Here is a 65,869-nt window from a genome sequence, read left to right on the forward strand (position 1 = left end):
TCTGGTCATTGTGGAAACTGAAAATATGCCAGTCTGTTCTACAGGAAGCTGAAGGATAGACAAAAGGAAAAGTAATTAGAAAGGAATTTGACTAATTTCTGAGCTAAATGAAGCCCCTCACCAGACCTAAAGTTGCCTTTCTGAGAGGGAAAGGGGGGGAAGGGGTGTAAAAGTTGTGAACTAGCTCAGACTGCTTAGTGAGGGGAGGATGTTTCCTAAGATTGTACCCCTTATGATGAGGACCTATCAGCACTCAGAGGGGAAGAGCAGGGGTCTTCTGCTATATAAACTTGTATGTTATGAGGATTCAGGATTTCTCTCACTGAGGGGTGCCCCATGTCTTGCAAAAGATTGGTAAATGAATTAATTCTTCCCACTCCAATAAGGATCTTCTTTCTTTTTCTATTTAGAGCCAATTTCTTCTTCCCACAAATCAGTGTAGTAGCAGGAAAGTTTGGAGTGGTTCTGGGCTGCTCAAACTATTTCTTCAGTTCTGCTGAGGGAGGAGAATATGCTGGCCTGTTTATAAAAATAGTATTTAGAATACATCTCTCCATTTTATTCCTTGCTTTGCATTTATATAACCAGAGGGTTTTCAAATAAATTTATCTTTTTTCCATCTTTTTTGTTACACCTTTCAAATATTTTGTGTAATTTTAACAAATACATGGAAGAAATATTAGAGAAGGGCATTCAAAGTAACATCTGGCTCTTCCATATGAAATGTTTTTGTTGTGTTTTATTTCTTTTAGCTACCAAGCAATATACATAGTGGTGGGCAGTGAGGTGACATAGTTAAGAGAGTAGAGAATGGCCTGAAGTCCTATAGGAACATCTGAGTTTATATCCTTCCTCAGATTCTTACTAACTGTGTGGCTCTAGACAAGACATTTAACTTCACTTGCCTCAGTTTTCTCATCTGTAAAATGAGGAAAATAACAACACTTACCTCCCAGTATAAGAATTAAATGAGATTTTTATAAACACTTTAAAGTGCTTATGTAAATACTAGTTATTAGTGATAGTGATCTTGCCTTCGGTCATGCCTATTTCTTCAAAAAATTTCAATGGCTTTCCCCTCTGGGTCCTTTGGGTACTTTTGGAGTCTCAAATGTGAATGGAGAGGGCAAAGGAAAAATACACTTATTATGGGGCTTAAACAGAAATAATACTTTGATAGGATCATAGAACTATGAACCTTGGAGGTTATCTAGTCCCACTTCCTCATTTTACAATGAGGTCCACCCAAGTTAAGCGACTTGCTTTGTTCGTCAAGTCCAACTCTTCATGATCTCATTTGGGATTTTCTTGGTAAAGATAATGGTTTGCTATTTCCTTCCCTGGCTCACTTTACAGGTAAGGAAACTGAGGCAAAAAGGGTTAAGTGACTTGCCCAAGGACACACAGCTAATTCATGAAGACAGATTTGAACTCAGAAAGATGAGACCTGACACTTTGTCACTATGCCACCTAGCTACCTAGTTGACTTTCTTCTAGGCACACAAGTATTAAGTGTCAGATACAGGACTTGAAACCAGGTTTTAAAAAATCAGAGCCAGTGCTCTTTCTGTTGTTAGAAAGCCTATGAAGACATATCAGAAATGAGCAATTGAAGTGATGGAATTTTCTTTTCTGAAGTTATTTAAATAAGTCATTTTCTTGATGGCTTTTTTTCTCTCTATATAGCGAGATAATCCTTTTAGGAGGAACTAGATAAACATCCCTCAGAACCATTAATTTTTTTTAACATTATCCTTTATTTCATGGAACCAAATGGTTTCATTTTCATAGTAACAGGTTTCATTATGAACTATAACCTATTTTAATAAGACTAAATTCTGGGGGCAATTTTTGGGGGGGTTTCCGGTATATATGACTGATTGCTACCATGAGCCAAAATTTCCTCTCTGTTTGATTTGACCTAATTATCCTCTGCAAAAATTGTTCCTCTTAATCTCAGAACTCCATTGGGGAAGTTGGGTCTCATTCTATTCGGGGAAGAAAAACAAACATTCAAGTTGAAGAATTTCTCACCTGGAAGTGAGATCCTATTCAGGTAGGTCTTGGATCTTCCTAGAGCAGTTAATCCCTAAATATCACTCAGAACAATTCCCCTTCCATGTGTCAATATAATGTTTGGACATAACTGTGGGATGAGTAAGTACATTTTCTGAGAAGATTGTGCTTTAGAAATAATTCATATATAGAAGACACCTGCAAACTATTATTTTTTTGTTATGGGGAATTCCATAAAGGGGAATAACATAGCATATATCTTTGCTGAGAAATATATTTGTGTTCTATAAAAGCCAGGGGAAAATGTACCCAATTGCCCTATATCTCTTACATCAGAATAAATATGGACAAAATAAAATTGTCTGCAAAAGGAGAATGCCTGAATTTCTTCAGCCAATCCAGATACACATTTTGTATAGTTCTATAGCGTCTGTCACTCCATTTCATCCTGATAGCTTCATGAACATCTGCCACCCAGTGAATGCCTCTGATTGATTAACTGAATAAAGATTTCTAGGCTTTATTTCTACCTAGTTCATATCTCTGTTTGATGATAGACTGACTGGAGGTGTTCTCTTCAACAATTGGGGGTATGGAGATTGAAGAATCAAATCAATAGATTAATATGGCCTTTCAGAGGAAAATGAAATGCTACAAAGACAAATGAGGAGGAAAACATTTTCAACTGGGGAGATCAGGAAAATCTTCCTAGGAGACAGTGGCATTTCAACTAGGGTTTTAAAAAGAGGTAGAAAGGAAAAGTGAAGAGAAGGTATTTTAGGGGTATGCAAGTGCCTAAAGGCAGAAAAAGAAAGAATAATGAATAATTCACAGTTTGGATAGAAATATTTATCTGGGGAGCTGATGAAAGGTCAGTAAATGATAGAATGTTAACAGAAAATGAATTTATTTTCTCAGTCATTAGAAATAATTTTTTCATTACTGGTTTGATCAAAATTCACAAATTTCACAAATTTCATCAAAATTCACAAAAATTCACAAAGAACCTAAACCCTGCACTGATTAGAGGATGTTAGGATCCATATTTGGTAAGGAATAGAGATGCCAGTGGTCACAACTGTTCTGTCTGTGTGAAATGACAGAGCATTCATTGCAGAAATGGCTAGTAACTCACAAGACGTACACTGTTTAACCCACCTACTTCCTTAGTGGCATTCCCCAAAAGCAACTACCTCAGAAAATGCTTTCATTTTTTGGAAAGAAAATACAAACAATACTCCTTAAGACTACAGAAAAGTTTTCTGAATTACTTTCTATTTAGTGAGGACAATATGTAGGGAAAACACCTGAGGGCCTGTAATTAGTAATTAACTGTAAAAAGGTAACTAATAATAAAGGTGATTATAAAAAGTCAAGAGCTATATAGAAACTCAAGTGAGAATCAAATGTGAAAAGTACCATCTTTTGTTGTAATGCAATTTAATGTCTTTATAAAAATAACTTTATCAAGTTCTTGGTGGCATGTGAAACATTACTTAACTGTATTTACTTCTTTTCCTGGAGATATTTTATGAGATTTGAACCATCTTTAATGGTGTAGTGAGGATGTTTAAAAGGGAAAAAGATTACAACTCCCCCTCTCCACCCCCAACATACTCAACTGAGAGGACTTCTGCAATTTCCTCACTTAGTTAAACTCTGAAAATGTAGTAGGAATGCCAGATTTGGTACCATCTGTTTTAATTCCAACTATTTATTATAGACCTAAGTCATAAATATCACCAGATTCAATTAAAGAAGGACTTTTGCATTTAGTTAGGAAGAGACTAGATCTCTGTTTCCATTGATAGAGGGAATTTCCAGGTGAGGAAATTTGCTTTACCAAATAGGCTGACATCTTTTCTGCAACTTAGCTTTAGAAGAATGCCTAAAGAATTGAGAGATTCAGGGATTTGTCAAGGGTCCCAGATTTAGTATTTGTTAAGGGCAAGACTTACAATCAGGTCTTGTTGGCTTTGAAACCTGACCTCTCTTTCCTAAACCATATTATTTTAATCATTCCACTGAAAATGATAGATTTGCTGTAAAAAAAGTTATATACAAGGGTTAACCTCTTCCAATATTAAAAGTATTCTTAAACTTATATATATATATATATATATATATATATATATGATTAGATTTTTTTATATAAGTATACAAAAGGAATGATAATGACAGTAGTAAAGTACAGGTCTAACTAGGTCAGTCCCTAGTTCAATATGTTATCTCTAGGGTCAAATACAAACACCTCTTTTGACATTTAAGGTACTTTACTAACTGGCTCCAACCTATCTTTCTAACCTTATTACTCACTACTCCCATTCATGCTCTTCATGTCAAATGGATGATTTTGCTATTCTGTAAATACACAATATTCCAATTTTCATTTCTGTTACTTTCACTCTGATTGGCCCCCGAGCAGGGGACAAAACTGCTCTTCTCACTTTTCTCTCTTATAATTGTTGGTTTCCTTCAAAGCTCAATACAAGGACCATATCCTATATTCATCTTTTCCTGAGATACCCACATCCTATCCTTTCCTTCCAAATTAATTTGTGTTAAATTTGTATGTATTTATATATACATACATTCCTCATGTATATATACACATATGTATACAAACATATGCATATTCATATTGCAGTTATACTCTAAACCCAACACCCTCTTAATTCATGTTTGATGTTAGGATGAAATGAGGTACTCCAGAGCCCTAGAACAAACACAGAAGGATATATGGCAGGGACAGAACAGCATTTAGCTGCTCTAGAGTTGGTTGCCTTCAATCTAGAAACTTGTCTGTTAGGTACATCATTGAGGTATGGTGACTCAAATGGTGTCTGGCACCCACCAAGTCTGAGAGGCCTTCATTACACATATGGCTGAGATCATTTGGGTCCCTAGGTCAAGAAATTGCCTGACAAAGAATCTGAGGACAATCAGGAGGGAGGAGTCAGGAATGTTAGGGAAGCTTCTTTAAGAAAATTGCTAGTCCTGGGGCGGCTAGGTGGCTCAGTAGATAAAGCACGGGCCCTGGAGTCAGGAGTACCTGGGTTCAAATCCAGTCTCAGACACTTAATAATTACCTAGCTGTGTGGCCTTGGGCAAGCCACTTAACCCCATTTGCCTTGCAAAAACCTAAAAAAAATTGCTAGTCCTATCATATACAATTTCTTGGTGACAAGGTCCTAATGACTACCCCATCCTCTTGTGTTGAGTAGTATTAAGGAAGAGAAAAAGGGAGGGGAGGATGAAAAAAAAGACAAAAACAAAAAATGTAGAAGAGAACAAAGACTAGAAATCCTATGCCCTTCCTTCCTCATTTAGGAAAACTGTCTCAAAGTCTCACAGCCTTGACCATGTATTGGGTGATCCCACATCTTTGTAATTCACAGTGGGTCTTCTATTGCAAAATGGTGATGATGGGCCAGAACACAATCAAGAACATTGGAGCTGTACTACAGATGACACCCTGAGTGTAGTCGCAGATTTTTTTTTCCTGATGTGAGATTGTGATGAGCAGCAGCACCTCTCTGCACAGACATTTCTAGCACAGTCAACAATTCTTGCATTAGGGTCATTTGAAGTAAAATGGCAGATTAGTGACTGTTGAAGTTCACTTGTTCTTGCTTCTCTTATAGCAGATAGAATCATTGGATAACCAAGCAAAAATGGCATTCCTCTAGAGCCAGTTCTTTATAGGTAAGAGTCTACTAGGCCAGTGGAGGAGGCAGGGTTCCAGAATCTAAACTAGAACCTTCTGTCCTTGGTATAATCATTACTTATTTGTAAAAACCACCCAGGAGAGTGTATTTCTAATGTACCAGTTCTATTTAGTTGTAGAAGCCTCCTGTGTTCTGCCCATCTTGCTATAGGGAAGATCTTTCAATCTTTTCATCTATAATAGGCAACTCTGGACAAAAGGTGTTATGGTCATAGTTACTAGTCTCCAGTAAGAGTCAAGCAACTGATATTCAAAATACATAACAGTGACTTATTCTGTCCCTCTGTTGCTATCTGCCAAAGTCTCCAGTCAGTATGGTTCTTTATGGACAAAGAGCTCCAGAAACCTTGGACCTTGCAGGGTCATAAATGTCCAAGGAGAGAGACTAGAAGACAGTTGAATCAATAAAAAAATATTTATTAAGTGCTTATTCTGTGATAGGCACTGAGTTAATAGAGTTACAAAAAGAGGCAAAAGATAAGATAATTCCTGCCTTTGAGGAGATTACAAATTAATGGAGATAGCTTGCTTTATATATTCTATGATCTTAACCTGTTCTGGATCCCAGGTGAGAGAAATGGACTTGTAGATGTCTCAGTAAATTGAAGCCATAAGGATTTCCAGGTGGGGAATGTGAGTTTTCAAAATTTACAGAGTTCATGGGAACTCCATGGGCTTCTTCCTTCAGCTCATGGGGAAACAAGTGTCAGCAGCTTATTCTTGACTATGTGTGGAACCCTCTGGATTTTCCCCACCCACTAAATTCCTCCAAAATTGACTGAGTAGGTTGAACCCTCAATTTTCTTTTTTTCTTTCTAGCTTTTTAATGTATTTATTTGTTTTTGAATTTTACAATTTTTCCCCTAATCTCATTCCCTCCCCCACCCCCACAGAATGCAGTCTGTTAGTCTTTACATTGTTTCCACGCTATACCTTGATCTGAATTGAATGTGTTGAAAGAGAAATCATAACCTTAAGAGAAAAAAAAAGTAAAATATAAGAAATAGCAAAATTACATAATAAGATTTTTTTTTTAAATTAAAGGTAATGTTCTTTTGTTCTTTGTTCTTTGTTCAAAATCCACAGTTCTTTCTCTGGATACAGATGGTATTCTCCACAGATACCCCAAAATTGTCCCTGATTGTTGCACTGATGGAATGAGCAAGTCCATTAAGATCATCAATTTTCTTAAGGATGATTGTTCTTCATATTGGTTACCATCTGATCTTCATTTGGTTTAGTCTAGTCATCATTGTAGTGTATAGACAAATGCCCTCAAGAAGGGAGGTTTCTTTTAGATCTCCCTGTCCATTACAGTGTATGAAGGAGAATTCAGGTGGCCCTGAAGAAAGATGGTAAAGGTGTATTAAACTCCTTTCCAAGTAAAAGATAGGAACAAGGGGTACATCATGAAAAGCAAAAAAAAATCATGATAAAATAATTGTTGATCTGTTATAAAAGTAATTTCTTTATGATTCCAGTAATTGTCATTAATAAAAACTGCTGAGTTTGTGCATTTTAGTTTCATATATGGGGAAAGATGTGAGGTAAGGCAGAAGTGAACTATGTCTCACCTCAGCTTGAGCAATCCCTCACAAACTGGTTTGAGCACTTACAAGAAGCTTGTGTCCATTGCTATTTCTCTGTATGTCATCAGTTTAATGTTTGTAGATCCTTTTATGGTCATTGTCCATAGTCTAGATGATGCATTTCATTGTGTCTATAAGATATTTAATATAACTGATCTTCATTTTAATCACTCAAAAAAACCATTGGGTAAGGCAGTCAGTACATCTGTCTCACTGAAACAGGTGTGAGTATGTTGTCTCTATTAGGTTCATACAGTGCAAATCCTGACTGATAGTGTTCCAGCCTCCCTAATCACGAACCCCACCCCACCTCACTGGTAAAAGTAAGTCTCAGCCATAGGAATAGATAAAAACAGCATATGTAGGATCAATAACCCTGTACCACTTACCTTGTATCTGTTCTTCCTAGTTTACAATATTGACAAGATCAGAACAGCTGAAGAAATAGATCTGATGACTTTGTTCAGTTCACAGTCTACTTTCAGCTTTTGTTGTTGTTTGGTCATTTTCAGTTGTGTCCAGCTCTTCATGACACCATTTGAGATTTTCTTGGCGAAGATCTAAAAGTAGTTTGCCATTTCCTTTTACAGATGAGGAAACTGAGACAAACAGGATTAAGTGACAGGGTCACACAGCTAATAAGTGTATGAGGCTGGATTTGAACACAGGAAGAAGAGTCTTCCTGACTCCAGGTCTGATATTCTATCCATTGTGCCACCTACCTACCCCTCCATTACCAGATACTATCTCTGCCTTCTTCACAGGTAAGAGGGCTATTGTATTAGATAATTTCGATTACATTAAATTAAAAAGCTTTTGCACAGATAAAAACCAATGTAACCTAGATCAAAAGAAATATAGTAGATTGGGAAACAATCTTTACAACTAATGATTCTGACAAAGGACTCATTTCTAAAATATACAGAGAATTGAGTCATATTTTTAAAACAAAAAGCCATTCCCCAATTGACAAATGGTCAAAGGATATGCAAAGGCAATTTACAGATGAGGAGATCAAAGCAATCCATAGCCATATGAAAAAATGTTCTAAATCATTAATTATTAGAAAAATGCAAATTAAAGCTTCTCTGAGGTACCACCTCACACCTCTCAGATTGGCCAATATGACCAGGAAGGAAAATGATCATTGTTGGAAGAGTTGTGGGAAATCTGGGACACTATTACACTGTTGGTGGAGCTGTGAACTCATCCAACCCTTCTGGAGAGCTATTTGGAACTATGCCCAAAGGGCAACAAAAATTTGCATACCCTTTGACCCAGCAATACCACTACTGGGTCTATACCCTGAAGAGATGAGAAAAAAGGGTAAAAACATTACTTGTACAAAAATATTTATAGCAGCCCTGTTTGTGGTGGCAAAGAATTGGAAATCCAGTAAATGTCCTTCAACTGGAGAATGGCTTAGCAAACTGTGGTATATGTATGTCATGGAACACTATTGTTCTATTAGAAACCAGGAGAGATGGGATTTCAGGGAAGCCTGGAGGGATTTGCATGAACTGATGCTGAGTGAGATGAGCAGAACCAGAAATACACTGTACACCCTAACAGCAACATGGGAGTGATGTTCAACCTTGAAGGACTAGCTCATTCCATCAGTGCAACAATCGGGAACAATTTTGGGCTGTCTGCAAAGGAGAGTTCCATCTGTATCCAGATAAGGAGCTGTAGAGTTTGAACAAAGTTCAAGGACTATTCCTTTTAATTTAGGAAAAAACAGATATCTTATTGTCTGATCTTGTTACCTCTTAGACTTCTCTTCTTTAAGGATATGATTTCTCTCTCATCACACCCAATTTGGATCAAGGTACAACATGGAAACAAAGTAAAGACTGACAGAGTGCTTTCTGTGGGGGGGGGGGAAGCAAGATTGGGGGGGAAAATTGTAAAACTCAAATAATATCTTTAATAAAAATTAATTTTAAAAAAAGAGGGCTATTGTAAAGAGGATCTGGCATAAGAAAATACTCCAGCTTCCTTCATTTGGGATTGGGAAAGAATGTCCTCTATGTATCACATTCCTCCTAGTCCTCTCCTTGCTAAAGACCAACAAAGAAGAGGGAAATATAAAAGACACATCTCTATAGCAGGCCTCCTTTCTCTCTAGAGGAAAAATATAATTTACTACTTCCCTGCTTAACACCCCTCCCTATTAATTGATATTGTATGTGTTAACTACATGGGATTGTTTAGGTAATTAAGTATTTTCATTTATCCCTACCCAATATCTAGAAGTTGCTAAAGGGCATGTACATAGCCCATGTACTGAGCCTATAGTACCTCTTTTCCTCCAAGGAATGCCCTCTATAGCTTCCTATGAGTGACTCAAATGGGAGAGCGGTTTAGGAGGAAATTTCAGCTTTGCATGGACCTGAAGGGACCTTAGTGACCCTGCTGCTTAATTTCTGGGTCTAGTTTTCTAGTTACAGCACCTTCATGAACTTCTTTCTTGTCAATCCCAAGTCTCAGATCCCAAATGCAAAGCTTAGTGGGAATGATATAATTCCCTTCTGGCCATCTGGCAAGGTAGCGGCAGTTTCTGTGACTTTCCCCATTTCCAGAGTATATTTCCACTAACCGCAGTATTTGCCCAAGACACAACAATTCCAGCTTCCTGCTCAATTGTCAACAATCCATCAGCACCTGCCTGTATGATTGTGTGATGGGGAAACCCATAGCTAAAGTCTGAAGCCATTCTGGTGAATACACAGAGCTAATTTACTTTCATTTTGATGGTACTTCATCTCGAAGGTATGATCTGATTGTCCCATAGGCAGGATGGGCAAGTCTTAGGGGAATCTCATAAATCCACTCTATCAAATTCATTCCCATTAGATACTTCACCCTTCCCTTTGCAGATCCTCTTTTTATAGCTGATGACAAAGGGAATTTTTTACAAGGTCAGGTGAATCTAGCTCCCAATCTTAATCACAAACTGAGTCAACTCTATAAGGGCAGATCCTCAGTTCTTCTCAGGCTATGGAAGATAGCCCAGAATCAGTTTGGCTGGACAGAAATCTTTTCATTTGCATAGTCCTGTCTCAATTAGCTGCTCCTTTGTTTCTCTAGTCTGTAGCTACAGAATGCAGGGTGCAGTTTATTTTCATTCTAACTACCCCTGCAATCCAGCTCTTGCAGGACAATTAACAACACCAAGGAAATGCTGTCTTTAGTACATTCTCTGTTCTCAGGTGCAATTTCCTTCAGTATCCATCAAACTTAACCATCTGCTTGAGCAGGAGCTTGCCCACAGAGAGGATTTCTCATACAAAATCAAGAAAGACCGGACAACAGAGAACCAGGCAAATAACATCCTCCTTTCCCCTCTTCTCCTGCCTTCACCCCCCCCCCCCATCCTCAACTGCTCAGACTACCAAATATCGTAGGCATGCTCTAAAGCAGGAGTGGGAAACATTTTTTGGCAAGAGCCAATTAGATATTTATAACATTATTTGCAGGTCATGCAAAATTATAAAATTAAACATTAATTTGCTATATTTGGTCAAATATTAAAAAACTCCTAGATTTATTGTATTTTGAGTTCTGCCTGCAGCTGTTGTTCCTCACTCTTCTCTAATGCTAGCAGTACCCTCTTAGTGTAGCCATTGGCTTCTTGGGTTCGGTTCTGCCTATGAGGAATCATTATTCAGACTTGGGAAAGCATGGGTGGAAATAAAACCAAAATTTATTAAAAAGATTACAAGATATAGGAAGAGCTAGGGGGAGAGAGAGAGAGAGAGAGAGAGAGAGAGAGAGAAACAGCCAAGTAATCAGCATTGACTGGACCATTGTCAGAGAAGACTTAGCTAGCCCTGAACTGGAGTTCAGCTCAGGTTATGTCTTGCCTCTCATCCAGAGTGCAAAAGGTGCACTCCCTTTCTCTTACTAGACCCTGAATTAGGTAGAGGGTAAAGCCAAGGAGATCAGGATGCAAATTTTACATTAAATAATGAATCAATGGTACATTAAGAATGGGGAGGGTCTCCAAAGATTACAATTGTTTCTGTTACAATCATAATTCTCCACTTCAAGTCAATTTACATGAGTCAATTTACATCTCCACCCAAATTCTTTCTGTTACATTCACAGTTCTCCTCATCTTTCCCCTGCATCATTAGGAAAGGTTCATGTCAGAAAGAAATGAGGTACTTGTGAGTCATTCAATGAACAAAGGAGGTTTATTCTGCCCAAATGTCATATTTATTCATATATTCATATACTTGCTTGTGAGGTTCAAGAAAGGATTGGTCCTTAAATGGGGTGAACAGGTCCTCTATATACCACATTCCTCCAAGTCCTCTCTTTGCTAAAGCCCAACAAAGGTGAAGAAGAGGGAAATATAAATGACACAGGAATAGTTATTCAGAAGAGAAGAATCCCATTCTTTAAAGTATTTAATGGGATTTTAAAAAATAGTACATAAATTAAAGGTCCACACAATGCAACTATAAAACACTCTTTGAAGTTCTGGCCAAAATGTCCAGATCTTTTATAGATGAGTACAGGCTACTTCACTTAATCCTACTCTAGCTACCAGCTGGCTAGACCATGTTTCACATTCATGTTGAAAATGAATGAAAAGAAAAACCTGCTAGAGTGAGAGAAAATTGTAGATTTTACTCATGAATCCTGCAGGATACAGGTAACTCACCTAGCATGAAGCATGAGGTATTGAACATCAGGTAATTTATAGTCTTAAGAAACTCTTTCCCCTCCCTCTTGGATTTTCATAGGCTCTCAGAGTTTGAGTTACTATCTAAGAGGTCCTCCCATCTCATGACATGTCCCTATATGATCCCCCCCCCCCTCATAAGATGCATGATATGCTGATGAACCCCAATCGTCACAGGGTGTGTGTGGTTGCATTAGGTCAAGATCTCTAGGTCACTCTTGACAGGCTGAGGACTAGTTTCTTGGAATGGGATTAGGAGAACTCTCCCAGTTTTGTGATTGGCTGGGGTCATTCCCCCTTTGTAATGGATTTCAAAGGGGCTCCCTTCCACCCTGTGAAGACCAACAATGTCCTACACTCCTCACATTCATACTTCTCTTGTCATCAAAGCATTCATCCCAGCAGTTATGCCTTCTGCTACTGCTATTCTGTTCCTCTCTACCTGGACCAATACTCTTCACATTGGACTCCTGGACCTTTACAGAAGGCTTAAAATTAGAGAATGGATACTTCTAAATTCTGGAGAAAGCAACCCACTCATTTTTTGAAGCTCTACCCTAAGATCCCTAAGGACCCCAAGATCTAGCTCCCTTAAGACTTAAATGCAAACTAATCTACTTAACCCACCATATCTATTAGAGTCCTCCTTATACATCTCTCCACCAACTTTTCTATCTTTTGTTCTGGGAACACTAATCAATTAATGGGTGAGGAAACAGAAGCTCTGAGAGGTTGGAATGACTTGGCCTGACTACAAGGGATGAAAACTGAACTCATATCACTTTGGCAGCTTTGTAAAAGATAGCTTAAAGTAGGGAGAGATTTGAGGCAGGAACCTAATTCCATAGCTCAAATAATAGAAGAGGAGATCCAAAGGAAAAGTTGCTGTGTAAATGGAGAGTCAATTATTAAACTCTTAAGTAGCAGTCATGGTACTTAAGATACAATGGAGATACAAAGAAAGGCAAAAGACAGTTTTTCCCTCAAAAAAGAGTTCACAATTTAGTGACCAGAAGAATGGTACTGTAATCAACAGAAATAGAAAAACCTGGAGGAGGAATGAGTTTAGAGTAAAATAGATGTTGGTTTTTCCCCTTATGCCAAGTTTGAGTGTTTGGCTGTTTCTATCATCATTTGCATCTTCTTCATGGACAACCCTAGAGATCTGCTATGGACAATGCTATCTACATCCAGAAATAAAACTATGGAGCCTTAATGCAGAGCAAAGCATATTATGTTCACTTATTAAAAGCTTCTTTTATGTTTTTCCTTTCCCCTTAGTTCTAATTCTTCTTTTAAAACATGACTAATAAAAAGGAATATACCTGTACAATTTTTACCAGACTGTATGCTGCCATGGAGAGAAGGGAGGGAGGGAAGGGAAAGTGGTGGGGAAAATGCAGAACTCATAAACTTGCAGATGGATGAATGCTGAAAAACTACTATTGCACGTAACTGGAAAGATAAAATTAAATTAAAAAAAACCACGAATATCTTCAGTTAAGTTTCTGAATAAAGAATTTTTTCTGATTCTTTTGTGAAAAAAATCTAACATTGGTAATGAATAAAATCTTATTTTTTTGCCCTCTTTCATCTTTTCCAAACAATGAGACATTTTCTACTCAAATGCCTTTAGTATTTGTTTCCCCTTATGGGCAATAACCATTTTGCTTTTGCAGTTACTGTACCCCGTATTTGCCACACAATAGGCAATTAAAAAATGCCCACTAATACTTTTAAGACCCAATATATCCTTTCTCTGTATCTGGAAAAAAAAGGCTGCATTTTATTAGTATATATGTGTAACTCCATTCTACTCATTTTGTACAGATAAGAAAGATGAGGCCAAGTGCATGGCAGACCATAGAAGCTGAGTAAATGTTTATTGACCAATGTTTATTGTCAGAAAGGAAAAAAAGTGACCTAGTCACAAAGGTAGTTTACTTTGCAAAGCTCACCTAGTGTAGCACTAAAAATGAAGTATCGCAGATTCGGGTTCCGACTCACTTCCCGCTAGAAATGCAATAAAAACTCCTTCGAGGTAAAAGTAAACAGGCCGTTCTAGCTAGAAAGATAGCGGGCCCTGTGTGCCCGTGAATCTCGCGAGATCAGAGCACGCCGACTTTCCCGCGAATGGGGCACGTGCGTGGCGGGCAGCATCACGCTTCCGCGGCTGGGAGCTGCCGAGATCCCTCCTCCCCCTCCCTCCCGCCCGCCCGCAGCAGCCGGGGAAACTCCCGAGGGGTTTCAGGAGCATGCGCCGAAGGGTCTGCGCTCCGAGCCGGAAGCGCGCGCACCGAGGCGAGCCCTCCACTCAGGGTCAGAGGCCGCGGGGCGGGGCTAGGGCGGCGTGGCGCGCCGCGCCGCGCCGTGCCGTGACGCGCCGCGCCGTGCCGTGACGCTCCCTGCGGCGCCCGGAAGCGCCGGCGGAGCCACTTCAGCTGAGCGGCGGCCGAGCTCGGGGGCGCGTGCGGGCGGCAGGAGGGGAGCGGGCCGAGCGGGACGACCCCCCCTCCGCGCCGCCGGCGCTTATGGCAGCTTCGCCCCGCCGCTGGGCAGCTGCTCGTGCCGGAGGAGCCCGGCGCCCGGCTCGCGTCGGGGCTGCCCATGAGTCAGGGAGCCATGCCCCAGCCCGGGGGGTGGCCGGGGCCAGGCTGCCCGGAGGGCCTGGACTCGGGGGCGGAGCCCGCCCTCCTAGGTCGGGGCAAAGCCGCGGAGCGGGAGGCCTCGCCGGCGGGACCGGCCGCACCGGGGGACGCGGGCGCCTGCCCCGGCCGGGGCTCTTCGGGGGAGCAGTAAGTGCGCACGGCCCGGGGCTGGGGGTGAGCCCCCCACGCTGCCCCGCTCCTCCGCGGGGCCCCCGGCAGCCGTCCTCGGGGAGGGCCGGGCGCGGGCACGGCGCCGGCGGGTGACTCGGGAGGGCCGTGGGGAGCCGGCGCAGCCCCAGCGTTGTGGAGGGGCCGGCGGTGCAAGCACTAGTTATTGCGGTTCCCCGAAGGCAGTGCCCCTTCTGCGGACTGGCGGCCAGGGTCGCGCCCAGCCGCAGCGTTAAAAGACCAACCCACGGACTTGTGGGGAGCCTCGCCGTGGCCCGAGGGGCAGCCATCACTGACTTTTGGGGTACGCAGAAGTAGCCCCCTGGGTGCCCACCGTGGCTTGTGTCTTGTGCCTGCCAGTCCAGTTAGTACTTGGCATTAGACAGAGCCCCACCAGGTTGACCACCACTTGCGGATACTTTGTCCACCCACAGCTTGTGTAGTCATCCTTTTCCTGCTGTGGAAGATACCTTAAATAGATGATAAAATGTGGTTAAGGGAAAGGAAAAGTGCTAGAGTTGGAGACCTTCATTCACAAAAACATTAAATTTTTAACCTTGTACTTGGTATTGGTAAATCAAAGCCAAGGAACAGTCCTCACCCTCAAAGAACTTGAGGGAAAAAAAAACCATACTCATAAATATTAATTGTATACACAAGTGACTGGAGTCAGGGGGTCTTCATCTTCCTGAGTCCAAATACAACCTCATACACTGAGACCCTAGACAAATTACTTGATCTAGCTTGTCTCAGTTAACTCAAATGTAAAAATATGCAGGAGAAAGAAATGCCAAACCATTCCAGTATTTCTGCTAGGAAAATACCAAATGGGAGCAGAAGAAGTGGATAAGGCGGAACTACATCAACAGCGAAGGAGGTAGAAACTAGGGATGGCAATTGAACTGAAACTTGAAGCTAAGGAATATAAGAAGTGAAGAAGAGGAGGAATTACAGTCTCAGGGCAGGAGCAAAAACTGGAATCTGGAAGTGGAATGTCCTGTGAATGGAGGGTAGGGATAGGTTAGCTTGAACAGAAACAAGGAGAGCAGTTTGGAAGAATTTTAAATGCCAAGCTGGGTTTGAACTCTGGGTCCAAGTGAAAAGGAGAGAGATATTTTGGAGGTAGAATTACTAAAGTGTAGCAGTTGTTGAATCAAGTTCAAACCCTGACTCTGCCACCAATTATCTTGGGCAAATCTCTTCATCTCTCTGGGCCATTTCCTCAATTGGAATTTGGTAATCTGAGATGAAAACCCCATAAGGTTTCTTCCAATGCAAAAATCTATTAATGTATGAGCTACTATGGATTGGATCCATGGTAAAGACATGCGAATTTAGTTTAATTGAAAAGGGAATGGCCTGAAAGTGAAAATCTGCTTTTATTGCTATGTGACCTTGGACAGGTAAATGAAGGATTGGATTTAGATATGTAATCTCAAAGGACCCTTGTCTTCAAAATCTGTAATCTTATTTATTAAATGACTTCTGAGCATTTATCCAGCTTTGAGACGAATTAGTACCACACCCCCTTCCCACCCTATGTAGGGGTACAGACTTTTTCAAGATGAATATGATGTACATGTACATATAGGTAAAATTTTATGTATATGAATATGCGTGTGTCTGTACATACCTATACACACTGCATACACAAACCAGGCTAGTTAAATAGATTTGATTAGTTGGTTGAACTAACCAGTGAAGTTGAGGTTGATTAGCTTCAGAGACAATCTAGGTGTATAATATTGGGAGCTTTTATATAGTTGCCTTTTCTTGTAGTTTCTGTGGTAGAGGGGAACGAGAATCTGTTGTACTGTGAGCCAAATTTTTGTTACTAAGAGTGAATGAGTATTAGCTACTTAGTTCCTATTGCTTTTGGGTGTTATTGTTTGCTTCCCTCCTGTATCAAGGATTAGTTGAGATGGTCTGGTGGGCAGATTCCTTAGACCTCAGTAACACTTGAGATAGAACCTTACATTGTTTCTCATAGCTAGAAATGGGAAAATATCCCAGGATACTAAACAGTGCAGGGGTAGAAATAACCAAGGGTCAACTAACAATCAATTTGCTACATACTACATACTATCAGTTGTACTAAGGACTCTGGATGCAAAGAAAGGCCAAACCTGTCCCTGCTTTCAAGAATCTCAGTTTAATGAATTTTTAGATTTCTTAGAGACTGTACAGTCTACTTTCTTCATTTTAGAAATAAGGAAAATGAACAAACGGAGTGGTAAGGCAACTTGCCTGTTCAGTCTCATGGATGGTAAGTAGCAGAGTCACAACTTGAATTCAGAAGCCCAGTCCTTGATTCAAGAACAATCTTAGTCATTGAGACCAACATCCTTACTTTGCAAATGAAGATAATGAGACTGGGAAAATGAAATGTCTTGTTGAAGTTCACATAGTCATTTAGCATCAGAAGCTAAGCTAGAATCCTGATAGATTTTAAGTTCATTGTACTTTCCACTCTACCACACCATATCAAATGAGTAGCTTTCAGGAGCTTGAGACTTTGGTAAATTATCTAGACGTGCAGCAAAAATCTCGAATTTTTTTTTCCTGTTAAGATTTTTCTAGTTCAATTTGTGAGTTCTTTAGGAGCTGGATTCATTTTTTTCCTTTGAAATTCTTTTCATCATTTTGTTTTTCAGTAACTCTTAGGAAGAAAGGAATATTATATTGAACTTTCAGAACTTGATTTCTGATTATTGTATCAGACATGCCTTAGGCATACTGTATTTTTTCCTTTCTGTGATGCTACTAGATTTTAGTATATATGTTATTCTGTTGGATTATATTATAAAAGTGGATGTGCCAGTTTTTATAACTGCAGAAGTATTTAGCTTAACATTTTTTATTGTTTTTTGAATTTTACAGTTTTCCCCCAATTTCGCTTCCCTCCCCCCACCCTCCACAAAAGGCAGTCTGATAGTCTTTACATTGTTTGTGTGCTATACATTGTTCAAAATTGAATGTTTAACTTAACATTTTTAAGATAAATTTGGGAGCAGCTAGGTGGCACAGTGAATAGAGCACCAGCCCTGGAGTCAAAAGGACCTGGAGTTCAGATGCGACCTCAGACACTTAATAATTATCTAGCCATGTGACCCTGGGCAAGTCACTTAATCCCATTGCCTTGGAAAAAGTAAAACCAATATAAGTTTGAAAAGTTTTCTGCCTAAATTGTTTATAAAGCTTTTTTAACCTCATGCAGTTTTCTGTAAATAGATCTAAGGCTTTTATCTTTACCATGAGAATTGACTATTTTGACCTAATGTTATACAAAGGAATTCAATTAAATAACTCACGATTACAAAGCTTTGAAAATAAATGCTGAGTATTTTGTAATATCTTGTGATTTGTCATGAATTTGTACAATTGGCAGTGATAAATATGTAGCTACATATGTAAATTATATTTCATAATTTTACATTGCTAGGTATGATAAATTGTATGGGTAAGGGTAAAGGGTATTTTGCGCTCTAGGATTTTAAATACAACTTCTCTGATTTCTTTGAATAGGTAGAGATTCATGTAAGTTTAATGAAAGGTCTTCTAAGTTTCTTTCTAAGAACTTTTCCCATTATTTGACATCACATTTTACTAGGTAAGAGTATAATTAAGAACCACTTAGGGATAGGGTGGCCAGGTGGTGCAGTGGATAGAGCACCGGCCCTGGAGTCAGGAGGACCTGCGTTCAGATGCTGCCTCAGACACTTAATAATTACCTAGCTTGTGTGGCCTTGGGCAAGCCACTTAACCCCATTGCCTTGCAAAAAAAAAAAGAACCATTTAGGGAAAACTACCTTGTGATATTATTTTGGATAAATTTGATAACCCTGATATCTGGAGCTAGTTAACAACCTTGCTTAGGTTGTAAAGGACATGATTTTGAGGGTGTAGAATTGAATTTTAGCAAATGATAGTAGTTGGATGCCTGTTTTAGATCCTCATTAGTGTTCCATCCCTACTTCTGACTTGACTTGTTCTTAATCTCATTGCTGACTTTTATTATTGGCAATTAGTCCTTAGACATACTGGACTTTTGGTGTTATCTGATTAAATTTTAAGTTGTTAATCCTTCCCAGGCATGTTTGAATTACAAAAAAGACTTGATAATGGGTAACTATGGATCTGAAAGGATTATGTCATTATGGTGAAAAGACAGTTGGAATGGTTGACCCTTTTTTTCTTTGAAGGTGGCTAGGGTGGATGAATTGACCCCTCTTATAGTGACAGTTGCTAGTTTGAAGAGATATAACTAATGTATGTGATGAGGGAAGATTCCATAACCTGAATTTTTGTTTTTTTGATTAGTGACAGGACAGTCCTAACTGCCTGATGATTTTAGGTAGGACCCTTGTGCTGCTTTGGCTTGCAGGGGATAAGGATGACATCATGATGGCAGTCACATCCTTCCTTAATCCTCCCCATCTTCTCACTTGCAAAAGAGAAGTTTCAGCTTCCTATCTCCTAGGGAGGCCCAGCACCCAAAAAACCCCTCATAGAAAATGTCACATTATCATCAAGTTGACCTGTTGTAGCGGAGTTATAAGAATAATTTCTGTTTTCCTGGGGTGGTTTTCTTGTTCCTTATTTTCTCTGTGATTTGTCTTAATTTGATGGGATATGAGTAACTGGTCATGAACTAAAAACTATTCATAGAAGGAAGAAAGGAATTTTGGTACTTTCCTGCATTTTGAATCTCTCTCCGTCTGTTTGTCCTCCTGTATGTAGTCTATATACAGCGTGTTAGGCCTGTCTGGAGCTTTGACTGGAGATAAAGTACATTCTGGAGTTATCCTTTCCTCTTTCATACATAGTCTCTCCCTTTGGGCATTGAACTGTGTCTCACATGATAAGAGTTCTTTGGTCATTTTAATTCTGTTACCTTACTGAGCTCTTTTTACCAGCTTGGACCCCTGGTAATTTCAGGAAATATAGTAATAAAATCAAAGCTGGAATTTATGCTGCTATGTTTAAAACTGCAAGAAAAACTTGAACTAGATTAGTAGAAACATTAAGATCAGCTTACTTTTCTAAAGAATGTTATACTTTGTATGACTTTCCTCATTATCCCCATGAGAGAGGTATATAAAGAAGTTAAGTCTTAGAGATATTTTTTGACTTGCCTGTATTCACACAGCTAATAAATGGGAAAGCCTGGATTGGAATTCAGGTCTTTTGGTTTCTCTTCAGTGCATTTCTCATTCCACATTGCCTCCTAATTAGACAGCTAAAGGAAATTTGGGCTAAAATCTAATAATGGTGAAAAACTAAAATAATATATATCATAGTCACATGGGCTATATAATAGATATTTTAAAAATACTAAATTTGAATTATGCCAGAAATTTAATTTGACCACAAAAAATAAATTTCCTTTTCCACTTTAACAGAGATATTTTGCTTTAGTTATATTGTTTTGTTAATGTTTGTTTCATGATTTTAAAAAATAATGTTTAATTCAGACTTACAAATTAGCATGTCACACGTTAAAATACTCCAAATTCATAAATTCTTAAAAAGAGATCACTAAGAATCACCAGAAACTTATGAAGAACAAACCAAACTAACTTTATTTCAATTGTGATAAAGTTATTAGACTAATCAATTAATGTAGTTTTTTTACTTTTTTTTCAGTTTTCCATGTTTCTTGTATTACTCTCAGGTTAAGCCTTTAATTTCTATTTTGTAAAAAAAATTTCTATGGTCATTAGAATTTTTTGGTTAGGTAATTTGTGAATCATGCAATGACAGAACCTCAAGTTCATCTAGTCTGATTGATACTTTAGCTGAAACTCCTAAAACTTGCCTGACAAGTAATCTATCCTCTGCTTGAAGATTTCTGATAAGGAAATGATTCCAGACCAGGGTAGCATATTAAATTCTGAGGCAGATTTTATTGCTAGAAAGAGTTTCTAGCTGAAATTGCTTTTGTTAATTTCTGTCTGTTCCTAGCTCTTCCCTTTGGGGTTAAACTAGATTAAATTAGAACAAATTTAATACTTCTCATGTTTTAGTACAGTTCAGATAGTAGAACCTTGTTGTGTTATCCATCTTAGATCTTCTTTGCTATTCTAATTTTTTCAGTTTATCTTCATATAACATGATTTCTATCACTCTCACTAGCCTGCTCATATTCTACTAGATATATTTCAATTTATTAGTAATCTTTATAAACTGTGATTTCTCTCAGAACTGAATAAAATGTTCTAGATGTTGTCTTTCCAAATCAAAGTTATGTTCTGGATCTTTTGCATCCCTTAATATAGACTATCTGGTAAAACTTGACTCATTGAATTCTCCAGCCACTAACCCTCCCTCCCCTGATCTTTTTCACATGATTTTTTCTATACTTCATCCATCTTGTAGTTGTAATATTGTTTTTATGAATGTAAAGGCAGAACTTTATACTTATTAAATATTACCTTATTAGATTTGGTTTAGCTTTATAGTTTGTAAGGATCTTTCTCTAGCCCTTGTATCATTTTTCAAATTTGACAAATATGCCATGTATACCTTTACCCAAGACATTGATAAAAATGTTAGAGTGCATAGGACCAAGTGCAAATCATCGAGGCACTCTACTTCCATCTGACATCAAAGTGAAAACACCTTGAATCTGGCCATTCAGCTACATTTCCATATTGTCATCTAACCTCTCTCTTTGACCACAACAAAAGATTTGTGACTTTGTCAAAAGTTTTGCTACAGACTAAGTAAATTGTATATACATCATTCCCCTAATTGATTAATCTAATAACTTTGTCACAATTGAAATATGGTTAGTTTGGTTTGTTCTTCATAAGTAATGATCTCTTTTTAAGTACTCAAACCATCCTTGGTATAAAGTGTTCCAATATTTTGCCAGGAACTGAAGTAAAGCTTTAGTTTCAAGAATCTCCTTCCCCTTTTTGAACACTGGAACCTTTGCTTATCTTCACTTGTACCTTTACTGTTCCCTGAACTTTATAAACAAATCACTGGCAGGAGCTCAACAATCCTTTCTTCCAGTTCTCTTAGGACCCCTGTTCAGTTTGTCTGAGCTTGGTGAATTGGCAGCAGCTAGCAACTTTATTTACTTTAAGTTTCAATTCCCTTTCATCTAATTTTTGTTGTTTCTTTCCAGTCTGAAGATTATTCTTCCTGGAAAGAGGACTCAGAAACACAGAATTGAATAGAGTATCTTGATCTAGTCTTTATTTTCCAGGATTATTACCCTATCCATCCTGGACGTGAATCCTCTTCTTTGATTTTCTTGCCCCCAATGTAGCTTAATAAAGGGAATCATAAAAGATAACTACAACTCATTCTGATTTGAGCTTTATTTTTCTTTTTGATACTATCATTCATGTATGTGTGCCACTTTTTCATTCCGTTTAAAAGCTACTTATCTGTTCCCTTCTTTCCCCACAATAAATTTTATACCCCCCCCCCCCAGGAACCTGAAAAATAAAAAATCCTTAACACATTTGGCTGCATAGTCCAGCAAAACAAATTCTTACATTGATCATGCCTGAAAACCTCTCTGCATTTTAAATTCCTCAATTGTCAGAAGGTGTGTTTCATCTTCATTATTTTGGATCATTCCATTGATCAGCTTCAATTTCATCACTAGTTGTCAAACTTTCTATTTTGTTGTTGGTGTTTTTTTCTTTTTTGCAAGGCAGTGGTGTTAAGTGATTTGCTCAAGGTCACACAGCTAGGTAATTATTAAGTGTCTGAGGCTGGATTTGAATTGAGGTCCCCCTGACTCCAGGACCTGTGTTCTATCTACTGTACCACCTAGCTGCACCCCCCCTTTCCATTTTCTTTACATTGTTTTAAAAAAAATCTTAAATTGGGTAAATGAGTGCTCTATATATCCATATAACTGTCTTAAATTTTTTTTAATTAAGCATTTATTTTCTCTTGTTCCCATTTGCCTCTTACCCAATTATACTTGAATTCAATAAAAAAAATTCCTACTTTGGTCATATCTAAAAATGTGTGTTTTATTCTACATATTGATCTCATCAGCTCTCTCAAGATATGAATAGCATTCCTCCATGACCTATCCTGTGGAATTGTGGTCGGTCACTGTATTAGTCAGATAAGTTATTTAAAATCATTACAGTATTGGTGTTATAATTATAGTATAAATTGTTCTTTTGGTTCTGCTCACTTCACTGCATCAGTTTTTTTTAATACCAATTATTTGTGTGCTGTTAGAATTAAATTAAGAACTCCTATCCTGAGATCAACTGCTCTTGTGGAATTTTTAGAAATTTGGATCTTACGTTTCTTTACTTTGAATATTTTGAAATCTGCTATCTCAAAATTTGAAGTGTACAAGGTATGCCTAATGTGCCTCCCCTATTCTGTCATGAATTATGATGCTTTGGCTACTTCCTCTAATGGTTCCTGTGATTTCTACTTCAGTAAACAGTTCCTTCTTTGTGGTAAGTCAGGTCTAGAATAGCAGTTCCCTGCATCACTTCCTCTACCTTTTTAAAAAATGAAATTATTATTAAAGCATGAATAAATTTTTGCTTTTTTCCTTTTAACTGCAAGAAAACTAAAATATCCAGATAGTTAAAAGTTTTCCATCCTTGTTCTATCTCTTTGCAATGTTTTCAGTCAGTTTCATGATGTTATCCATTTTCTCCTTCTGGCCTGGTGGTCAATAGTATATTTTCCTATAACATAACTTTTGTTCATTCTTTTCCATAAAACAGCATATTCTTTCAGTTAATGGATTTTTCCTGTGGATTCTTTTGATATATATAATTCTGCCACTTTAATTTATTATTCCTTTTGAATGTGGTGTGCTTTTTTTGTTTCCATAGTCCATTCATGAACACATGTTTCTAAGTAGCAAAGATGCCCACGTGATTTAGTTTACCATCTTTATTAGTCTATTAATTCCTGCTCCTAATGTAGCTTAATTCTTGTCTACTTTCCAACCTATTGAAATAGGAATTGGGTTTGGGAGATAAATGTTATCAAGAATCTATAGAGACAATTGGTTTGTGTATATGAAAGTCAAGGAGGCTTTTTTTAGGTTAGTGCAAAATTTTCTGGTGCTAGATTTGTTTATTTCATCTACCTGTTTTATCTTATGCTTTTCTATTTAAACTGTCCTCATTCTGCTACTTTTCCCCCCAACCCCCCAAACAAGCCCATAACTCAAATTGACAGAAATACTAAGAAAACTTTTTCAATTCAACAATTATCCTCCTTTTCAGTGCATTTTATATTTCCTTCTTTCCTCTATGCTTTTTGTTACTTGATTATATTCTTTTAACTTTTGAAGTATAGAATATTACTTATTTCCTCCTAAGTTTATACATATTAAGATTTTAGAAATCTTCATCTTGCTGCTTGATTATGATATTTAGCAGTAATTCAACTCAAGATATGCCCTTCTCCTGGTAAATATATAGCTTTGGGGTCATTTTAAGTTTATACTAATAAAGGCATATTAAAATTTTCTATCATTTAGTGGCCATGAGAATTAACATTTGCCCATGATATAAGAGAACTATATAAATTGCTATGAGAATTTTCAGTGAACTCTGCCTTTCCTGTACATTAATTTTGTTCCCCCCCCTTTCTCTAACTTTAATACTTTCAATTCTCATTTTCCTTATATATGAAAATGGGTAGCTTTCCGTTATTAATTATCTTTTCTCCATCTTATTGGGTTTTCTTGGAGTTGAGTGAATGTTTAGTTGTGGGAATTTGTTTATATTTAGTCACCTTGCATTGTGATTCTGAGGAATGAACTTTGACTAACTCCTAATTTTAAAGAACATGTTTGCAGGGTAACCACAGAATTATCCTGGAGTGGGATCTTTTATCATAAGACAAAAAAGATTTTGCAGTGATATGCAGTACATTTATGAAACATTTTAAAAGACTATTTTTTGTTTTCTTTTTTGATAAAATTGTATTGTGCTTTCTGAGACCTACTTGTAAGGGAGGAGCTGACACATAGGTCACTTTTTATTTTAAGTTTTGACGCACCTATTACTATCTAGTTTCTGTTTGCTTTGACTGGCATGGGACTCGGGAGGCAACATCACATCTTATACTTAAAATCTTATCAAATCTATTGTTCTTGGAAAGTGCCCTTTTCCCCCTTGCGTCTTTTCCAACATAATTTCATATTTCTTACTATGTTATGAAAATGAATATTAAGTCTTATTTTAGAGGCAAATTAAGTAAGGGAGGGGTGAGATAGCAAAAGGTCTCTTTCCTATTCTGCTCCATTGAATGTGACAACTAGCTCCAATGACAAATTCATTAGTTGTAACTAACATTAAATTGTTTAATATGCTCAAGTCTCTCTTTGGTAGACAGATAAAAACCTAAACATAAGTACCCTTCAGTAATTTTAGGAACCATCATTTTACCTGAGTGGCACTTTCCCCTCCAATGTAAATCACAGCACTTGCGACTCTGTAAGTATTGTTTTTGAGATACTTTGGTCAAAAATTGATTACTTGGTGGCCAACTGATATTGAGCTTCTCCTAATTTAGCCGAGTTCTAATGGGCAAACTGAGTTTGATTCAAAGAATTTAGGAGGACCTATTACAATTTGTGTTGTAAAGGCCTTTGAGAGATTCTATTTATTTTCATTCTGGATAGAGCATGCTGGAATCTATCCAAGTATGTGACAAATACAGTAAGAGATGCAAAAGAAGGGAATTCAGAAAGAGCACTGTAAAAGAAGGATTTACTACAGATATTTATCAGGAAAATACTTTCTTCTGGGACCTCTTTTCTGGTGTCTTTATCTCTATGTGCATGGTTTTGTCTTTGTATTTATTTAATTCACACCATCTTAGAGTTGGAAGTCTTAGTAGTCATTCCAGCGAGTGAGGAAACTGCTATTTTCAAATTTTTCCTTCTTTGAGTCTAGAACTGTGTCCCTGCAACTTTTCCTCATGGTTTTTAGTTCTGTTTTCTGGAACCGTGCATCTGTGTCTTCAGCTTCAGTCCTTTATCACTAACTGCCTGCTAGACATTTTCATCATGATGCCCCATAAGCTTTATAAATTTAACATATCTAAAGTAGAACTCATGTATTCTCTAATCCCCCTTTCCCACCCTCCTCAATTACTGCTTTTCCTATTTTTTATTATTATTTAGGCCACCATTATCCTCATCACTTTGGTTTGCAACTTTGGAGTCATCCTTAACTCTTTCCACTCCTTCATATACCATAATCAGACAGTCTTTTACCAATTATTATCAGTTCCACCTCTTCAGCATCTCTCCTCTCTGCTCCCTGTTATTTACTCCCATGAGCATCACCAGTTTTTTAGATCCTCTTCACTTGGTCCTTGGATTAGTGCAGTGATCTTCTATTTAGTATCCATATTGCTCCACTTTCCTTTCTCCACTCTGTCCACCATACAACTACTAAATTAATGTACTCATAGCACATACATGACTCTCCTTACCATGCTCAAGAAACTTCAGTAATTCCCTGTGCCCTCTGTACTAAAATACAAACTTTCTTCTGTTAGATATTTGAAATCCTTCATGTCTTCTCTTTACATAATTGGTAATTCAGCCAAACTGACCTATTTGCTGTTCCCTGTCTAATAATTTTGTCTTTTGTCTCTATGCCCTCCTGTAGGCTGTATGTCCTGCCTGGAATGTTTTCCTTTCATTTTTTTCCTGAAATTCCAAAGTCCCTTCAAGATTCAGCTCAAATGCTGTTTTTTACAGTAGATCCTTTCTGATCCTCTCCCATCAATTGATGGTGCTCCCTCACTTGCCTATTCCCCTAAAAATTTTCATTTATTTTTTGTTGGTGTTTTGAATCTTTCTGTGAGATGTTGCTCTTCTGTTCAGCAGAATGTAAGCTTGAGAGCAGTGGCTATTTATTTTTGTCTTAGTATTCTCAATGCCTGTTACATAGCTCTAAAAATATTGTTGAATTGTGAACTCTCTGTAGAGAAATTTGGGCACTGGGAAAGATGTATAGTTTTAATAATATGTAATACTACCCTTTGGGGCAGCTGGGTGGTGCAGTGGACAAAATATCAGACCTGGAATCAGAAAGACTGAGTGCAAATCTGGCTTCAGACACTATCAAACTGTGGACCCTGAGCAAGTACTTCTCCCTGTTTGCCTCCATTTCCTCATTTGTGAAGTGAGATAGAGAAGAAAATGCCAAACCACTCTAGTACCTCTGCCAAGAAAACCCCACATGGGAACATACAGAGTCAAGCATGCAAATGACAGAACAACATTTGCTGTCATCGAAGACAACTGTTGTTTTCTATCTGTTGAATGTGGGAGAAGGAACCAACATAGATGACTGTATTATGAGACATTATTAGAGTAGAAGATTTGCCCAGAACATTCCCTGCTCTACCACCTAGTTTTTTTCAGTGTTATCAATTAAGATAAAATATAGAGCTATAAAACTTTTAATCCATTATTTAAAAAGTGAATTCTAAAATATTTATATATATATGATATAAAAAGAGAAAGTTTGAAATGTCTTTTTTGGTATTTTAGGGAGGAGGAGGACATGTATCGTGCTGAAGATGAAATAGAAAAGGAGAAAGAATTACTGGTACGTGAAAGAGTGTTATCAGGTATGTTGGTGATTTCATTCATATGTAGCACTTTGTGTTTACAGGACATATTATAATAGAATTCATATCTAGTTCATTGATTGTAAGCTCTTTTTGAGCTGGCACATTATAAATGTTTAATGATTGAAAATGAACAACAATAGCTAGTATTTTCATAATACTTTTTTAAGGTTAGCTTATATTTGCAAATATTGTCTCAGTTTGGTCCCACAACAACTTGGGGAGGTATGTCTGTTATTCTCCCCATTTTACAGGTAAAGAAACTGAGGCTAAAAGAGGTTTCATGAGTTGCCCTGGGTTATTAAGCTCATAGTGACTTGAGGTTGGATTTGAACCTAGTTCTTTTTGAATTCTGATTAAGCACTTTATCTCCACTGTGCCAACTACTAGCTTCTGTATACAATCGTAACTGTCACATTTTTCATTTTGCAACATCTTACTGTGACATTTGAATTGTTTGAGCAATTGAAAAGGCTATCAGGGAAAAGAATGCTTCCGTAAGAAATTTTAATGTTGGTACAAGCAGATTTTCTAAATTTTTAAAATTCACATCATTTATCATAAATTGAAGGCATCTTTGTCTCAATTTTGTATTTTATTTGCTCTCAGTAGCAGAAGAGTATATTGTTTTAACTGTGTGTTTCATACATTTCATTTCAAAGATTCACGCTGGCTAAGTACATTTATTTGTATATGATATATTTTTACAATTTGAAGAATTTCCAAGAAAGAAATTTTTTGTGATAAAATTATGCTGCAGTATTGCTGTTCTTTGTTCCATGATTTTATTAAGTCATGGGTCTAATCTTAATCTAAGACATGAATGCAGACTTGTTTTGTCAACCATGGAACCAGATCCAGCCTTCCACTGGATAGGATGAGGTAGTTCATGTCCTACTCACTGATTTCAGGTGCACAGAGATAATGTTAGGGGGCCATGCAGGCACTGTTTGTGGGAATTATCAGTAGCCCTAGAAGCACTAATAGATGGTGACAAGAACCATGTGAAGAAGGTGGAACTTAGGCAGTTCACTTGTAGGTGTTTTGGTCAAGTCTTTGACTAAGGGAAGGATCTTGAGACATTGGTAAACTTATTTTTCCTCCTTAGGTCTGTGATATCACCTTAGCTCTGGATATGCTACAAACAACCTGCCATAATGATACACATGATCTCCCTGTTGCAGTGAAACTACTTTGCTTTTATATAGCATGTATACAAGGTTTGACTAGGAAAGGAAACATTACTGTTACTGCACTGCTTTGAATTGTTTTCATTCATGTTTAACTGTCTGTGACCCTATTTGAGGTTTTCTTGAAAAGGACCTGGAGTGGTTTGCCATTTCCTTCACTAACTCATTTTATAGATGAAACTGAGGTTAACAGTTAAATGACTTGCCAAAGGTCACATAGCTAATTAAATATCTGAGCCCAGATTTGAACTCAGGGAGATGAGTCTTTCTGACTCTAGACCTGGCACTCTATCTACTGCTCCAACTAGCTACTCCTGTGTACACAGGGTATCCCCAAAGTCTTATTACTTTAATAGCTTAAAAACTTGGGATGTTCTCTACTGTATATTGCCAGATTTGAAGTTCATCTTTTCTAGAAAACAAGTTTAAAGCTTCTGCTAATAGTTTTAATAATTCTCATAATGGTCTTCAGAAATCCTTTGTTTTATGAAATGGATGCGAGAAATGCTCATGACAGATTTCCCCTTCTTTACTTTATCAAGTTATAATCATACCTTTCTCCTGGAATAAGGAGAACAGCACATTTTGTGGAAAGAATTGTTGCCTTTGTCATGAACTTGCTACTTTGTTTTATACTTTCTTGATTATTATTATTTTGTATTTGTTCTTTAACAGAACCCAAGTTAAGTGTGGCCCCTGAAATGGACATCATGGACTATTGCAAAAAAGAGTGGAGAGGAAACACCCAAATGGCAAAACGGATGAAAAAGGTGTGACTAAAACTAAATTCATGTTCATGCTTATATACCTGCATATCTGGATCTGTGCAGTGTGTGTGTTCTTTAGTGATGGTCATGTAGCTCTTCCTGTTTTTAGAAGTTCTTTTAGATAATAGTTATTAGGTTATGAGAATATCGTTGTCTTGATTTTGCGTTGAAGACTGTGTGGTGTGTGTGTGTGTGTGTGTGTTCAATCCAACCTCAGACACGTGATACTCTATAATGTTAGACAAGTCACTTAACCCTATTGCCCACCCAACAAAATAAATAAATGAAGAAAAGGTTATAGAACCATTTATGGACCAGTCTGAGAAATTCAGGGTATTCTTGAAAGGCATTTGCTTTTCTCCTCAAAGATCGTCATTATGGGTTGAACGATTCCCCAGGTCCTTCCTTAGAGTAACTAGTAATGAGAATCAGGGGAGGCTCAGATACTTCTATTTTGCTTTGGAAAGAAGTTGCTCCTCAAAGAGAAGTAGTGACTCAAACCTTAAAAGTATAGCTCTTATGACTGCCAGTCATCTGGGGCTAACTTTTGGATTGGTCAGTTCCTAAATTACTTGGGATTGTAGGTATGAGCAGGTAGACCTTTTATCCTGGTACTGTTTTGATGGATTGTGCCACTTCAGTTTCAGTTGAATCAGTATTGGTTGTACATTTTCTGTGTGCCCTGTACTAGAGGTCCTGTGGAGAATACAAAAATAGTATAGAACTTAGTCCTTTGCCCTCAGAGTAGCTTTCTGTCTGGTTAAGGTGACATATTGTAGGACTGCTCCATATCTCGTCATTAAAGAAGAGCCATTGGCTGCTGGCCACAGATTACTATTTGTCTTGAGAAACTGTTGGCACCTTTTATGTTGTTACTGCTAGATGATGCAATTCAGCATCACTTGCATGAAAACTGGTCCTGCTTGACAGGTTTCTTTCATCATTCATGTGGAGTCCTAAATGACTCTTTCTTACAGGACAGTGGATTCACCTTCCCTATTTGGGAGCACAGTATATTTTGGAACTAAGCAGGATGCTATTCTTTTTAAAATCATACATTCTGAATGGGCCATATGGAGGTCCCTTCCAGATAGGACAATCAGTTAACATCTGCTCTAACATTTTTTTTCTGGCTAAAATAGTTTCTTTCATACTAGAAGGCTGGAAATTTATCCAAATAAACATGCATGTGCTATATGCTTGAGAAGATTCAAAGTCCTTTTATGAGGGAAAATTTTGACTTTATCTGCAGGCACCCCTGCTATCCCTCCACCAGTTGAAGTGAGTTGGTTTTTCCCCCCTGGGTAAGAATACAAATCTAGCTCTTAAACTTTCAGGGCAGATGGAGTATTTTTTTTTCCATAAGGCACACCTGCATATTTAAACCCATGACTCCAAGTTTAATCAATACTGTCACAATGTGGTCTTCCACAGAGGTTTTTGAGGAAACTGATGCCATTTATAAAGATTTTGTGAGCTCCAACCCAACATGAATTTAGAGAATCAGAAAGTAGCTATCTGGTCCATGTTTTTTTTTTTTTTTTAACCCTCTGAAGAAATGATTTTGCTGAGTTGAGTTAGATGTCATGTCCTTTAACTCTGTAGAGGGTCAAATAAGAGGACATTTCACAAGAAATATCTGGTCTTCCACCTTTATCTAGAGGAGGAAAATGAAATCCAGAAGGGTGATTTGCCCAAAATTACCCAAATATTTTTAGTGAATCCAGGACTACAACTTGGGTCTCCTGACTCCTAGCCAGGTACTATTTCTTCTTCATTGGACTGCTTGATAACTTGAAATGTTCATTTGGACATGATTCCTGTCTTTCATAAACCATGGTTGCAGACTTTATTTACCTTGCTCCCTGGTTTTCTTTATTAGGAGAACTCAAGCAGTAAATTAACCTTATATTTAGTTCTTGGAAACAGCTGATTTCTACAGGTGAATTTCTTTGCTTTGATCAGACATTGAAAACCATTTTACCCAGCAGGAGACTCAGCCTCTCCTTGCATAGTAAAGCCCTGCTTATCTCCCTTGATCTATGATTTAAATGTCACTTTATCATGAAATCTCCCCTGTATTCTCTCACCTGTTACCTGGTGCTGGTAACAGACAACCTTTCTCCTCTGCCTTGATATACAGAACCATTTGTTTTGGAAATTTCTTAATAATTATCATATTTGGGGTGGCTAGATGGCACAGTGGATAGAGTACCAGCCCCTGGAGTCAGGAGTACCTGAGTTCAAATCCAGCCTCAGACACTTAATAATTACCTAGCTGTGAGGCCTTGGGCAAGCCACTTTAACCCCATTGCCTTGCAAAAAACCTAAAAAAAAAATAAAAAAAAATTATATTACATATTATAATCAATAGTACTGTTTCTTTTTGGTTTTTTTTTAGGTTTTTTAGGTTTTTTTGTTGTTTCCTTTTTTTTTTTGCAAGGCAAATGGGGTTAAGTGGCTTGCCCAAGGCCACACAGCTAGGTAATTATTAAGTGTCTGAGGCTGGATTTGAACTCAGGTACTCCTGTCTCTAGGGCTGGTACTCTATCCACTGTGCCACCTAGCTGCCCCCAGTAGTACTGTTTCTTGTAGACTGGAAGCTCCATGAAGGATCGTTTTTCCCCAGTACCTACAAGAGAAGTGCTTAACAATGTTGAATTAGGAGGAAATTACATTTTAGTTTTTTGATAAAAACATTTGAATTCTCTGCAGAATGGATTAGATCAAATATCCCTTCCGGGGGGGGGGGGTATTTGATTATTTAAAAGAACATTTGTGAGTTTTGAGACCTGGGATGAATTTTTCCTATATAGTTTGAAACTTTTTAAGCTACCTGAACTTAGTAATGACTATGTTGGTTTCTTTCGAACAGGGCTATGAAGAGGTTTCTCAGAAATTTACCTCTATAAGGAGAGTCCGAGGTGATAATTATTGTGCTCTCAGAGCAACTTTGTTCCAGGCAATGAGCCAATCAACTGATCTTCCTATCTGGCTCAAGAACCAGGATATAATGCTGGTATGTTTCAGATTTGCTCTTTAAAAATTTTAAATACTTTGAAATGTTGCATATTTGAAAATTGAAATACTTTTTAAAATGAAATATTTTGAATATCATTTTTTTGGTGATTGATGTATATTTTTTAAAATTAAAAAAAAAATTTTTTACTTAGCCAGAATCTCTTTTCTCTTCCTCTTCCTTTTGACCTTACTGAAAAAGAATATTTATAGTTAAGCTAAACAAATTCTTATATTGGTCATGTCCAGGAAAAAAAGTCTCAATCTATATACTTAAGTCTATCACTTCAGTGTCAGCAATTGAGTAGTCTTCTGAAATCCTGTTTGTTTTTACAGTATTGGTTTTAAATATATAAACTGTTCTGCTTTTGCTCACTTCTCTCAATATTGATTCACCAAATCTTCTCTGGTTTCTCTAGAACCCTTTCCTTTATTATTTCCTTAAAGCATAATCATATTCCATTATCTTCAAAGACTAATTTAATTTGTTCAGCTATTCCTCAATTGATGGGCTCTCCCTCAGTTTCCAGCTTTTTTTTTTTAGCATTAAAAAAAAGAGTCGGTATAAATTATTTTTGAACATTTGGATCCTTTCTTCTGATTAATTTTGGGTATATTGACCCAGTAGGTCAAAATGGTATAGACAAAAGTTCAGTAGCTTTTTGGACATAGTTCCAAACTACTTTCCAAAATAGCTATACCAAGTTCATAGCTCTAAAGCAGTGCATTAACGTGCCTGTTTTCCCATAGTTCCTGAAACCTTTGTCATTTTTCCTTTTCTGTTGCTTTGCTAAGGTCACATAGCAGGTAAGTGTCTGAGGTCAAATTTGAACTTAAAAAGTATGATCTGGTAGCTCTAAGTTTTTCTAATTTGCATTTTTTTTCTTAATTGTGAGTTGAGGACCTAATCTAATTTGCAGGGTTGATAAAAAGATTCATGACAGATAGTAATCTTGAAAGTCCTTTGAAAATTTTAAAACACTGTGTGAATATCAGTTGATTAATATCTACACAAACCCAATGTGGTTAATATTTTAGGGCAATTTGCATTTGTCCTATTTTCATGTGTGGGGTAAAAGGAACATTTCTTTTTGTTTGTTTTTTTGGGTTTTTTGCAAGGCTGTGGGGTTAAGTGACTTGCCCAAGGTTACACAGCTAGGTAATTAAGTGTCTGAGACTAGATTTGAACTCAGGTTCTCCTGACTCCAGGGCAGGTACTCTATCCATTGCACCACCTACCTGCCCCAAACATTTCTTTTTTTAAAGGTTTCATGGAGTGAGTTATAAGCCTTATATATAGTATAGAAGTCACAGTGTGTTGCTTTGAAAATTTCATTCTGTTATTAATTTCTAATCACACAGAATAACATCCCTTTATAAGGTAAATTTTTGCAGACTGGAAATGACGACATTTATGAATGAAAACACTTTATTTAGTGCTTACTTATTTGTCAAGCACTTGCTAAATGCTGAGCATACAAATAGGAAAAGTGAATAGTTTCTGGGATGTTACAGGGTCAGAGGAGACAGCATGGGTTGATCTAATATTGGATTGATAGGCTCTTTGATTTTTAAAGAGAAAAAAAGGGAGTGGGGTGGGAATGTTTACTATTATAACATACCTAAGAAACAATGAAGCCAATATAGTTTGGGAAAAGATACACCTCTTCTCTTTTCTGTTGGCAGTAAATCTTAAATATTGATGACTGTACCAAATCAGTCTTCATTGTTCTATAGATGCCACATATTCAACATTCAACATGTCTGAAATAGAACTCATGATTCATCTTTTCCCCAAATACCAACTCTTTTCTAAACTTCCCTATTTCTTTTGAGGATATCACTATCCTCTCAGTCACCCAGATTCAAAACCTCAGGATAATTCTTGATACCTTACTCTCCTTCCTTCACATGCAGTTGGTTGTGAAGTCTTCACTATATTTTTCATATTCTGTACAAACTTTAAAGTGATCTGTAAATACAAATATTTACTCACATGACTTGAAGTCTTCTCACATCTTGTCTGGACTTTACAATAGTCTTCTGGTTGAACTCTGCCTTAATTTTCTCTTATCCATTTATTCAGACAGCTGCCCAAGATTTTCCACAAGTCTGTGTTACTCCCCTGCTCCACTAACATTTTAAAGTCTTTCACAGCCTGAAAAAGCTTTTTTCATAGTTAACCTACCTGCCCAGCCTTGGTATACATACTTTACTTCCTATCATGTATTGTCAGTCAAACTACCCTCCTTGTTGTTCATGTGTGACATTCCATCTCCCATTTCTTGCCTTTGTACTAGCTATTGCTTATGTTGGGAATGCATTCATTTTCATCTCCATCTCTGACAAGTCACTAATCTCAAAACTAAACTCTAGTAATGACCTTACTTCCCATCCTAGTTTCTGATGCCATCTTCTGAAGTTTGTGTGTGTTTTTCCTCTGATAAATATTTATTAAATGCTTGTTTTTGCCTTTGTTTAATGAGGAAATTGATACATAGTATTCTATTTGGATCTAAGTCTTTATGAACATTCAGATCATTCACCACTGACTTCTAACAGAATTCTTCAGCATATTGAGTCTTTAGCTTTTTTTCCTAGGAATCCTGAAGCAACATTATTTGGGCCAAATGAGATCTCTTCCTGGAAATTGTGATAACTCCCCTCAGTGCATTGTAAACCTCCTTGATATTGGTGTGTGTGTGTATAAATAATATAGATAGATAGATAGATAGATATAGATATATTAACCCTTCCTTTTGTAACTGAAGTTAATATAGGTAGATAGATCCTGAAGCAACTCCAAACTGTTGAATACAAATGGTGATTTCAGGAACCAGCTTAAGGATCTGTCTGGAGATTGTGGGTTCTTCCCTAAAGAGATCACTGATTTCTGTTTATCTCTTCACCATCACTTGCATAACTTTTATGAGGAATGCCTTGGTAAACTCATTTGTCATTGACTATAAGTAACCTTCAGTGATAGAACCTGAATCTGACTGAAGATTACCAACCTAATCAAATTGATCAAACATTCCCTTGAAAGCATTACTACTAAGTATTCGAATAATTCAGTCTTTGCTTAAAAAACTTCCAATGTGGGACAGTTCATTGCTTTATGATTACATCCCATTCTTGGAGAACTTTAATGTTAGGAATTTTTCTTTCATATCACACCTAATTTTGCTTTTTTTTTTTACTACTTCCACTCACTGTTCTTAGTTCTCCCTTTTGGTAAATCCACTTCCACATAGTGACCATTTAAATACTTGAAGAAAATTATTATGTCTTTATTAAGTTTCCTCTTCAAGTCAAACATGCCAAGTTTTTTAATCTGATTGCATATGTAATGTTTTGCGCCTCTTCACATCTTTCTGAGCACTCTGTTACTCAACAATTCATCAGTCTTCTTTAAAATTCAGAGTTCAGAACAAAAGAGTAATCAAGACATGGTGTGACTAGGGTATAGTATAGTGATTCTATCACTATCTTTTTGAACATTAAATATAATTTAGTCTAAAATAGCAATAATTTTTATGGGTCTTACTATTGACTCATTGAGTTTGAATTTCACTTAAACTCTTTAAAGAACTTTCTATATCTTCCCCTTCATGTACTTGCTAAGTTCATTTTTTTGAACATTTATAATGTTATTCATTTTTTATCAGTTAAATATCATCTTACTGGATTTGGTCCAACATTCTAGCTGGTTAGATTTTTAAAAAATTTTTGTTGTCCAGTATATTAACATTCCTCAAAGCTTTGTTGTTTACACATTTGATAAACATGTCACTATACTAAGTTTCTGATGATAAATATTGAATAGCATTACACCAATCACAGATTCATGTAGACCACTAGAGACGTCCTTCTGTATTAACATTGACATATTGACATGTGTTTCTCTTTGGGTTTAGTAATTGTTAGGTATAAATTAATCTAATTGTACTATTAATCTAGCCATATTTCTCTATCTTTTGCCCAGAAATATTGAGATTTCTGCAATGTTTAGATCTAGCTAAAATATATATGTATCATTTGCCTAATATGTTGGTCTTCAACATCTTTCAAAAAAGGAAATGAAATTAATCTGACGTTGTGTTTTCTTGATGAAGCTATACTGGCTCTATGTGATCACCACTTCCTTTTCTGGTACTTTATATCATCATCATCCTTTTGACAACATGGTCTAGAGTTTTACCAGAATCAGAGCCAGATTTACTGGCTTATAGTTTTCGGACTCCACTTCTTTTTTTGAAAATTGTGACAGCATTTGTCCTTCTTCAGTACTGTGGAACCTTTCTTGTTTTCTCTAAACTTTTGTTTTAGTTTTTCATATTCATGTTCATTTTCTTATTTGTTTTTTTTCAGTTTATCTTCACTGCAAATCAATTCCATGACATCAGTGTAATTATTAATACACTGATAAAACACAACAGACTAGAATCCCAAATAACAGCATGCAGAAAAAATCAAATGATGGCATTCATTCTCATTCATGGTACTTTGAGACACTGCATCAGAAGTTTTTGGGTTGGAAACTAAGTACAGAAATTTTTGTGTTGTTATGCAATTAAGGAAATAGCATCATTGGATACTACATATCTAAGCAATAGTTATGACTTTGAGAAACAAAAATATGTATTTTTTAATAACTTTTCAACATTAAGGCAGTTGTAAAATATTTGCTTTCCTTACTCATACACTGCTTGTCTTCAGATTGAACCTTTTTTTGTGAAAAAGAAAAAAAACCCCAGTGCACTAAAGATGTGAGCCAAGGTACAAATATATTAGCATAGTAGTCTCTCATTTATCTGACATAAGTAAAGAGAGGTATGTTTTGTTTCCTCTTTAGAACATTTATGATTTTCCCCCTTGATTTAAGAATTCTTTCTTTTGGTATCTTTTCCTTTACATTATCATAATTGTTAGTAATTTATAGATACCTTTCTTTTGTGTTTTTAGTTCATTTTTTATCAGTTTTATACAAATATTAAATTTCTCTTAATTCTTCATAATTGTCATTTGTTATTACATAGTCACCCGATATTTTAAGAAGTTAATCTTCACAGTGAATTAGCTTCGGACTGAAAGGTATTCAGTGTGTTCAGAATTATAGTATAACATTTGAGAGTTATTAAGATACACTTCAGAACATCTTTGGACTTGAAGAGAAGGTAACTAATGAATTCTGACATTTTCTTGGATGGAGAATAATGAGAATGCCCATTTTTAAGTTTTATGTTAATATAAACTAGGTGTATATTTTGGGTAGATTCCAGTTGCTCTTTGCTTAAGCACTTGTCATTTATTTTAATTTAAATGCTTTATCAGCAGTTTAAATGCTACATCAAATCCAAAGCCCCAAAGTAAATAATTTAAGATTTTAGGACAACTCTAATCACTTAACTTTTTAAAACTTAATTAGATTTATAGGCATTAATTTATTAGTATTATTATTGACATTCATAAAGAATAGACTACAGCAGTTTGTGCCTTCAACTATCCATGTAAAAAATAGGAACATAGGGGCAGCTAGGTGATGTAGGAGCTGAGTTCAAATCGATCTTCAGATACTTAATAATCTAGCTGTGTGATCTTGTTCAAGTCACATAAAGCCTGTTTCTATGGTCATTTTTATGACCATAGATGGTCACTGAACCAGCTGAAATGAATTCTTAATTTACCATTTCTTTATCCAGTTCAAACTAGAAGTATATCCTTTTGCTTTCAAGTTTTGGAGTTCTATTTAAGCCCTTTGCCAACCTACATTTAGTGAATTTATATCTCAAACTGTAATTTGGGGTACCATTTTTCTCTTCTTAGTTTTGTAACTAAAATTCTTGGTTTAAACTCAAGATCGTTCACCACTGGTGAAATGCTTTGTATTCCTTTCATATTGTTCAGATTATTTGGGAAATCACCTTGAAAATCCTTTCAATTAAATATCAAAATTAAAGGGTTGGAATTAAGTGGAATTTGGTAAAAACATTTATTGTTTTGATTTATTCTTTTTTTTTTTTTTGCAAGGCAAATGGGGTTAAGTGGCTTGCCCAAGACCACACAGCTAGGTAATTATTAAGTGTCTGAGACCAGATTTGAACCCAGGTACTCCTGACTCCAGGGCCGGTGCTTTATCCACTGCGCCACTTAGTCGCCCCTGTTTTGATTTATTCTTAAGCACTTATCTTAGAGATGTAGCTATCTCTAAGCATCCCAAAATGGTTAGGGAAACATTTCTGTTTGACCTGGCTCATTCTTTTTTTTTTTTTTTTTTTAAGGTTTTTGCAAGGCAATGGGGTTAAGTGGCTAAGTGGCTTGCCCAAGGCCACACAGCTAGGTAATTATTAAGTGTCTGAGGCCGGATTTGAACTCGGGTACTCCTGACTCCAGGGCCGGTGCTCTATCCACTACGCCATCTAGCTGCCCCCCTGGCTGATTATTTTGACAGTAGAGATTCAGGTGGGGAATGAGTATAAAGCTGCTGAAAGTTGGTGGGGAATTTAGAACTATTCTAAAATCATGAGGATCCTGGAAGAGTAGCAGTACTAACTGAAGAATAAGTGCTTGTTACCTGGTGCTAATGATTATTGCAGTTTGAGACTGAATCTGTTAGAAGTGGAGGAAAAGCCGGGACTACATGAACAGAACCTCATGACTCATCATTTCCATACCCTTGCCATTGGTGGCTTAATCCTTGTTATCCTCTGAACAAGTCTAGTTCTGGCACTGCCTCTTTGGCTGTCCTTTACTTGAGGTGGCTCCATTGTAGTGCAATGTTTAGAAGGCAGGAAGACTTAGCTTGAGTTGAAATCCTACTGTAGCCATTTACTAGCTGTGAGTTCTGAGCAAGTTATTTAACATCTCTTAGTCTCAGTTTCCTTATCTGTAAATTGGGGAATTGAGGAAGTAGTGTTAATTACAGCACCTTACAGAGTTGTAATGAGGATTAGACAGGATAAAATGTAAAGCATTTAGCAAACTTAAAGCATCATATAAATGCTGCTGTGCAGACCGATAGCAAAATGGTGAATGAGAACTATTTGTTGGCTATTTAGACAGCTGAAGAAAGCATTGTAGAGCTCTTAGAGTTCTGTCAGAAGTTGGAGATGCAAATGTCATCCATTGTATTCTGGACCATTGATGGGTTTCTTAACTTTTGTTCTTCCATTTAACTTCGATGGGACTGATGACATTGTGCATCTTTGCCTTAAATCAAATTCACATCTGAGTCAAGACATCATCTTGCCATGTCATTAATCTTCAAAAATGAAGGACAAGCAGTAATATAATTCCTGCTATTGTCATCATCGTCATCGTCATCAATTAATCAATCATTAGGCAGGGGTACTTAACCCTCTAACTTTCAGGTTATTGACTTAGTTCCTCAATTGTTAAATGCCTGATAGTGTATGTCACCTATAGCTAGTGATTTGAACTAAATAACAGACTTATCTCAGTTCCCACTTTTTTAGCTTCTCCCTTTTTTTTCCTAGCAAATGGGGTCTGGTGTATTGAGAGTTAACTTTTGAGCCAGGAAAACTCAGCTTCCAGTTTTGTCTGTGACCTTAGATAAGTCATTGCACATTTTAAAACCCCAGGCAAATCTATGGAATTTTTTAAAACTGAAATCTTCTCTATCCTTTGTGTATATCCTTTAAAAAAATTTTCCTGGGGCAGCTAGGTGATGCCAGTGAGTAGAGCACTGGCCCTGCACTCAGGAGTACCTCAGTAAAATCTGGCCTCAGACACTTAATAATTATTTACCTATGTGATCTTGGACAAGCTACTTAATCCCATTGCCTTGCAAAAAAGCAAAATAATTTTTTCCTGTTCTCCCAGACCATATGAACTTTGCCCATATTCCTCTTATCTGTCACAAATTCCTAGATAGAATAGTCCTCTCCTAAGGTTCTTATCACTTGTACTCCAGCAACAAGTTCCTCTTTATCAAAATTGAAGCCCAAATGGTAATTCACTTTACTAGCCATTTCATTGATTAATATTTTTATTCTTATGACATCTCTCATATCTTTTCCCTTCTCTCCCCTCATACAGCCCTAACTCTTGTCAAAACTCTCATTATCTCTCACCTAGATTACTGTAATAACCTTATTAGTTACTGTTTAGCATGAGTTTCATAGTAGTTGGGGATAATGGGACCTTTATATCCTATTTCCACTTTTCTGACATCATGTTTTCTTTTTTAACTATAGCGCTGCATGCTTCTTTTACTACTTGTTTTCTCACTGCCTTTAGGTTTACTACATTCAGCATCTTTCCTTCTCTTTTTTTTATGTATAATAGGTTAATTCTCAAAGATCTGTATACATTCTTTTCACTTGTGATTTCAGATTGTTCCCACTTGATGGCTCTAGCAATTCAGAATTTAGGAGCTAAAATTAATATATATCATAAGGGTTTTATAATAAAGTTATTAAACTATTATAAAGATAAAGAAAAGCAGAAATTTACCTAGTATTATAAATCAGTTCTTTTGGTTTTAAACTCTGTAAGCATTTCTGTGACTTAAATGTTTAGCTTTTGAAATAAAATGGAAAATGTGGATTTTTTTATTTTCAATTGTGATCACTGTTTTAATAGAATACTTTTTTGTGGGCATTTCAAAAAACATTTTATTTGATTTGCTTGGTTTATATATGATTACTTTGGGAAAATTTGAAAGGTCATTTACATCCCTGTGTTTTGTTTTTATGGACATCTTAAATCTCTTTAATATTATATACTAAAAAAAAGGTAAAAGGAAACACAAACTTTATTTTTCATATTTTGTGGCTATGAATTAACAAAGTCCCCCAACCCAGTTACATGATTTTTCATTACAGGTCCCTAGGGTTTGTGACATATCCATACTTCCCTTGCTATTAGGAACCAGGTTCTACACATTCTTATTCCACTGATTGGTGAGCAGAGGTAGAAAAAAATGCAAACTCAGCTGTTAATCTGTCAGCCATTGGACAACTCTTATTATCCCTTGTGCCATTTTTGTACTAGGTGTGTTTTCATATTATCGTTTTATCTCTTGTTTTTATTAGTTATTAAGAATGTATTAAATTACTCAGACATTTTGCAAAGTGCTCTAGATAAAGAGAAAGGCAGACTAGAACCTGTACAAAATTCTGATCTGGTCATCTAATGAAGGAGATAGCAGGTATAATATACAAGATTTATACTGACTTTGATCAAGTGCCAAGGATCTGTGTAAAACCTTTCTTGATCCTTCTCTTCCTCTAATATATTTTTATTGTATTTATTTTGTATACATTTTGTTTATATTCATGTATGTGTTTACCTCACCTGATACAATGTAAGTTCCTTGTGTGCAAAAACTAATTTTTGTCTTTATATGCTCAGTGCTCAGCACAGTGTTTAAAATATGGTAATTTTAAAATTGTTGATGTATTGATTGATATGACAGGTTCATAGGTATATAATTTCATAAATACTAGGACATCGAAAGCCTGAATGTCTATGTTAATATAATATAGCAAAAAAAATTTTCCAGTAGAAGTTCTTGGTTAGAAATACTAGGTTTTGGAGCAACTAGGTGGCACCCCTGATTAGAGCACTAGCCCTGGAGCCAGGAGGACCTGAGTTCAAATATGGCCTCAGAAAATTAATAATTACCTAGCTGTGTGACCTATGGCATGCTACATAACCCCATTGCCTTGCAAAAATTAAAAAAAAATTTAAAAAAGGAATACTAGATTATTTTCCCCTTCTATATGCAAGGGTCTAATTTTTAATAATTTAACACTTCACATATCCTGAAGCATCAGCCTTAGTCATTTGTTAGTTTTCTATCTATAATGTCCCCCCCCCCATCCCCATCCCCATCCCAAGCTTTTGATTCGTCTCTATAAAGACATTTCATTTAAAGAGAGAATGTTGACCCAGGTCTGATTCATTCTTTCCAATTGCTACAAAGTTACCCAAATGGTTATTAGAATAATCACACAGGTTTTCATATTTGTGTATCATCTAAAACCTCTGTAATATTCCCTCCCAAAGTTTTTAGTTCAGGGCCTCAAGGAAGAATGGGATATGGTGGAATAGAGATTTAGGTGCTCTTGCTGAATTTGAATTGATTGAAGAGATCAGTGAAGGTAATGTGAATTTTTTTCTTTTTGTAATTAATAATTGTGAACTTCTGTGAATGTTAACACTTGGATTTTTCTGTTTTGCTACTATAGTTGCCACAGGAACTAATAAGCAAATATAACTGGATCAAGCAGTGGAAGCTTGGACTGAAATTTGATGGGAAGGGAGATGACCTGGGAGATAAAATTAAGGAATCTTTAGCTCTACTAAGAAAGAAGGTTTGAAACATTTTCATTATTTTGATTTTTTTTATGTGTGGTTATCTGCCATTTCTTTTTTTTCCCTACCTGATAGCTGTAAAATCAAAATATAGGTATTAAAAGATATTTAATAGTTCATGTATCAGCAAAATTATTTTACATTAATTCAGAGACTTGTCACTTAGGCTATTTATAAAATTAAGAGTTGGCTCTAAGAAAAATGGCATATATATATAGTAGTATCCTGCTAAAATGTAAACTGGGCTACTTACGTGACAAATATTTGGGAAAACCCATATTTTATCACTTCATAGATATTATTTAGCTCACACTACTGTAGTCTTACCAAATGATGTGAAGTAAAAATCAACTTCCTAATTGTCGGGAGTTCTTATGTGTTGTGTGAGATTTTAAATTTCTATTGAGTGAAAAATTCCCCATTTCCTTTTTCTAAAGTTTGCTTTGTTAGAAAATGTTTGGTAACTTTTCTTTTGAATAACATTTTCAGTTTTATTGAATTTATGAAATTGAGTTAAAATACAAATGTGGTAGACCTTTAAGATCTTTTAAGATCACACACACACACACACACACACACACACACCCCACCCCCAATGAGAAAAACATCATAGGTAGTCAGATTCTGTATGGAGTTTAATTGAATTTATGGAATTGTAAAGTACAGCTTGACTTTGAAAGTTACAGCTCTCTGAGTAACTTCCATTATCCACCATCTGTTTTCTTTGTTCCACCAGAGAATACTCTTAAACCCTTGACCATGAGGTTTCTTTCATTTGATTCATCAACAAATCACCTGTTTTAGACTTACTGTGTGGGGTGAAAGGGAGGAAAGGAGCACTATACTAAGTACTGAAGAATGCACCATCTTTGTTTCCTAAGTTCTTAAAACCTTGGTTTTAAGACCTCGGGTTAGATTAGATGTTAGCATTTGTACTTCTTTTGTCTCTTCCCATTTTAATGTGTCCTCTACACGGCTGCCAAATTAATTTTCATAAAGTGCATATCTGACTGTGTCACTCTTTATTGCAGGGGTTCTTTTTGTGTGTGTCATGAACCCCTTTCACAATCTGGTCAAACCTACCAATCCCTTTTCAGATGAATGTTTTTCAGTGCATAAAATAAAATACATAAAACTATAAAGGAGATAATTATATTGAAATTTTACTTATAATTTATAAGTACATTAAAAAGTAAAACTTATCACATATTAAAAATAAAAGTTCACGTACCACAGATTTAGAATCCCTGCTCTTTATTTATATATTTTGCTTCCCTTCTCACCCTTCACAGTCAGACAGATTGTCATTGTTCTACAAACAGAACTTGATCTCTCATCTCTGTATTTTTCCTTTGGAGTACATTTTACTTGTACCTTAGTTTCTTTCAAGATTCAGTTCAATGCCAATTTATATATATATATATATATGTATATATATATATATATATATATACATATATATATATATATATATAGGTTAGCACAGTGCCTGCCACATAACATAGCAAACCTTTAAATAAATAAGTTTGTCTTTTACACATTCATGTATATATGAACACACATGTATATTTCATGCAGATATATGATATATATATTATACTGTATTATCATATTTCACTATTTGCATCTTTTCACTAATATTAAGGGGGGAAAGAGTGGCTTATATTTTTGCATGTTGGAAAGAGACAAGTTTTTATAGTATACTGGGTTATTATCAAAGGTAGATAGTAGAAGAAATTGAAGGCAGAGTCCATGTCCCTACATTTAGTGGATGTTTGAAGCTTTAGTGTTGTACGTTTTTCTGGCATTTTTCTTTACTTCCCCTACTTCCAGCCTCTTAGCTTTTGTGAACTTGATATTTGTTTCTTGGAATAACCTTTTGTAAGTAAACTTTTATTCCCTGTGAATGACTTTAATTGTTGATTTCTAGAATGTGTTAATATTTTTGTTTTTAGAATAACATGTCTTGAGCCAAATGAGAAATGTGTATCACCTGATTCAAGAAGTGGTCTCAGGTTTGCCTCTAATACCCTTTGGCTTTGTGGCCCTGATAGGTCACTTAATCTGTGTGCCCCAGGCTGCAGAACATTTGTTGTTACTGGGAGTGTCCTCAGCCCTACCAAGAGGAAATTGTAGGTCCAGACTGACAAGCATTTCTTTCTTTTTTTTTTTTTTAAGGTTTTATTTATTTTGGGTTTTACAGTTTTTCCCCCTAATCCTACTTCTCCCCCACAGAAGGCAGTTTGCCGGTCTTTACATTGATACAAGTATTTCTTGAACTAAGTGAGCTATATCTATTGGTTCTTCCACTCCTTCCTGCACATATGACCTTACTCAGCCATATTACACATAAGTAAATAAAAAAAAAGGTGTCCCATCTCTTCTCCCTGTTTCAGTAATTCCTCCATAAAAAGTGGCCTTGACTTTTTAAAATCTGTGCTGAGCAGGCTCCTACAATTTAAAAAGACTTTGAAGTGTGGACCTAGAATAGATTATATGTTTATTGGTCTGGCTGAATTTTTTTTTTAACATTTAATTTTTATTTTATTCTTGCCCTCAGTTTATGCAAACAAAATTTGTGTAATTTTTTCCAAATTATCTTCCTTTCTTCTGCACCACCACCCTTCCCCTGGAGAAGGCAAGCAATGTGATATAGATTATACATGTGTGGTCATGGAGAATATTTCCATTTTAGCCATCAGCCAAGTTCTTTATGTACTTGTAAGGTAGAATAGAGAGGAGTAGAAGTGAGCTTGTTACTGGCCAAAGAAATAGACTCACTCTCAGAGGAATGGGAAAACAACTCTGATATCTTCTTCCAGTCTTGACTGTCATTTCATTTAATTTTAAATATGCAAATTTTGGGGGTTTTTTGAAGATATATTTAACAAAGTCTTTTCCTGACAACTGATTTAAATATTGACACATCTTTTTCATTTCCTCATTAAGTGAAGCATATAATCCAGAATCTTGTTTCATTTATTTAAAAGTTCAAAGGAACAAATGTATATTTGAGTGCCTAGGAAAGTGCCTTATGCATAGTAAGGGCTCAGTAAAAATTTAATTTTGCTGTCTGAGCATTTTTATCTAATTTATGCTTATTCAAAGGCCAGAAAATTAAAAATGAGAAAATTACTTTTAGGAAAACAAAGACCCTATAGTCCTCCCTGGCGCCTAAGTATGCAGGTCACTAGTATTTTAGTGTCAATTTTATTTCTGAGCTCTGACTCAGCTCTAGCTTTCTTGAATGTGCTCCTTGCCTTATCTAGCACAAAGCTCTCTATCTGTGCTCAGAAAAGATTTGCATGACAGCCTCCATCTTGTTGTATTGGAAGGAAAGGAAGATTTATTAAGTGCCTACTCCATGCTAAGCATTGCATTTAGCATTTTTACAAATATTGTCTCCATTTGATCCTTACAACAACCCTTGGAAATAGATGCTATTTTTCCCATTTTACAGTTGAGGAAACTGAGACACACAGACACTTGTCTAAGATCATACAGCTTGTAAGGTTCTGAGGCCAAGTCCAGGGTTCCACCCAGCTGCCTCACTGACTGTGGAAGCTGTATACTTCTACTTCCTTGGCTTGCTACTACTTCCCCTCATACCAAATGCCTTGCAATTTCTGCTGTTGTTTTAATGCAGACTTGATGTCATGAACTTGTCATTTGTCATTCATTATTATCAGATTCTGAGGATGGTGCCATTCTTCTTGTTGAATATACATGACTTTCTAGGAAGGCTCAGAACTCACTTGTGATTATGTTCTCCTTAAGTGGGCAGGTCTGACGGCAATGAGATCTGCAGAAGAGAGGCAGGTGGCTTGTGATGAGCTCTTCCGAAATGAAGAGGAAGAATATAGCCTCTATGAAGCTGTGAAATTTCTGATGCTGAGCAAGGCCATTCAGCTGTATGATGATAAAGAGAAGGGCAAGGATGTGCCTTTCTTCTCTGTGCTTCTGTTTGCTCGGGACACCTCAGGCGACCCTGCTCAGCTGCTGAGGAATCACTTGAATCAAGTGGGTCACACTGGTGGCCTGGAGCAGGTAAGCTGTCCTGGCCTGGGGGTAGTTCAGGCCAGTGATTCTTGAGGAGTGTTTCTAAAAGCAATAGATTTGACAGTGTCAAATGAAAATAAAAACATAACCCTTCAATTTTAGCTTCTCTGAACAAAATAGAGCATTGTTTTTGAAAACAAGGACTATGTAACCTTAGATTATCTTGATCCTCTTTTGGCAGCTGTTATATTTTTACACCTTGGAGACCACAAAACCTTTTACAGCTCTGCTAAGTTGGCTCTGTTAATTGAAAACCAAATATACTATGTCCTTTTGCCAGGACCTTTGTCATACAAACCACATCAGGATATGGCTTAGACTTCACAATTATCCCTCAGTAAGTTTAATAAGCTATTTTCTGCTATTCAAAAAAATAAGTTTTCAATACTGAGCTTGCAGATCAGTTTTTAAAACTATTAATTAAATTAAAAGTAATTAAAAGTAAATCAAGCACAAAGAGATCTTATTTGAAACCCTCATTTCTCTAGTTATTGAAATATACTTGACCAGCAAAAACTCCAAATGCCTGGATAGTGCTGGGGCATTACAGTGGCTAGAGATGAATGGTGATGTTCATACTTGCCAACTTTGGCAACAGCCACTTCTCATTTTGGTGTTCCTTGCCAGGAGGGGAAAAAAAGGTGAGGGAAATTTATGTTTCATTGCATAGACAAAACAATGTTTATCATGAATAGCTAGATAAAGGTACCCGAAATATTTAACTTTAATTTTTAAAATACTCCCTAATTATTAGACAGATTTTTTTTTTGACTTGTAAACCTGTGTATCATTTTGGCATTATTTTCCATATTTAAAATTAAAACCTGGGAATGGAAAAATCAGATTGGTTCTTCAAGATTTTTCTAAACTTAATCCTTTCACATTGTTAAGTCTCTATTAGACCACTCTTTGATTTCTGGTATTTAATGATATCTTTAGCTCAAGTGTAGATAGTAATGGAAAGACTTAACAAATTCAAAAGTAGTATACTATTTTTTAAAAAAAAGTAGCATTATTAATGTAAGATATTTTGAGTGAAACTTTAGGCTTTTTTTTATAATGGCAAACACATAATGATTCTATTTAACATGATTTATTATTCTACAGAAACCACATTTAGGCAGTTTTTAACAATGACTCAAAATGACCAGAATCTACAGACCATCATGACTGTTGTTCAGTATTCTTCATGACCCCATTTGGATTTCTCTTGGCAAAGATTCCTGGAGTGGTTTGCTGATTCATTGTCCAGCTCTCTTTACAGATGAGAAACTGAGGCAAATGGAGTTAAGTGATTTGCTCAGAGTCACACAGCTAAGAAGAGTTTGAGACCAAATTTGAAGTCAGGAAGATGTCTTAGTGATTCCTGGCCCATTGCGCCACTTAGTTGTCCCATACCATCATGACAATCCTTCCCTGCCATTGTTCACAGACAGGATTGGTCATGAAAAAACTTGGAGCATTTATAGGTTCTCTTACTTTAAAAGTAGAGCTAGGGAAAAATACTGTTCAAAAGAAAGAGTTGATCCAAGGATTAATTAAACCCCTAGAAAGACTGACATATTCCTAAAATTTTCTTGTCATGTTTGAAATTTTTCACTTCTTTTTGGTACTTTTGCCTGAAATTCTATGAACTAGTTCATTTAAGTTTCAGGACTATCCTCTATTTTAAAAAAATCCAGATATTAAAGAGTCTCTGTTCATTCACCTTATAGCAGTATTTAATTTATTCAGGTTGTCGTCCTAACGCAGTGCCTTGGAAGATAGACTAGACTTGGGGAGGTTCTATAATGGAGGAATACTTTTTTAGAAATTTAATTTAATTTAATTTTTTCTTGGTTACATGCAAAAACAAGTTTCAATATTCACTTTTAAAACCTTGAGTTCCTAATCTCTCTTCCTCCCAACCCAATCCCCGTCATTGAGAACGCAAGTTATTTGATACAGGTTAGTCATGAAAAGCATTATCACAATTGTCATGTTGTAAAAGTAAACATACTGTTCTCCCCTCCCCAAGAAAAAAGAAACCTCAAAAAAAGTACTGTAATGTATCTATTTCTATCTGTAGAAAGATAGATTTATTTTCATTCTGTATTTAGACATCATCAACTCTTTGGAGTGGGTAGTATTCTTTATAAAAAGCCCTTCAGAGTTGTCTTGGGTCACAGCATTGCTGAGAAAAGGTAAGTCACTCAACAGCTGATCATCCTACAGTATTGCTGTTTCTTTGTATGTAGTTTCTTTCCCATTACTCTGCTCATTAATTTTTTTTTTTTACTGAGAGCATCCTCTTCATCATTTCTTTATAACAGAATAGAATTCTATCATAATCACTTACAACAATTTGTTCAGCCTTTCCTCAATTGATGAGTATCCTCTCAATTTCCAGTTCCTTGCCACCAGAAAAGAGCTGCTATAAATATCCTTATACATAAAGGTTCTTTTCCTTCCTGTTTAGGGGGTACATTCTAGGGAGAGCGGCTTCCCTTAGAATTCTGACAGAATGGGAATGGTTGACTCTTTGATGGACTACATTATTGTAACCTTGGACAGTAGAAAAAGGTGAGGGCAGAGTATGGAAGATAGTGAACACATGAGCATAACAATCTATATTCCAAAGACAAATCCAGCTATTTAGAGATTCTTCTGTTTTGGATTTCTTCATCTGCTTGTAATAATTGCTGTCTAAGTATACTGTTAAACTTCACTTTCTTCCACTCTTACCATCATTAAAAAGCATTCTTTCCTATTCACCCTAGGTTGAAATGTTTCTTCTTGCCTATGCAGTGCATCACACCATACAAGTTTATCGACTATCTAAGTACAACACTGAGGAATTCATCACTTCTTATCCTTCAGATCCACCCAAGGATTGGCCAGTGGTGACTCTGATTGCTGAAGATGACAGGCATTATAATATTCCTGTCAGAGTGTGTGAGGAGACAAGATTGTGATAAAAGATCAAAAGTGAGAGAAACTTGTTAGGCTTGTAGCTTGAAGTATGGCTTAGAGTGGTCTACAAGAAATCTTCGTCTTCTTTGAGCTGAATTCTCACTGGGATGTCCTAAAGCTTAAATGTTCGCTATGAGGATTAACATTGCACTTAAGCTTTTCCCCCCCCCTTCCTCCAAGGCAATAAATTTCAGAGGCCTTCAGAATAGTACACCTGTTTGAAGGTGTAAAATGTGTGTCCTCAACAAAACAAAATATTCTGTATTGTGCCATCATGGGACTGATTTGGGAGAATACCAGAGTCAAATCCCATCATGACAAATTAGTAATTTGTTTTTTAAGGAGAGAGTAAACAATTTTCTTCTAGTAATGAGTCTTTGAAGTAACCTGTCTATGCAATGCATTTATTGGGACATTGGAATTAAGTTTTTGTCTGCCTAGTCTTGTTATACCTCTGGTGTTTTCTTCTGCATGTTGCAGAGGGAATAAAACTGGGTTGAAATAATTCTTTAAAGATAATTTGAAATAATCTGTAACAGGAGAGGCAGCATGGCATAAGGAATAGCTCTTGAAGACAGGAAGAGCCAGATTAAAGTTGCTTAAAATATCAACTCCCTGGGGTTCTCTCCAAGACTCTTTAAGTTAATGGTGAGTTGCTGATGTGTGTTGGTAGAGGGACCTTCTCTACTAGGCATTCTCCCCAATAATGAAATCTCAATTCTGGACCAAAAATAAAATCCCCAGCATAGAGGTTTAAGAATGGGATCTAAATGGGTATTAAAAGCATTTTAGAAAGTTCTGTTGGAGGAGAGAACATCATAGGAATTGTTACTATGAAATATATAACCTCCTTTGGAGTATCTCAATTCAGAGTAGCCTCAAATACATCAGTCAACAAGCATTCTTTCACATACTCTGTTCCAAGCACTGTGTTAAATGCTGATGATACAAAGAAAAGCAAAATGTGGTCTTTGACCTCAAGAAGCTTACATTCTAATTAGGGAGATAACTACAAATAATGTACATTCAGGGTACATAAATTCAAATGAAGGGACATCTCAGAAGAAAGGCACCTTAATTTAGGTCTCAGGAGCTATGTGGCCACAGAAGGAACACAGATAAGAGAACCTGGCTTTAAGTTTAGCTCTGACTTTCAAACTGTGAGACTTTGGGTAAGTCACCTAACTTACCTGCCCACCTTAGTTTGCTTCCCTAAAATAAGGGTTTTAGATATCCTTGGAGTTCCTTCAAGCTCTACATCAGTGACCCTGATCAAATCTTTTAACCTCAGTTTTCCCACTTTTTAAAAGGAGAATTGAACTAGATCTTTTACAATCTCTCACCATGATTTTGTTGGAATAGGCACTCTTTAATTGAACTACTGCCAGTGATGGCCTTCTCTCCCTTCAGCATATACTCACATTGGGAGTTCCTGTTGCCAATATTTTCTTTTCTTGGGCTGGGGGATTAAGAGAGTAACTGATTGATCCAATTTTCAAAACTGATAGGCTAAAATTTTACATAGGAATCATGTTATGTACTACTTCTATATTAATTTAAAAAATACAGGAATTTTGTGAGACTGGGCAAGTTTGAATTTGCTGATGATGTCATTTAAATTAATAGCATCATCTCAAGCTATCTCAGATTATGAATGACAGCTAGCAATTCTTACACGTATAGTCCTAGGAGGAAATGATGAAGATAGAAAAACCTATCTGTGTGATGTTGAACTGTCTGCATGTTCATTGGAGGAATGAGAGAATCCACTGCACTTTTGTACCTATATTGATACAGTCTGGATGAATGTAATGACCCAGCATTATTTTGTTTGGGGGCAAGAATTGGGATTCACTTTTCTTTCATAATATTATGTTTTTATTACTAGGTAAGTGCATTGATTTGGGATGATCCCTTTTGAAGGTGGAAGGGATTGTTTTGAATATAATTTTTAATATGTCTATATAATAGTTAAAAAAGTGAGGTCCTTGCTTAAGGAGAAAACTCAACATATTAACTATGCAAATTATACCACATGATTTTAGTCTGCTTAGATGTTGCTACTACACTGCAGACAGTGTATGATTCCCCTACCATGTTACTTTGCTAAGAGCCTTTGAAACAAATTCTGTTCTAGATATCTACATTTCCCATTGAATTGGACTGAGCTGCAGAGGCTGGGACCAGATCTGTAGATTTTTTTTTCTCTCACTCAGTATATGGTGATGTCATGAATGAAAGATGTTTCTGAAAGCCTTATGAAAGTAGTAATAATGAATTTTTGGCTTTGATTTCCTTTTACTATTTTTATCTTAAATGTATAGAAGGATTCTTAATATACCCTCTATCACAGGAACTCTAATAGAATGACTGATATTTGATTAAGCAAGTATGTAGGATGCTCAGGCCTAATATATCTTGGCAGACTAGGTCACATCCTCTGGTAGCACCTGGTAATGAGATTGAATATTCTGAATTTGTATACTTTTTTCTTCAATTCCCAGACTGAATTGGAGCCACTGGATTTTACTGCTATAATTATTTGTTTGACCTTTCCACCTCACCATCTCCCCTCCCCCCCCCCCCCATATTCTTGTGTATATGTTGAAAATCACAATAATGAATGCAGAAATCACATTCTTATCCAAATCAAAGATGGAAATTCAGAAGGATAAATCTGTTATGCTCTTCTATATACATTTGGCTGGCTACAATCCCAGATACTTGTAAACTTAATCTGTCACTTCATCACTTGGGATAAGTAAGGAGATGATAAAGATAGAAGATTCTTGTTGAGAGGATAATGATGAGTGAAATACTGGTTAAATAATTTCTTACCTTATTGAAATGTATATTTTGCTCACAGTTCTTATATTTCTTTTCACTTATAGTTTGTGTACTCGTCTTTTTTCCCTTTGGGTAGGAGAGAGATCAGGATTTATGATTAATTGAGTAATAGGTAATACAGTAGAAATTGAATCAAGATCCAGATATACTCAGAAAACCTATATACTTTATAGTGAAATGGTCACTGTACTGAACGAGGAATAGATGGTGGGAGCTTTCAACACACAAACTTACTACCCCAAAGTTGACGGCATAAGATCAGAGGTAGTCACATAAGCAATTTACTGCTGTGCCTTGCACAAGGTTCTCACAAAGTATTCTATCTTACTGTAAAATACATTTAAATCAAACAGCAGCTTGGTTCCTAAATGCTTCCCTGAAGACCTTTGTTGAAGTCAAAACAGCAGCATATTTCCTTTTTATCTCCTTAATCTCTTACACTTTTGTGCGTTGACCATCCACTGGTTTCACTCATACACAAGGCAGAACAATGAATGCAGCACAAATGGGAGTGAGAAGCTGCTGCTACATGGTTTCTGACTTTGTGTTACCAATCTCAGGCATCCAGGATATCAGTACAAAATAATGCTTTGAAATGCATCTATTGGAGAACCAAACTGATTTGCATGTAATATTTAGAAATACTTTTAAAGTTGAATTAATCTTTTATCTCTGAATGATATGACTGTTGAAACTTTTTTTACAGTACTCATGTTTATTTTATGACTTGACATTTTTACATTTCCGAGGCATGTGCTTTGGAATCCTTTTAATGCCCTCTCACCCTGGCCTATATGTTTCTACATATTTTATAGTTTAGCGGTAAAATCTCAGGCCCCATGTCTAATAGAAAAACTAACTTTACTGTGGGAATAAACAGTATTTGTAATCTTATGGGCTGGCTACATTTTTTAAGGGCTTTGTGGTCCCCTAGGCTAAAAAGGTGCTATTTTTTAGCAAATGTGTTAAGTGTTCCAAATCTTGTACATATTGATAATATTAGTGAATTTCTGTGTTTCACCTTCACTTAAAACCTAAACATCATATATTAAAATTAAATATACAGGAGTTGCACAGACCTGAATTGTTTTCTCTGGTACAAAATATTTTTCAATACAAAAAAAACCACCACTTTTTTTGCTACTCAGAAGCCAAAGATTATTTAGAGAAATGTGAACTATTTAGAAAAATCTTAATTATAGCTATAAATACAAATAAATGCTTTTATTTAAATTCTATGTTTATTTAAATTCTATGTTTTTACAAATACTTCAGTGGATCCAGGTTTCATCAGTGTATGTACTCCTTGGATGCAGATTCACCAACAGATTAAGTAATCAGTTTATGAATTTGCATGCCTACTGTCATATTCTAGGCACTGTGTTAGCAACTGGGGATGCAAAGATTAAAACAATCTCTTCTCTGAAGTTTACATCTTGCATTGCAACACAGCCATACCTTCTCATTCATATCCTCTCATCAATTTTTCATGAAGGAATTGAAACTAATGGAAAAATACCTTGAATTTGATGTTTATTAAATTCTCATTAAATTATTAAATTATTTTAAATGGTTCACTGTTAAAATGCATACTTCCCTCAATAGATTAAGAGAATTTGGGTGGGTTTCATTATTAATATATACTAGGAAATTATTTTATATTTACCTTTAGTAATGTTATAATTCAACTGGAGCTTATGTCCTACCTCAACTAGTCAATACTCATTTATCTTTTAGCCAATTTGTTTTCTGGAATTTAAAAATAAATTCTCTACTACCAAAACATTAACAAGTTTTTCTAAATGTTAAACATCACTTCTCAGTTTTTCCTTCAGAGTATATCCATGATTTTCTCTTTAGGGTATTTCCTCCATTTGATTCAGCTTCTCGATAAAAAAGCAAAGGAAGTTATTTAACTTGGCTTATTGGTGTTAAGTGAAAATAGACCACATGTTTATGTGACATAGCTAGAGCCCTGGATTTGCTATCAGGACCTGGGTTTGAATTCTAGTCCTACTGTTTTAATAAACATAACCTTGGGCAATTGGCTTTGTCTTCTTGGGTGTCACTTGACTGGTGTAAAAGGAAGGTCAGATTCCCAATTTCAGTTAGTGCCCAGTATGATCTGGTATTTAAATCTTAAAGGAAAAAAAATCCAATGAAATAAAGTGTCTTTCGATCAGCATGAGTATTGAATAAAAACTTAACGATAGGGGGATGTGTTTGGAATATTTTAGTGCTTTTTTAGTTATGAAAGATCCTAAGTAGTTTTAAAATCTGACCTCTACTAAAGTCTACTCAGATAAGACAGTAGAACACAAGACTGACAGGTTTTACAGACCAGCCTCACTAAGGCAGTGATTCATCACCAAAAAGTTTACCTCTAGCTGATGATTCTCCCCCCCCCCCCTTAGCCATAAAAATTAATGACTTTGGTTCGGAAGGAGCTTTAATCTGTGCTGATTGATGTAGTACCTATATTGGCGAAACACGAGTTTTTTGGTGAGGTGCTAATGTGAAAATTCCAAATCATATTTAAATAGCATTATTACAGGAAACCTGATAATATTAAAAAAAATTTTTTTTGTGAGGCAGTGGGATTAAGTGAGTTGCCAAGATCACACAGATAGTATCAAGTATCTGAGGCTGGATTTTAATTTAGGTCCTCCTGATTTCAGGCAGGTGCTCTATTCACTGTGCAACTTAATTGCCTAAATCTGATAGTATTTTGCTAATGGATGAAGATATTTAAGCATTCTAGTTAACAAATTATTAGTTTAAGGATATAGTTGCTTAGTGAATATGAAGCATGTGTACAAGTTTTACTTGATTGATGATGAATAGTGAGACTGTTATGGCCTTGAATATAAAAAGTCAGTGCCTGTGGCAGCTGCTCCCCTATCCCCAGTATAATAACTCCCCTCTCCCTGGATATAATAACTCACCTTTATTTCTATGGTGCATTTCAGTTTGTTAACCCTTTCTTCATAATCTCTTGAAGGTAGAGGTGCCAATGGAAACCCTCATTTTTCAAATGTGAAAACACAGGGAAATGAATGGCTGGGCATGCACACAGTCAGGCATCATTTCAGAGCCCTTGATGGCCTTAACTGGTACAACTTCCACCACAATTAGGGCTGGGCAGTTTTGTTTTCACTCACTTTGAGAAGCCTGCGCATTGGAGTGGGGGTGTCATCTTAAGAATGTCAACCTTCAAGTGGGACAGGGGCAGCTTGGAAGGAAATGAGTAGAAAGGTAGCCTATCAAAGTGTATTAAAATCCAAACTTAAGGATAGAGAAGTGGCTTGGTTTATTGTTTTTAAATCTCCCATGGCTTTGAACAACTTAACCTTATTAAATATTTGTGAAATTGAATTGATTAGGAGTGGTGAACTGAAAAAAATCTTGCAGATCCTTTAATACATTCCTTTGATGAACGTTAGCTATATAGTATTCCATCCTTCTGTACACAACTTTTTTGGGACAATATTTGACAAAATCTTTGTAAGGACTAATAACATTTTGTTGATAGTGGAATGAATACTAGGCATTTAAAAAACTGCCAAAAATTTCCAATCCTCTTATTAATCCTTCTTGATAAGATTCTCCTGCCTTTTTCTCATCATTTACCTTCTGTCTTTGGAGAAGCCACCCATGTACTCTGCAAATGATGTTACAAATATACAAATGGTCCTTGGCAGGAAAAAAGGTTCCCTGCTATGGGCCTGATTTCAGATCACTGTAGGTAAGAGCTTTAGCCCTACTTCACTTGAATATCCAGACTTTGGACCATCAGCCTTCACACCGAAGAGTAATCTCTGCCCATGGAGCCCAACTCTACAGGTCTAATGGTGGCTTCTCATTGGTTTTCCCAGATCAATTTTATTCAACTCGCTTCCGAGTTCTGTCTTCTCTACTAGCTACTATGCCTAAGGAACCTTTTGTTGTTTCTCCACCACCCCCCCCCCCCCACACACACACCCTCCTAAAATATAAGCACCTTGAGGGTAGGAGTTTTTTCCTTGCTTAAATTTTTGTCTCCAAAGCTAAACAAGGTGCCTGGCTAACTTAGCCTGTAAACCAGTATTTGCTGAACACCTACTATGTATTGGGAACTATACTTGTTACTGGGAACAAAAATGAATTACAAAAATAGTCCCCGACTCTCAAGGAGTTCACATTTTACTGAGGGGAGACATAAAAAAAAAATTATTTACAAGCAAGATATATATGGAATAAACGAGATAATTAGTAGAAGATAGTAGAATAAAGGGGTATAAGGAAATGCCTCTTGTAGGACTATGAGGAAGCCAGGAAGTAAGAGAATTCCAGGCAAAGGGGACAGCCCATGAAAAGGTCCATAGTTGGAATATGGGTTACCTTGTGCAAGGCACTACAAAGAGGGCAGTGTTGTTGCATAGCAGAATCTGGAGTAAGGTAAGCAGACTTGGTAGGTGGCCTGTTTATGAAGGACTGAATACTAAACTTTTATTTGATCTTGGAAGTAATAGGGAACCACAGGAATTGATTGAATATGAGTATGTCATGGTCAGATGTCAGGTAGAAAAGTTTGACAACTAAGTGAAAACTGGATTAAAGTGGGGGAAGTAGTAATACTTGTTTGTGCTGCTATCATCATCATCCATCTCTCATCCCCTTCCCATATCAGTTCATAGGATCACAGTTGGTTCTTGCAAGGTTACTCAGGCCAATCTGTACTAGACAAGAATCTCCCATATTAGAGCCCTGGAAAGTTGTTGACTTATAGTTGTTGCCTGACAATACCCATAAGGATGAGGAACCCACAATTTTGAAAGGCAGTTTTGTTCCACTGTTCCACTTTTGGATAGCTCTAGTTACTAGTAAATATGTTTCCTTGTATTCAATCAAAATTTTCCTTCCTGAGACAACTGTGCTTTTTAGTTATGTCCTCTGAAGTCAAGAACAAATCTAGTCCTTTTCCTCAGGACACAGATCTTTTAGAAAGGACTAGAAGGAAGCCAGGAGTTAAGAGAATTCCAGAGAGTTAAGTTTTATTTTCTCTAGGTTGAATGAACATTGACAGGGCCTCCCATTCTATCTAATGTTTTGGTCTTCACTCCTCTAAAACCATGGCTATGTCTCTGGACCAAACCTTTTGTTAGAGATTTAAAAAAAAGTTATTGCTTTTTAATTTCATCCTTTCCTCCTCCATGAAAAATTATAATACATCACAGATAATAAAAGAATGAGAAACAGCAAAGGGTCATTACTGAACTGGATAATTAGCTTCCTAGGAATATTTACATACTTACATGGATTGGTAATCTTATGGCAGGCATTCCCTCCAACGGTGCCAATTTGTAACCCCACATGGATTTTTGTCCATACTTTAAATCCTCTACAGCAGGAGTGGGGAACCTTTTTTTATGCCAAGGGCCATTTGTATATTTGTAGTATCAATTTGCATTGACTATATTTAATCAAATATTTAATTCACCCCTAAAAAGCTCCCAGAGTTACTGAATTTTGAGACCTAACCTCTGGCTGGCATTGCCAGCCCAATATGCCCACAGGCTGGGCCAGAGTTTACCCACCCCTGCTCTACTTGAAGGATGGAAAGGGTTCCTTGAGGGAACGTTGGTGGTCTTTCCCTATGTCTCAGATTTAATGATATTAGTGCAACAACGTAGGCTGTCCAATGGTTCATACCTTTTCCTCTCTACATGAAGAGCATATAAATTTTAAAAAATCAGTAAAAATACTAAAAATGATATTTGTAGTGTCTGATGCCCTTGGACACACCCACTGCCAGCTGCCTCCCCTCCCTGCAAACTGGAAGAGTGGAAATGTTTTCTCTTATATTTTGGAGGTCAAGCTTATTCTATGTAAAGACCGCATTTTCATAGTAGTTTTTTGATTATTCTTTCCATTTACATTGTTTTAGTCGTGTGTATATTGTTTTTGTGACTCAGTTGACTGCATTCCTGTCCCCCTCCCCCCAGTCATTTATCTCTTTGATTGTAGCTTTTGTGTCTTTTATCTGAATTTTCTGTAAATAACATTAATTACAGCCCATTGACACCCCACTATTTGCCTTTCCATTGCTTTTTTGGGGGAACCACAACTTTTAATTCTTCCTACTGCTATTTCATGAATTGATCACACAAAATCATTGGAAGAAATACCAGTTCACAAAAGATAGATCTTTGTTTCAGATAGAACTTAAGATTTTAAAAGCATGTTCTCAAATGCAATGCAGCCTGTTCTGTCCCTCCATTTCTGGGCCTAGTTCATTGTCCACAGTGCTGTCTGATACACATATACTGAAGACCACACTTTGAGTTGTCCCTATATGATACTTCCTATCATAGCTTGGACAATTTATAGCATTAACCCATTATTTTTTCCAATGTAAAGTATAATGAAAAACAAGAAAGGCAGTATACTGTTATGTGTCATATACACTGTATCTGAATTTGTTGCTCTGAAAAGTTGTCTTCTTCAGGGGACCAATTTGGATACAATGAACAACAGATTAATGCAAATGTGAGTTAACTAGCAACTTAGGTATTGTGTAACTTTTGAAGAACTTAAAAGGTAAAAAATTTCTTTTTAAATTATGACTTATTTTTCTATCTGCCTAAAGATCTCAGACATGTGGCTTGCCCAAGGCCACACAGCTACATAATTATTGTGTTTGAGGTCGGATTTGAACTCAGGTACTCCTGACTTCAGGGCTGGTGCTCTATCCACTGCACCACCTAGCCGCTTAGATGTGTAATTTCTTTAGCTTTGTTTTGTATATCAGAAAACCCTTGACCTGTTTCTGTGTTGGCTATTTGTGCCATTGTTTTTCACTGTCCACAATGAAGTCAGTTCCAATGCTTTGCAGCTATCTCCCTCAGTATGCCAGATGTAAGACAGCTGTTTGATAATGCAAAAGCACAAACCTGCCATATTCTTATGGTCAAATGTTTATCTTAATAAATTTGGCAGATTGCTTTTTAGCCCAGTGTTGAGTTTATCAACATCACTAAAACCAAATGTTAGGGCAGCTGGAGTTTAATGAGGAATGGTCCTTTCTCAGGGCTTTACAGTAGGAACTTAAAGGCTTAGAGCTTAGAGACTATAAGGATATAGCTCATTTTACAGATGAGTTAACCTATACAGAGAGGTTAAAGTGATTCTTTTAGGGTCACATGACTGATAAATGATCTAGGTTTAATACTACCCCCTTGTGGTCTGGAGCGCTTAGCTGCTTTCAACCAAAGTTCTGCAGGCGGGGGAGGGAGTTAGCATTGATAGAGAGGTTACTGCTTGCTTGTCAGACTTTACAAATATTCTCCCATTTTATCTCAGGAACTGGGAATGAACTCAGTTTGCATCTTTGGGTGTATTTTGATATCCCTGAGTATAAATGTTGCTTGCTTTCTGACACCTGTATTTTGGGAGTACAATATCCTTTTAGGAATTTGAGATCAAATTGTTGACTCCTGGGTAGACAGAGACCAACAAGGATAGGAAGAGGGTTTTCCTACTAGCTGGTCCTATTGAAATCAGGAAGACCTCAAATACAGCCTAAATCTAGCTATGTGACCCTGAGTAAATCACTTAATATTTGCCTCAGTTTCTTTAACTGTAGAATGGGAATAATAATTAACTTCTGCCTCCCAAGGTGGTTGTGGGTATCAAATGAAGTAGCATTTGTAAAGTGCTTAGCACAGTGCCTGATACATCAAGTGAACAGCTAGGTGGTGCAGTGAATGGAAAGAACACTGGCTCTAGAGTCAGGAGGATGGATGTTCAAATCCAGCCTCAGACATTTGACTCTTAGAAGAAACTGTGTGACCTTGTGCATGTCCCCTTAAGCCTGACTGCCTCACTTCCAGGGTCATCTCCAGTCTTCCCAGTTCATTTCTGGCCACTGGACCTAGACTCTGAAGGAGAAAGTGAGACTGGTGACTTAACACAGCACCCCCTCACTCAAATTTAATTGTGCTTGGCATGGCAACACCTCCCTGATATCACAGTCTTCTTGGAGATAAAAGGACAAAGCATCATCATCAGGTGCTTAAATGCTTGTTGACTCTCTTTGGTCAAAAGTACCTCACTTGTATAATTTCAATAATTAGACATTGAGATAACTTTATACTAATTTCTTTTTCTTTTTTCTTTTTTTGCAAGGCAGTGGGATTAAGTGACAGTCATAGTGCTATGTAATTATTAAGTGTCTGGGGCTGGATTTTTTTTTAAATTTTATTTAAGGCAAGGGGGTTAAGAGTAGCTTGTCCAAGGTCACAGAACTAGGCAATTATTGTCTAAGGTCAAATGTGAACTCAGGCCCTCCTGACTTCAGGGCCGGTAGTTTACTCACAGTACCACCTAGCTGCCCTCTACTAATTTTTTTTTTAAACAGATTAGTCTCCTAAAATCTCCTACCCTGAGGGAATTGGAATTTTGGGAAGTAGAAGGAAGGAGTATAGTCTCTCAGATTGTAGTCTAAATCAAGGAGACCAGATCTAATTAGTGATATTTAGACCTTCTGAAAGACAGTAAGAGAATAAGAAGAGGTAGGCCATAAGAGAACACTCATCATTTATACTCATCATTGTGTTTTAGTACAAAGGCATCTCGGTCCTTATTGGAGGGAAGGACTGTATTCAAGTACTGTAAGTAGTCCAAGTACTGACCAAGCTGACTAAAGTGACTGAATCTATCACCCTTCCCTCTTAGAGATGGGTGTGACAGCGTAGGCCCTCTATCTTGGCCTGGACTTCTTCCTCCCTGATCCTGAAAAGTACTCACTTCAACCAAATCTTTTTTTAAAAAAAAAAATTTTGAATTTTACAGTTTTTTTCCCCTAATCTCATTTCCCTCCCCTTCCCCCCAAGGCAGTCTGCTAGTCTTTACATTGTTTCCATGGTATACATTGATCTAATCAACCTAGTCTTAATTTGTTTCCCTAGAAGGCAGAATTGGGCAGGGGGTGGTGGTGGACAAGATTGATTGAGGGGGAAGGAGGGACAGTGTTTTCTCACTTTTGAATCCATTATGAATACCAAGTCCTTGAAACTGCTCTCTTAATTAGGGACACTGGGGAAAATAGATGAAAGAGTAGTAAAAATGGAAGAAGACTTCTCTCTAGTTCAGGAGTTCTTAACTGGAATCTAAACTAAAAAAAAAAATTTCGTAGCTAGTTCAATATAATTGATTTCCTTTGGAATACATACATATATATATATATATACATATACATATATATATAATGCAGTTAAAACACTATTCTGAGAAAGTGTCCATCCACTCCACCACATTGCCAGAAAAGGACACAAAAAAGGTGGAAACACTCTTGCTCTAGATGGTGAGGTCCACTTGATATATTTTTTTTTTTGCAAGGCAACCGGGGTTAAGTGGCTTGCCCAAGGCCACACAGCTAGGTAATTATTAAGTGTCTGAGACCAGATTTGAACCCAGGTATTTGAACCCAGGTACTCCTGACTCCAGGGCCAGTGCTTTATCCACTATGCCACCTAGCCACCCCTGTCCACTTGATATTAAAAAGTGTTTGTTAACTGGACCATCAGTCAACTTTCATCTAGCTAGGGCCTACTTGTTCTACTGTAAGAGTTTGGAGAAATCTCTATTCTCTTGACATTCCTAGTTCACAGTGATTTGAACTGACTGACTAATAAATCAATTAACAGGCATGTATTAAGTGAACAGCTAGGTGGCACATCCTGTGGAGAACTGGCCTAGAATCAGGAAGACTCATCTTCCTGAGTTCAAATCTGACTTAAGACATTTACTAGCTGTATGACAGAAGGCAAGTCATTGAACCTTGTTTGTCTCAGTTTCCTCATCTGCAGAATGAACTGGAAAAGGAAATTACAAAGTATTCTTATGCCTTTGCCAAGGAAACCCAAAATGGAGTCATGAAGAATTGGACACAACTGAAATGAAATTCTTGTTCCATATTAAGCACTGGGAATTTAGAGACCAAAGTGGAAACAATTCCTGCCTTCACTGTTCTTACGTCAGTGTCTCTAGGATATATGAGATTCATGCAAAGTTGATATATGATGTAACATGGGGTTTGAAAACTAACTTCTTAATTCCTTTATTTGGTTTTCTATACTCCAATTTGGGCTTCTGGAAATTATATCAATGGCCAATAGCCCTTTTAGGTTTTAAAAAAAGAACAAGATTTTATAAAGTTTGGATGATGGAGATGCCATTTGGAAAAATTATGAGAACTGGAATCCATCCTAGCAATGGTCTCAACTTGTCATAACTATCTTCTCTTTAAGATATAATGACCCAGGACTTAACATGGCAGGACTCTGAGACTACCTTTACATTTCCATGTAAACTTATTTTTCTAATACTTGTCTGATATTAATAGTTGTATTGTTATACAGAGGTTAAAGAGGTGGGTAGTATTTAACATGAGCAAGCTGAAGCAAGAAACAAATCCAGGCTTCCAGTTATCCCCATACACCACTACAAACTGTAGCTACATATGTTTCCCAAGACAGAGTAATTAACATTCCAGAATATTAAATTCATGAAAGACAGAATGGAAGCAGACAAAATAGAACCTTTTTATACTCTTTGCTGCTTCCAAGTATTTTTGTATGTTTGTTGGCTAACAACCATGGAAGTCATTTAATTTTATTTGTAGGATACCTAATTCATTTGTGTTCTGAAAGAGAGGAAAATATTGAATAATCAGAAATAAAACCAATTATGGATGTTTCTCCCCCCCCAAAAAAATCAAGATGATAGTAATATGAGGCAGCTAGGTAGTACAGTGGATAGAGCACTGGTCCTGGAGTCAGGAGGACCTGAGTTTAATTCTGGCCTTGGATGCTTAATAATTGCTTGGGTGACCTTGGGCAAGTCACTTAATCCCATTGCCTTAAAAAAAAGAAAAATAATGAAAAAGATGATAGTAATACATCTTTTCTCATATCTATACAATCTTTAGGAAGATGATATAATAAAGGCATTTTATATAAATATATATAAAGTTTTTAAATACCTGATAGATTGAAGTTAACCTTGCTTATTGCATGAGAAGGAAAAGTCAGGTTTTTAGAAATGATTTCCTCTAGTAGAGATGGCTTTACAATCACAATGGACAAAGTTTATAGTATTCAAATTTTCACTGTTTATTGTTTGTTGATCATAAAATTTTTTATTTTGGTTAAACAAAAGGCAATTACTCTCCATCAAAGTCTCTCCTCTGAAATGTTAAGGTTCATACCATGTTTTTACAATATACATGACTATACTATACCAAAGGAGATATAAAACTGAAATTTGTACATCAAAGTTATTTGCCACATGACTCATAAAAATGGAAGAAGACTTTTTTCTAGTTCAGGAGTTCTTAACTGGAATCTGTAAACTTAAAAAAAATTTTCATAGCTACTTCAATATAATTGCTTTCCTTTAGAATCCATATATATATATATATATATATATATATATGCAATTAAAAACACTATTCTGAGAAAGTGTCCTTCCACTCCACCAGAGTGCTAGAAAAGGACATAAAAAAAGGTGAAAAACTTGCTCTAGATCCCTATTTTGGGATATTATCAAGTTCCAAAAAGTTACATAACCTTTCCTAGAGAGATCTATGATCTCATAAAGAAAATTGACCTACACCAAAAAAATGGATTAAAAACTGCTTCTTGTCCAGACTATGACATATAGTAGTTAGTATAGGTGTTGAAATGAGTTGGTTTCATTAGTACAAATGTTGTAGATTGATAGTGAGTCTAGAATGGAAGAAGAGGAAGATAAAGGGATGAGTTGAATCTTGGAAATTGCGTAATACTTTTACTGATCTTGGTGTACTTCCTAGACCAAAGATCCGTCTTTTAAAATACCCCAAATTCGGGGCAGCTAGGTGGTGCAGTGGATAAAGCACAGGCCCTGGAGTCAGGAGTACCTGGGTTCAAATCTGGTCTCAGACACTTAATAATTACCTAGCTGTGTGGCCTTAGGCAAGCCACTTAACCCCATTTGCCTTGCAAAAACCTAAGAAAAAAATACCCCAAATTCTTCTAGTTACACTATATAATGGTGAATTATGGAATACCACAATTTCAGTATATTATCAGTGGTGGTACAAGAAGTGGCATAAAAGATAATCATTCATTATGTGTATAATCAGAAAATTATATGGGCTGGTCCCATAGCAAGAGTGCATCCTTATAAAGTCAGAAAATATAGAGGATATAGAGGAAGACCTTCAGAGGATTGGGTAGATCAGCTCTAGAGAATTTCTAGGAAAACACAGACAAAAATCTCATTGGATGGAAGGTATGCATGGATAGATTGTAATCTGCACTTGTAGAAGTTGTGTCCTCATCAGCAAATCTAAAATTCCACTGAAGTAGTTGAAAATCCTCCTATTCCTTGAATTCTGGGCCTTAAATTAATTAGGGTTAGGTTGAGATTTGTCAGTGTTTTTTGATACATTGTTTTGATAGGAATAAGAATACAAAGAAGTCAATAATTAGTGATCAGATTTGGAAGCAGGACCTGAGTTAGAATGAATTCTTCCTGTCTTGATGAATGGATTTGGGTATCAGTTTTTCCATCTATAAAATGAGGAGGCTGGACTAAGTGATCTCTAAGGTCTCTTAACTTTCATGTCTGAGAATTCAGGGAAGACAACTGGACAAGGATCAGAATTTTCCATTATCCTGTCTAACCCCCCCCCCCCCCCAGTGATTTATCACCAAGCAGCAATGTAATCAAAGAATTCCCATGGAAACATTGCCTTTTAAAAAAAAAATCAAATTTAATGTCTCTATCATATAGAAAAAAATTTAAGCATAGTAGTCCTAAATAAAAAAGTCCAAAGCTAACATTTCCTTTACCTCTGCCTGTAATAGTTAAAGGACATAGGGAGTTGTCTGAAGAAGTGTCCATTCTTTTTTCTTTTTTCTTTTTTACTTTTTTGCAAGGCAATGGGGTTAAGTGACTTGCCCAAGGTCCCATAGCTAGGCAATTATTAAATGTCTGAGGCTGGATTTGAACTCGGGTATTCCTGACTTCAGGACCAGTGCTCTATCTACTGTGCCACCTAGCCAACCCAAATGTATCCATTCTTAAAGTGGAAGCCTAAGGAGCATTTTGAGATGCTAATCATGACCAGAGAGAGAGAGAGAGAGAAATCTAAATACTGTGTCAGGACAAGGAGAACAAGAATTTGGTATAGCAAAGGGAATGCAGGACAAAGTTTCTTAA

General features: G+C 36.5%; 1 protein-coding gene across 4 annotated transcripts; it reads left to right on the top strand.

Moving 5' to 3' along the window:
* The first annotated feature begins 14,462 nt into the window (after positions 1-14,462).
* Positions 14,463-50,279, top strand: OTULIN (OTU deubiquitinase with linear linkage specificity). 4 transcript variants are annotated; one of them, XM_074206524.1, is made up of 8 exons: positions 14,463-14,820; positions 27,368-27,425; positions 28,556-28,667; positions 29,313-29,407; positions 32,280-32,423; positions 42,637-42,762; positions 46,541-46,810; positions 47,930-49,575. In XM_074206524.1, the coding sequence occupies exons 1-8, from the start codon at positions 14,633-14,635 to the stop codon at positions 47,951-47,953; spliced, it is 1,017 nt and encodes a 338-aa protein (XP_074062625.1). In that variant the 5' UTR covers positions 14,463-14,632; the 3' UTR covers positions 47,954-49,575. The 4 variants fall into 4 exon arrangements, with proteins under 4 accessions (XP_074062625.1, XP_074062623.1, XP_074062624.1 ...); XM_074206522.1 differs by lacking the exon at positions 47,930-49,575 and adding an exon at positions 49,582-50,279 and having other exon boundaries at positions 14,467-14,820; XM_074206523.1 differs by lacking the exons at positions 28,556-28,667; positions 47,930-49,575 and adding an exon at positions 49,582-50,279 and having other exon boundaries at positions 14,472-14,820; positions 27,368-27,447.
* The last annotated feature ends 15,590 nt before the right edge of the window (positions 50,280-65,869 follow it).

The sequence above is a fragment of the Macrotis lagotis genome, chromosome X (assembly GCF_037893015.1).
Source record: "Macrotis lagotis isolate mMagLag1 chromosome X, bilby.v1.9.chrom.fasta, whole genome shotgun sequence".
NCBI lineage: Eukaryota > Metazoa > Chordata > Mammalia > Peramelemorphia > Peramelidae > Macrotis > Macrotis lagotis.

Bases quoted from the DNA above. Each gene is read 5' to 3' on its own strand.
- OTULIN (XM_074206522.1), top strand. From the start codon at position 14,633: ATGAGTCAGGGAGCCATGCCCCAGCCCGGGGGGTGGCCGGGGCCAGGC. The intron at 14,821-27,367 runs GTAAGTGCGCAC...TTGGTATTTTAG, and splicing joins CGGGGCTCTTCGGGGGAGCA to GGAGGAGGAGGACATGTATC. The intron at 46,811-49,581 runs GTAAGCTGTCCT...TATTCACCCTAG, and splicing joins ACACTGGTGGCCTGGAGCAG to GTTGAAATGTTTCTTCTTGC.